At 36.1% G+C, this 72,089-nt stretch overlaps 1 protein-coding gene across 3 annotated transcripts; it reads left to right on the top strand.

Annotated features, from left to right (window-relative positions):
* Positions 1-5,697: 5,697 nt before the first annotated feature.
* On the top strand, positions 5,698-48,061 carry sema3e (sema domain, immunoglobulin domain (Ig), short basic domain, secreted, (semaphorin) 3E). Of its 3 annotated transcripts, none has more exons than XM_052582062.1 (17): positions 5,698-5,796; positions 26,051-26,211; positions 27,302-27,361; positions 27,491-27,610; positions 34,201-34,297; positions 35,121-35,237; positions 37,393-37,535; positions 38,076-38,190; positions 39,533-39,602; positions 39,714-39,858; positions 40,588-40,810; positions 41,858-41,949; positions 42,053-42,094; positions 42,452-42,618; positions 44,186-44,253; positions 44,876-45,003; positions 45,963-48,061. In XM_052582062.1, the coding sequence occupies exons 1-17, from the start codon at positions 5,790-5,792 to the stop codon at positions 46,416-46,418; spliced, it is 2,211 nt and encodes a 736-aa protein (XP_052438022.1). In that variant the 5' UTR covers positions 5,698-5,789; the 3' UTR covers positions 46,419-48,061. The 3 variants fall into 3 exon arrangements, with proteins under 3 accessions (XP_052438022.1, XP_052438021.1, XP_052438023.1); XM_052582061.1 differs by lacking the exon at positions 5,698-5,796 and adding an exon at positions 10,259-10,785; XM_052582063.1 differs by lacking the exon at positions 5,698-5,796 and adding an exon at positions 23,583-23,694.
* The last annotated feature ends 24,028 nt before the right edge of the window (positions 48,062-72,089 follow it).

Raw genomic sequence — 72,089 nt, forward strand, 5'->3', positions numbered from 1 at the left:
TTTTTTTTTTTTGAAGAACGTCTGGCGGTGAAATATATCTTGTCTTGTCACGACAGTCTCTGCTCAGTAACTTATTTTGTTTAGCATTGAATATAGCTTCTGAAGAAATGGTTCACCCAAAAAAAATGTCTTTATTTGCAGATTTTTTTCTGTTTAACACAAGAGAAAGAGCAGAGGAACAGCCTAAAGTCCTTTCCAAAGTTATAATGACTATAAGATTATACTGTAGGATGAAAGTAAAAACTTCTAAAAGGTTATTTTATGGTGTTTTGTAGTCTGTTTAGTCTTGGTGATGTAAAACAGTGTTGCTTAACCAAATAAATAAATAAATAAATAAATAAATCTGTGTGAGTAACATTTTATTTATGTATTAAAGACAGACAGTTTAAGTGTATAAATGTTGTATTTTATTTTATTGTACATTCCTATAACAAAAATCATATTTTAAAATATTGGGAATAGTAGAAGGAAAACATCAAAATTTCTTACAGTCTGAGAATTATGAGGAAACAATATTATTTTTTTATATAATATATTTAATATATTTTCCTGAAAAATTTTTTTCCTAAATGTAGGCTTACATTTCTTTATTCAAATTATCCTTTGTCATCTTCTTTATGATTTTGCATGAAATATGTTCCAGATTTCTTGACACATGCTTGAAGTTTCTTGGCTTGAGCCAATCTTTTATTTTGACGGGTTGCTGTGAAGACCTTGAAGTTTCTGTTTGTATATGATACGACAAGAGTTTTTTTTTTGTTTTTTTTTTTTTTTTTTTTTTAAGAAACATTAAAATGCTCATGAAGTGACTCTCAGAGCAGGTCTAGACATTGTTCATGTCTTCATGTACTCATATTGAGGCAGTGGAGAAAGAAAACACTGCAAGCATCACGCACAGTTCAATAAACGAAAACACAAGTCTGTGCCATTCATTCATGCACAGACACAGGACATGCAGAATTCATATTTAGATACTATTTTGAGCCTCAATATTCACAGACACTAGTCCATATCACATTTTAATTTAAGCCTATTGACTTTCCATTTATTCATACAAAATTTGGCACATTTCATGAAATTACACATTATACGGAGTAGTCCATTTTACGGCTGGATTTTGGATTTTACAGATCACTGAAATCATAGGGCCCTAAAAGTAAACAATGACAGAATTACCATTTTTGTGTGAACTATTCCTTTAAGATTGTGGGTAAGCCAATATTGTACATCAAAGTTGTAGAAGTCTTTAATTTGTGTATTTGATGAAGATCGGTAAATAATGCAAGTAAAACAAATATATACTCTTAGTGTATTTACTCTTACCACAAGGCAGCAAGAAATTGACTGACAGGGCATGAGACGCCAGAACAGTTAACTTTGTTAACTTTTCAATTGTGTTATCGGGCTCCAGCATTCACCTTTATACAACTTTAATCCAGTCTTATTAGTTTTTAGTTCAGAGAGGCAGAGATCCAACATCTAAGACCTCGCTGGCAAGATTTCAGTGCCTTTTAGATGGTTGTGTCCTCTGATGGTCATCTAATCTCTGTCATGGAGCTGTGGGCAGATATTAAAACAACAACAACATCTCTTTAATGAAAAAGTGCTGAGGGTTGTATTAAAAACAGTGATACCTGACTAACTGTTTGAATCATGCAGGCATCTGCGTTGGAAGCAACTAACAGGCTTTCTATTGAAAATGGACCTACAGCTGCTGACATTTGAGAAATCACCTCAGCTGAAATGGGTTTTATGGAGAATGTTCTTGCCGGTAATCCTCTGCTCCGCCACAGTCCTACAGAGCTATAGGCTTTGTTGTGGTGCTGGCTGGGAAGTTGCACTTCATTCTGTGTTAAGTGTAGCGGAGAGGCCTTTCTCTTGAGGCTCTTAAATCACTCTGCCTGCTCGACCATGGCATTGTGATGGATACACGCTCAAAACTTTAAAGGGAATAGCCTACTTGGTCATGGCTGGTCCATTTCTCTAGGGCTCTCCGTGTGTGAATTTCCATACTTCTCTCAAACAAGTGATTTTTCGCCACTCAAGACCATTGAAAAGGCTTGAATCAAAGTCTAGCATTGAGGGATTGTCTTTGATCAGTGTTTTCTTTATGCAGACAACGTAAGGAGTAACTGACGATTGATGCTTCATTTTAGGGGTGCATTACATTTTCTGTAATTCAACAGTCCATTGATCATTACATTTATGTGTTTACATCAGGCTATACACTTTTTTTTTACTATTATGTGTGTTCCCTGGAAATCGAACCCACAACCTGTCACGCTGTTAACGCAATGCTCTACCACTGAGCCACACAACATGTGTTTTATTTATCAATAATAATAATAATTTTATTATTATTATTTTGAATTGTGATTACTTTCAGGAGTCAACAAATTTCTATAGATTAATTTTTTTATTATTATTTATACATTAATTTGAATTATTCTACTGCTTTCATTAATGCTGATATTTTTATTAAAATTGTACTGTATATCAGAATTCTTCTCCATTTACAGTTAAATAATCATCTTAGAAAATAATTATTATAGTATAAATGTGAATGGTTGGGATAATGAAATGTTTGATTTTTTTTATGTAAAAATAATTTATAAAATAATTTAAATGCAACTATAGTACAACCACAAATTTGGATCTTTAAAGCTGTGCAATTCTGAGTAAATTAGACAATGCTATTGTGAGTTAATGTGTATAATTTCTGTATGCATGAAGTTTAGTGATAGCTTGTGAATGTGTGTAACTATGAGGACATGTGATGCACACCTGTGTAAACTAGATGCAGAGTAAAATTCTCTCTGAAGATGAACAGAGCTTTTGTTGCAGGCCACAGCCTCACACCCCCGTTGAGCTGGCAGTCTTTCGTCCACGAGCTTTCATCACGGGGTGCATGTTTCACCCTGACAGCGCGCTCCTCCCACCCCTGTGGTGTGGCTGTCTGCTGGCGGAGGATGTTTTCATAGCATTTACATGAGAGAAAATATTTTCACTGCTGTGTGAATCATGAAAGCATGCAGCGGCTCCAGACAAGGCCAAAGGGAAACTAATCTGCGATATTAACACCGAATTAAACTGTCTTTTTTCACACAGCAAGCTGTCTGGGCTGACAGGGGATGTGAATGGGGGGTTAAAAGGGGTCTGCAAAACAAAATGCCGGGGTTACTTGGAGGGGAAAGATCTTTGTGATCGACAGATGAAGAGAAGGTCAAGTTTATAAGCCTAGAGATACAGTTTGGATTAAAGAAAATAAACATCACAAAAGAGATGTCTTAAAATAGCTTAGCTGTTACCCTGAGATAAAGCAATGAGACTGAATAGAAAACAAAAGGAGACTTAATATTATTTATTTACTTTTATATTATTCATATTAAAATAAAAGCTTTTTTATTTTATAAAGTTTCGATTAAATTAAATTAATTTTCTTTCAGCATTTTTTCATTAATAATTGACAATATAATATTATATTTATTTTATTTCAGCTATATTTAAAGGTGCCGTACATAGTATTGACACCAAGTGGTTGAACTAGGTATTGCAGACCACATTCAAAAAATTGGAGAGCGTATTTTTTTTATTTTTATTTTTTTTACCCAGCCCCTCCTCCTCAGACTTGATGCACACGAAGGTTGCCAGATTGATGACGCCAACAAAAACGAGTGCATTTGATGATGAATGAAATGAAATACGCTGTGTTTTCCTCCAACTGGCAACCCGGGGTGCCGAAATATAATTGGGTAAACTGGCAGTGTGCGGGTTTCACAAACCAAAACAAAGACAGATATTCCGGTCCAGAATGCATATTTACAAAGGAGAATAAATTATTGTAGTATTGTTTTTTCAGATACGAAACAAATATGTTATCTTAGCAAATTTCTTAAATATCTATAGATACGAACATAATATGGTATTTTTATGCTTTAGTAGAGTCCAAAACTTATTTACAGCACCTTTAAATTACAGATTTTTTTTCGTTAACAGTAATTACAGTTGATGGAAATTCATTAATTCATTTTTGTAATGACATTATTATCTTTTGTCCAGGCAAGCACCATAAAATCGGAGAGATAAAGATCCTTGTAAAGTAACTGCATTTTAAAATCCTCTTTTGTTTATGTTCGTAACTTTATTTAGTCACCTTGAGCAATAAAACTTTTCATTTATGTCTTTGGTTTTATAAACAGATAGGATTTGTTTTATTGTTAGGAAAGCACATAAGATACTTTATCTGAAATCTGTTTTTATACCTCTTACAAATGGTCATCTGAAATGTTTCCTCAACATGAGAGCTGCAGCATTTAAAATCAGCATCAGATATCTGAACTTTTCAGCTAATCCAAAAAAAAAAAAAAAAAAAAAAAAAAAAAAAGACACGTTTCCCAAGAAAATGTATGACAGCAGAAATATTAAACAGTACTATCTTTTTCCATTTCAATTTGAAACAGTCAGTATAATAAGCGTGTCAAATATGCTGGCATGAGCAGAGTGATTTCTGATGACTTCCTTTGAACTGGCGCAGCTACAAAAGTCTTCACTCTATTTCTCTGTTTCTCTCTCTGTCTCTCATTCAGCTGGAGATTGTAGGGTGACTGTCAGTTTGTCGGATAGCTGTTATTATAAAAGAAAGAGTGAAAGGAGGGGATAATGAAAGGTTAGGGGAATGGGCAGCAGGCAGATGTTGACTGGCATGTATCAACTTATTCACAAGAACCCAGCCAAAGCAGTTCAAACAGCTTCAACTCTACACATATGACACATTCACTCAAGCTGGGGTTTCATGTGGGTTGTATTTAAAATGAACCAATTAGTCATTCATTGTTCCACAGATCTTGCCATTTTTATTCTGGTACAGTCACTCTATGGAAAAGTAAGATGAGATCGCCCTTGCACTATTGAAATTGAAAACCCTACAGTGAAAACCCTATTTAAACTACAGTGTAGTAAATAGAATTCTTCTAAATTGTAAATAAAACAGATTATTGGGTTACGTTTTACAAGAAAATTGTAAGTCTATTGTTGCTATTACTTTTTTATTTATTTTATTTTTTACTGAATTTGCTAGTATTTTTTTTCAGCTTGTGGTATATAGAAATGCATATTTCAGATCAAGATTTCAGTCTCTGTTTTTCATTGACCTTTTTTTTTTTTTAAGTTACAAAAACAGGTTGTTCAGAGATTGTTGAGGTTTGTCCAGCTAGCACATATGAGAGAGACTGCACTTAAAAACAAAATACTATTTTATATATGTAATAAATTAATAAATTCCACTTACTATTGTGTTATTTTGTTATTTTCAGATATTTTACAATCAGCTTAAGTGTCTATTTTTAAGCCAGCTAGCCTACTTTTATTTTTTATATTATTTTATTCCAGGTTTGCTATTATAAATATAAGAATATAAAGAAGACTGATTTGAGATGTTTTTGCTCTAAAATACAGCTTTATATGTGCTTTTCTGAGTTTCGTGGCCAAGTAGGCCTACTCCCTGCCTACTGATGGACATACTGATTTTTAATGAGTAACTATTTGGTATTGTTTGAATGGGAGGGTTTTTTGATCACTTTTGATGAAGGGAAAAAAAGGTCCAGTAGAGTATTTACCAAGCAATATGATGTCACCCGATTAAGCAAGCGTAACCAGCATGCCACATGTGAAGTACAGTACGTATAATGACATCATCTCAGAATTTAACAAGGATCAGCTGCTGTTGGTTTACGAATTAACATGTGCACTGCTGCTATCAAGAGGAACAGAGCGACCTCTATTCTTCTCAGATGACAGGTGAATGTCATTAATAATAATTTTTGATTGATCTAAGAGCTGGAAGTGTGCTCAAGTATTTAAGAGGGCTTTTACACGGGCTCGTTTTCTGCGGTCCGAACCCGAGCGCGATTGTTCCCGGCGCCGTCCGCAGTGTTGGTCTGCTTTCACACTGAATAGGTGTATCGATTTTATTTTATTATTTTTTTTTTTATTTTAATCTATTGCAAGAATAACAATTAGAATAGTTGTATCGAACCCAGGTGCTTTTGCAGTCGCCTTACGTCATCACACACGCACACGGAAAACGCATGGCGAACACAACGCGTCTGAGCGTATGTGTAATTTTTTTTATTTTTTTTATTTTGATGCTATTATGCATAGCATATTGAAAGGCAACTGCATTTGTTCATTACACGCTGCGGGTGGCGAAAGGAACAATCGAGTTCGGACCACAGCAAATGAGCCCAGTGTAAAAGCCCAGTGAACTTCAGGGATTGATAATCAAATCACCGACTGGAGGAGCTCAAAGCTCAAACTAAGATGGATGTGTAGTTGCGAGAATGACAAAGAAAAGGAGCTTGAAAGAGAAAAGTTAAGTGCAGTTTAATCGTGCTCGCAAAAATAACCATTGGTGAACACAGCTGCTGTAATGATTCCAGCACTGTGCAGTGTAACCGCAGTCGCAGATGAAAGTGATTGCTCACAATCCACCACAGCTACAGATCTAGGCTGTGAGTTAATCATTTGGTCATGATCGGAGCGTGAGCGCTCCTCCTTATTTGTCATTGGTGGTTTATATGAACGAGTGCACATCTGTGCTGACTTCTGTCCTACAGTTCTATCTCTTGGCATTCTAATGTGTGTAATATTGAAAAACAACAAGATGAAAACCTTAACGGAAAGTGGCATTCTGCAGTGTATTTGGGGTCACCCGCAGACAGAGATCCTTTTGTTACCATCATGCCTTTGAGCTGTTTATTGTTTCAGATAAACTCTTTATGCAAGTTTTATGCTTAATTTTCACATCATCCTATCATCAGCCTGTGAGTTTGTGGATATATGATATCGTCATGCTAATTTATTGTTTTTTTTATTTAGGGCCTACTTAGTTTCATTGCTGGAAAGGGAACAAACTCCAAGCTAAGGGCGGTCTGATGTTTTAATGACTAAATTTGTATTTAACATGTTAGTTAAATAGAAACATTGTAAGTTACTAATTATAATGCTTACGTTTCCTCAGTTATCCAAAAAGTAGAAACCGAAAACCAGCAAAGAACATTTAGGGTGCGTTCACACTTGCAGTTCCGTTCTCTTGGTTTGTTTGGAAAGCATTAAGAAATCAAAGAGAAAAAAAAAACTTTACATTTGGATGTCGCATTCACATTGGAATTTTTGACAGTGAACCTAAAGGTATAATTATTTGTTCACAACCTGATTGGTCAGGTTGAATGATGTATGTTTTGTGACAGAACTTACCAAACACCAACAATATCAGTTTGACTTGGAGCGGCACTGAGCAGACCGATCGGTGTATATGACATCAAATTGCCCAATACATCTAAAGACGTCTGCTGGAATGGGTGCGCTCGTTGTGTGTACAAATGATTAAATTTTTACTACCTGCTCATTCCATGTCGTCAAAGCATGTCGCATACATGCTGTGATTAAATCCTGTTTTTGTTTCGTTTAGAAGTATTTGGTCCATGTTGCGTTCATATTTAATTCGAACCTCACCAGAGTTTCTTTGGAAGTGGAGCGAGACCCATCTTTGTAGCGGTCTCAATCTGCTTGTTTGGTACGCACCATGGTTCAGATGGCAGCATTTACACTTACTCAGATGAACTGCACTAACAGAGCAGTCGCACCAGAGTTCCTTTTTAATTTAATATAACATGACAAATGTGAACACCCTCTTACATTATCAAAGAACATTGACTTCAGACTATATGAACTTTAAAAACACTCCCATTACAGTCAGCGATGCTATCTATAGCCTAGTGTATGATGAATAAATCTCCTATACTTACATCGCACATACAATATCACATGCACTTTGTTGTTTCTGATGAGAGAATTCGTGACTCGAGCACTAACTGACAAAGCTCAGCTATTTCAGCGATGACTCATCTGAACACCTCTGATTGGCCATTGCATTCATAAACTCAACATAAATGTGTGTGAATGGTTATAATGCCAAACACTGTAAATATGCTAATATATATATATATATATATATATATATATATATATATATATATATATATATATATAAGGAACAAATAAACCCTAATAATAATTAGATATTATTACTATTCTGATGATAATAATTAATAATAATCATCATCATCATCATCATGATCATCTTGCAGGAAGTGAAGTATCTGTTCGTATGAGTTGCTGAATGTGAGCGCATTACAAAAAAAAAAAAAAAAGTGCCCAGTTTTGCCAGTATAACTAAATATATTTTTTAAAATCATACCAGTGTCAGTAAATAGGCCTAAACATGTCATTACATAAGCAAAAAGATGTTTTGCAGACAAAAAGGTCTGTTGTCTATTAGCATTTAATGAAGCAAAGTGAACCCACTGTGAAATCTGCATGGGGAAATCTTCTGCCCTCCAGCTGAATGTCAGATGCACACAGATTCCTAGTGGAAAGACTGGAATTGTTCAGACAGCAACGGTACATAAAAATGCACATCAACATAAATACATAGGCTATGCACTACAGCTAAAATTTATCTAAGTACTTTATTGCTAATTGTTTGTGAGGATTGACAGTATGTTGAGTTGAATCAGCGCTTTATCATCTAACAAATCCACTTCTGATTTCTTGTCAGCCTTAATCTGACTAGTCCAGGATTGACACAAAACAGTATTTGTGTTCTTGGCATGCGTTTTTTTTTTTCCCCACCGAATTTGGAACAACAACACTTGGATCAACAATAATCGAACAACAACAACTGGATTATGTGCAATGGGTTGTTTTAATTATTACTTCATGAAGCCCCAATTCAAGAAAAAACATGTTTGTTTTTACTTTTTAACTGGAAAATTATAGATACGTTTGATCAAGAACAGCTGCTACAGAATAAATATGGATGCACTGATGCATTGTTATTGTTTAATTAGTTTCAAGGGAAAATAACTGGGAGCCCTGCTTTAAATTACCGTATTTTCCGGACTATAAGTCACACTTTTTTCATAGTTTGGCTGGTCCTGCGACTTATAGAACCGAGAGAAATGAACCAAGAGAAATGAACCAATAGAAAACATTACCGTCTACAGCCGCGAGAGGGCGCTCTATGCTGCCAGAGATGCTGCTCAGTGCTCCCAAGTCTACACTGAGCAGCATAGAGCGCCCTCTCGCGGCTGTAGACGGTAATGTTTTCTCTTGGTTCTTGGTTCTAAATGAATGCGATTTATAGTCCAGTGCGATTTATATATGTTTTTCCCTCGTCATGACCTATTTTTGGACTGATGCGACTTATACTCTGGTGCGACTTATAGTCCGAAAAATACGGTAATATGTTTTTGTGTGAGAGATAGAAGGTAAGCAATTTAATGAAGTAAATAATTTATTTATTTATTTATCTATTTATTGAGCAGAGAATGCTTATATATATAATCATATGATCAGCATTGTGACATAGTGTGGACTGTTTTCTCTTTTCTCCATTTTTGTGTGGAAATACAGGAGATGCTGTCATTTATTTCACTGTAATGAACTTATTTAAAGGGAACTTCACCAAAATTCAAATTCTGTCATCATTGGAATTCAGTGGGCTTCAAAATATCATCTTCTCCACAGAACAAAGCCATACAGCTTTGGAACGACATCAATTCTATTATCATTTACTCACCCTTATGTCGTTCCAAAGCTGGCTTTGTTTTGTGGAAAAGATGATATTCTGAAACCTTGTGGCTTCCAATAATGACATAATTTCCATTTTGGATGAATTGTGCCTTGAATTCATTCTCATTCATAATCCTGCTGTCAGTGCCCTGATTGATTTATTTTCACATCATCTATAGTTTAGAAACAAATAACGTTGCTTTCATACTCCACAAAATGTTTCTTTGATAATATGACTTTTCAAAAATGTATTTTTTCCACAAATCAATCATAATTACTTTCATCTGGACATGTGCATAAATATGTATATTATATATGGATATTCTGTGGAGAAGTGTTTATATGACGGATTTCTGATTAATTAAGCAGTTTGCCAGATGTCTGATTTCTGAAATTGTATGTATTGTCCAACTGCAGTTGAGGTTACTGCAATATGACCAAATTACAAAATTAATCATAATTTTCAGTTGCATGTTAACATGGTCCCTGATATGAGAACAACAGAAGTGCGTCATTAACAGAGGAGAACACTAAGAGGCGAGATAGGCAGAAGGAGAGAGTGAAAGAGAAGGGTGGGGGTGCATGGGAGTGTTTGGCTGTTGTCCATGTGTGCGGCAGGGAAGTTGAAGCAGTCAGGAGGGGAGAGAGGGCTGGCACGTGGAAGGGCAGTATTTCACAGAGCTGGAGAGAGAGAGAGGAGGCGGAAGATCTCCAAGATCAGTGCGCTTGTTGTCTGACACACGCTCGCACTCACATTTTTATGAGATTGAGGAATGCATTGCCTCTGGTGAGAGTGACAGGAACAGTCAGCCAGGGTTGAGTCACAGCATTGCGCACAGTTTAGACACTTTCTTCACACTGGAATCCACAGAAGCATCTCAGAACACACCCTAAGCGTCAATCAAGTGAGTTTCAGTTCACTGCTCTAATGACAGCAAACTAATTTTCTTCTGCAACCGGCAATTCAGTCATTCAGCGCGGATGGAGGCTGCTTGAGGTGGATCGTAAGGAGACAGTGTGAGACGTTTCAAGAGGATTGGGCGAGGATGGCATGTGGTGTGTGGACCTTCATGTTTTGCATGACGCTATGTATCTGCTCTGCAACTCAATCAGTAAAGACTGTGTATCCGAGATTACGTCTGTCTCACAAAGGTAAGGCAACAGGTGTGTGTGTGTGGGTGTGTGTGCAATGCTTGAGCATGAACTTCAGTCAAAATGAAGCTGAAGCTCTAATTATGGGCCATAATTTTAGACTTAGATGGACATCCTGATACAGCTCTTCGAAATGACTTTTTACTAGTTATAAGCATACTGACTACTTTGCCACTTTCCTCCACTCTTAAAATGGACAACTGTCTTAAACAATGAAATAACTACATTTATAATAATTTATTAAATTGTATTGTTATTTAATTTATATGTATTTATATTAACATTTGTTGTATAGCTATTGAAAAACACTCTTACGGCAAATTGCAGTTACATTTCTAGTTTCATTTGATTTCATTCATCACAGTGACCTCTTGTAAGATTCTGTAAAATCTTGCTTTGTGTGATTTATTACAGTCACATTTATACAATTGCAGACGATCTCATTTTATACGATTTCGTAAAGTAACATTTATAGGATTTCATATGATCTTTTTTCATTTATTTATATAGTTATTTGTCATACTTTTGACTGTACAAAATTTTTAATCCGCTATAGTCTGAATTGAGTTGATTATGGACACGCAAATGATTCAGAAGTCACTTGTGCTGCTATAAATACATCTGGATTCTCTTTTATTTGTGTTTATCCTCACCGTTACGGTGGTTGAGCTTCTACAATGTGGTATTCTGTCAGCGTAAGCGGTTCACTGAAGGAATGTCAACTGTTCATTTTGTTATGCCGGTCTCTCGTTGGCATGTTTACAGTGAAATTTAGGGACGGATGGGGGCATCCTTTGTAGATGAACACCCTAGCCCGAAGCAAATAGCCCATGACCCTCTCAGTCTTCCTTTTTGATCAGAATGCTGTGGAAACTGTGTCGTATAAAAATCCACACCCTAGCGTTGGTCATGGTCGAGAGTTCATGTGGAATTTCAATGCATGGTAAATTAAACCAATACCATCTATGAATCTTCTGTTAAACCTGCTGATGGAAATTTGAGAAAAACCCTGACAATATGTGCCCCGGACAAAGGTATTTGAGTGGCTTTTCACATTAGATTTGTCTCAATATTGATTTACAGTGTCACATTCAGTGGGCTGAGTACATAGCTGCTGGCAAACTCAAGCAAACTGTGATTGACGTGTGGCGAACAAACCGGTTGGCAGCAAGGAAATATCCCGAGGCAACGATAAAATGTGGAATTTCTTTCCCAATCCTCTCAGTACCATTCTTCTCTGTGTGCCTTGTTTTTTTTATATTTTCCTTTTTTTTTTTTATTTAAAAGGTTGATTTTTGAGGGGGAAAATGTTCTAAAACAGATTTGTTTTACACATAATTTTCCCTTTATTAGCCATTTATAGTTCATTTTGGTGTCCCCCCCCCATGCTTCTGTTTCTGTCATTCACTTGGTGTGCTTTGCATGTCTAGACTGATAAAGTGCTCTCTACTCAGCAGAAGAAACTTATTTGCATGTACCCTATCATTATGGAATGAAAAACATGTATGCTTAAAAATTTGATTAACACAAAGACCTCAGAGATAGTTGAGGCATTTTTTTAGGCCTTGGAGCAATCACAGGAGGTTGCCTTGTGGTTAAACCCATGGGATTTTCCTCCAAAATGTTAAAGATGTCTTAAATTAGAACTCAAATTAAAACCAGTAGTTGATCTAATTAAATATTGCCCTGATCTGCCAGCGGCTACATGTTATGTGCTAACCAGAGTGGGGATTTTCAGCCAACCAGACATGGTGCATGTCTAATGCCAAGTTTACCAGACCGTTAATTATAAAACTGAGTTTGCAAATATGCAAAGAGATTCCTTTTTAGAGTCTGGTTCAGTATTTTACTCCTCAGATATTTTTTTTAGCAAAACCTATAGTTAAAAAGTTTTTTTTTTAAAGGTGTATTGTTTGTGGACTTATGAATTCTCCTAGCCAACAGTTTCTTGTAGCAACCTGTGTTTTGTGTGCTTGAGTGGAACATATTTGGCAGGCTTATCAATATCTATAGAGCTCGAGTTTGTCTCCTTTGTGGATTTTATGAATGCACCTTTGTTTCCTGCTTGACTAGAACAAGTAGCTCTGGTTATTACATTTCAGTTTTTGCATTGAAAACATGCTAAAGTGGAATTTTCTTTAAGCTTCTAAATTTGTTTTAGGATGCAGGCTTGAGAAAAATGACAATGTTAAGATTGTTTGTTTTATTCCCGTCATTTTTCAGAGCTGCAACCTTTGGCAAAGTTCAAAAGGGAATTTGCAAATACAATTTAAGGGCAAGGTGTATCTCTGCTATTTTTTGGCTAAGCTTTGCTTAAAGAAATAAAAATGATCTACAGCAAATGCTAATTAGGTGTAAAGTAAGCTTATTTTTTGAAAAAGACATGTTTTGGCTTGGTTGTCTAACAGCTGAAGCAACAACACATTCAGCTGGTTTGTAGGTGTTTGGGTGGGATTGTGTAGGTGGATGCACATATTTGATATTTATTTTTAAATGGCTTTGAGGGTTTAATCAGGCTAAAAACAACAAAAGTGAGAGTTAAGAGATTGTCGTTGAAATTGGTGTAATTAGTAGGAGCTACAGCTCGGCAAAAGTGTAACGCTGCCATGATTCCAGGAATGAAAATTTCCAACTGCATCCCAATAGTGCATTCCGAACCTTGAATATACGCAGGTATTTATAAGAGTATCGAATAGTGAGGCCAAATTATGTAGCCGTGCGATTGTACGTTCTTACCTACTGCAGGGTCCGAGGGGGCAACACGTTGAGCACATGATCCCCAAAAGTTGTATATTTATTCAAAAGTGAATTCAGTTTCAATCTACTCTAAACATTATTTCAAAACACTTCCAACTGGTTCTGGAGTGTCCGACCCTGGTTTGAGGTGATGTCATGCTGTTAAGACAGAGTTTGAGTTTCGTGCATTAACTTGAATAAATAAACCATGCTGGCTTCGGTGCGTGTTACTGAACAGTTACCCATTGCAAAATTTCAACAAGGAACCCCACAAAAGCTCTCCAGAGCTTTTAACCCTCGTCCCAGGCTACTTATAAAAAGTGTCAGTTTCTTATCCCAAATCTGTAGCCGTTCAAACATACAAATCCTCACGGACCTCCAGTTGGTCGCAGCTATCATCATCATGTAAATGGATGTTCGTGAACGTTTTATGAGTTTTTTTTTTAAACAACCCAAACATAAGACATTTGCCCCTTACATCAATATAAATTTGAGAAAATAGACATATTTTGAGCTCTCTGATACCTCAGTACAGTCAAATAGGTGACATACTTTAGTTTCGCAATGTTTATGTGCTCTATAATAACAAGATATACTAGCTTTTCTATCGTCAGTCATCACTAAACGACTAATCACAGTTTGAGCGCTCTAAATCGGTTTTCATCACCTTTTACTGGAGAACATGATCTTTAAGTTTTTGAATTCAGCCTTGGGATTTGTTTTACAGAGCTTTTAGCTCTTAGCGAGGAAGATGAAGGTCTGTGTTTAATTTTTATATTCTGTTTTAAATTGACAGTATAACAGCCCATTAGACAGCTCATGTTGCATTTAGGCTCAGGTCATAATCACCAATGTGTTTCTCGAGTCTCTGCTGTAATTTTAAACCTACTTCAGTGTAGACAAGAAGGCTCTAAGATTCATGCTCAGATGATTTTAAATGAGTTTGCCAAGGGTTATTTTCTTTTTTTGGTGAATGGGGGAATTTTATTCCTAAACGGAAGACTGTTTTTGTAACATTTAGAGTAAATTGTCATTTTCAAATATAATATTTTACCATTCCAAATGATTTCATATGAAGGTTTTAATGTTTTTCATCTACCCATTTCTGTGAGCTGTCCTTGTGTTATAAATTGGCATAATCCAGTCATTACAGACAACTTTGCATCTGTCATTCACATGCGTTTGCCCTGATTGGATTACTAAAACTATTTGGAGGTGATCTGGAATGGACTCGCACCCCAAAAAAAAAACAAAAAAAAAAAAGAATCTGTCATTTAACCACTTTCATGACATTCCAACTAGGGCTGAACGATATTGGGAAAAAATGACATTGCGATATATATTGCGATATGAAATCTAATCTAATTTTTTTTTACAAACAAAAAATGGGGTGAGCACACTTACATTCTCATTTTAAATGATTTAAACATGGACACCATCGTGTCAATTGATTAATATGCGCGAGGGAGAGAGAGCAAGACAGCGCTCATGTTGTTTGAAGACGGCTCGCTCTCTCTCTCTCTCTCATGCGCTCTCTCTCTCTCTCTCTGCCCTGTTAAACTTGCATGTGTTTTTCAGTCCTGTCAATGATAAAGTTTCACTCTGTGATGGTTAAGCTGTGCAATTAATCTGCGAATCACAATCGTCAAGGGCCGGGGAGCAGCTGGACCATACGGTTAATGAATAGCGGATCAACTATGACAGCTTACATCGCACATCCTGCAATGTGACTATGGATTCGTGGATTTGTATATCGCGATATCGATGCTTAAACGACACATCGTGCAGCCCTAATTCCAACCCTGTATGATGGACTTTCTTCTAAAGAATATAAAATAATTCGAAGATATTCTGTGGTCCCAACAACATTAACCCTACTGACTTCTATTGTAGCCTATTGAAAAAAATAGAGACATTTTCCAAATAGCCTTAAATGATCAGGTGTAATATTCACCTATTTGTCACTCCAAAGGCAAGTTTTGCTTCGAGTCCACAGCACATGAAAGGAGAAGAGACTCCTGCTGTTTCATCACCCAGTCACTGTATCCAGATAGGGCTGCATGTGTTTAGCTGGCCCGCAGGTCATTGCATAATTAATGATGTTCTTGGGAGAGTTTGTTCCTGCTTTGGTCTGTTCTTGCTTCTTCCTACCTCTCGCTGTGTCTTTCTCAGTATTTCTCCTGACAGTTCCAAAAGGTCTATTTACCCAATAAACCCATAATTTCCTTTCAAATGGGGCATCTAAAGGGTAGTCATGGAGACGGGTTCTTCAGAGACAGCAGGACGGGAAGGAAGAAATCCTGGGTTTTAATAAACTTCACAGTCAGTACAATCAGCTCTGGACAACAGACCCGCAAATGGCCCCCGAGAACAAGAGTTCAACTTCCCTTGACTTACAGTGGCTTCAATGAATGCACATTGTTCCATGGTCAATGAAAGATCTACAAGGTCAGGTCATTTATAATGTATCCATCAATCAGCTTGTTTGCCCACATCAAACAACCCGAATGACCATTTTCAATAAAAAAAAATGGCCTGGATTTCATCAAACGTTCAAAGTTGGCACTCCGTGGGACATCCTCTTATCTTTAATATATTGCACTCCAGTGAAGGCAGTTGATGGTTTTCATTTGGATGTTCTCTGTCTCTCAGCTAATGCTCTTTGTATTCATTTCATCACTTTGTGTCTATCTGCCATTCACTTTAGAGGTAACACACAATGGCTTTGTGTTCGAACTACTGATTGAGAACCATGGGGACGATAAGAGATTTCAAGCTCCAGAACTTTGGTTGAAAATAGTTTGACCTTTTTTTGGTACCTAGTAATCCTCAACAGTCTTGTCTCTTGAGGCATTTGTGGCAGTTCTTATGAGAGGACGTTTAAGTAGAGCTAATAGCATTATATCTACTGTATATGTGAATTACGACGTGACATTACTCAGGAGATCTACTTAGTCAGGTTTAATCTACTCCGACTGACAGTCCAAAGATTATGATGTATAAATGTCAAGGTTTATTGTTAAATCAGTAAGTAGTCAATTTTGTTCCTTCTCTCTCATGTTGTCCAAGGCTCTGTCAAGATTTAATATGAGAAAAAATGTTTTATGGACCAAAATCTTTGGCATCTTTCAACCCACTGGCTTTAGGTGTTGAAAGGCTTCTTTTTCCTTGAAGTGAGCAAGCGATAGGCCCTAAAGTACCCTGCAAGAGTTTTGCAGCTCTTAAACATGAGAGGTTATTCCAGGTGGGAGAAAATTATAGGGAATAAAACCATGGAAAGCCCCTCAGTTTGTTTTCAAAGGATATCACTTAAAATGTGTTTTATTCTCTGTACATGCCAAGACATTGAACTGAGAGTGTATCTTAATGAAATATTCAGATGGTTGAAGAGGTTAAAAAGTGAAAAACTCATAAATATAATATGAAGAGATGGGTGTTTCCTGTAGAAACGCTGAGAGCGGTTTTGTTATAATCACATGCATTTTAAAATACTTTGTGAAGGCTGATTCACCTACAGTAGATCAGATTATTATTTTTTTTTATATATGTATTGAAAATTTCATGTCCCAGAGTTTCCTCGATCTAAAAATTAATGTAACCGTTGAATAAGCATTTTATTTATGTCATTTGTTTATTTTTTTATATATTTTTTGGCTTGCCAATTTTTGTCCCCACCACTTTATGAAATAATTATTATATGACAGATATTTTTTTTTTCTTTTTTTATCGCTGATTGCATACACTGCATCACATAAGCAACAAGCATAACGATTGTTTATATTTACTAAGATCATTTGAAAATACAATTTGACCTTGCTAAAGTATACTTTTATTATTATTATTATTATTATTATTATTATTATTATTATTATTATTATTATTATTATTATCATTATTTAAATACCTGGCACATCTATGCATTAAACTATAAGTGGACTAAAGTTAGAAATGTTTGTTTTGGAATTTGGCATCTTTATTAGCATTTAATCATTTTTCACTAACCCGTGGCACTATAGCTTGTAATATGATATATTTGGTCTTGTTAAGCACAATAATTCTTCTATTGTGCATGCATACTGCATACACCGCAAAAGTTCCTTAAACATGTAGTTCCCGTGCTAAAAATTTCTAGTTCCAAAAAGTTGAGTTCATGTTTTTCTAAATAGATTTTTTTTTTCTGGCAGTCTTGAATCCAGCATGAGGAAAAGTTCAAAGCAAACAAAATGCTATTGAAATCAATCAGTCACCACAGAATAATACATGACAAGTCAGATCTGGTAGTGTTTTCATGTGTCTCTCCGCAAGCCTCATGCGGTCCACAGCACATTCCATCAGGAGGACCTGATCTCTTTATGCTTAGCTCCGCCTACTGAATGATTGACATGCTTTTTATGTTTGTATTCTTGACTATTTGCTATGTATCAACACATCATGTGTCCAAGCAGGTAATTGAAGTGTATCTCGTAGCCACTGTTGAATCACCAGTAGCATGCTGTTTCAGTCAGCACTGATGTTTGAAATCAAAATACCTGTCTGTCTTTGTTAACTTGATTGACAGGTCAGAAGGACCCTGGCCCTTGAAAGGGGAGCAGATGGGGATTTTTAACCTCATTTTTTTCTTTCTGTGCATTGTCTCTCTTTTTTTCTCTCTTTTTTTCATACAGAGCTGTTGCATGATATCATACTCCATGACGCCAATTTTTTTTTTTTCTTTCTGTGATCCGATCATACCATCACTGAAAATTCATTCAGCAAACCTCCATTTTAGCTGCTCACTCATGTTTCGCCCAGGCATCGCTGAGATTGTTTATGGAAATCATCTTTATCTAAGTCCTCCCACCTCATATCTTCACCCTTAACTGAGCGTTGCATCTAAATGTGGAGTCAATGTGCCACTGTTGCTTTAAACGCTTTGGTAAAAGCTTTAATCTCGACCTACGTGCAATAAAACACAGACAAAACACCTTTTTGCGACGTGCTTTATCTCTAAAATGCTATTGTTTCATCATAGAGGTGAGATGAGATGAGAGTATGGAATTATAAGATTGTCACGGTAGGAAATCCAGTGTTTCCTCCGTGTCATGTTTTGTTATTGTTTTTGTACTTACGTTGTCTCCTTGTGCTCGTTTAGTTGATTGTCATCACCTGGGTGTTGATTGTCTCGCTCCAGCTGATCGTCATCATACCTCTGCTACTTATACTCACCTCGCTCTCTCTCTGTTGTCAGATCCTCTCTTATGTCTCCATGCACTAGCTGGATTACCGTCCTCCGTGTTTGTGTGCTGGTTTGGATTCGTGTTGTCGTCCGCGTGTCAGTGTTCCGGTCTGTTCCTGGTTCCAACCATTGACCACCTTCACCTGCACCGCTGACTTCACCATCCCGCTCTTCTCACGCCACCGTAGACCTTCCTTGCCATTGCCAACACTCTGGACACTCTTTATCAATAAACAACATCTGATTGCCTGCAATTGCTTCCTCCTCTTTTATCTGTCGTTACAAAGATATTTCCCATGACAAATTTAGCTGATAAAATGGCTAGATACAGTAAATGTTTATAAATAAATGCAAAGAATGTTTTATATGTGAAATGTGTCTACATGTGTTTTTGGCTAATATGTTTTGGCATTAGAATGATCTAATCTATTACTCATGTTATCTCATTCTGTATTATGCATTAAGTTATAGAAAGTCATGGCCTAATGGTTAGAGAGTCGGACTCCCAATCGAAAGGTTGTGGAGGAATTGTGGGTGGCGGTAGTGCATGTACAGTTCTCTCTCCACCTTCAGTACCACGACTTAATTGCCCTTGAACAAGGCATCGAACTCCCAACTGCTCCCCGGGCGCCGCAGCATAAATGGCTGCCCACTGCTCCGGGTGTGTGTTCACAGTGTGTGTGTGTGTGTTCACTGCTCTGTGTGTGTGCACTTCGGATGGGTTAAATGCAGAGCACAAATTCTGAGTATGGGTCACCATACTTTGCTGAATGTCACGTCACTTTCACTTTCACGAAATTCAGACTGTATTTTCATACATATTATTGTTTGATTGGTTTGCAACCAAATTTACTTGCATAAAATTATAAGCATATTTAATTATATTTATTTTTATTAATGTATTCTTCTTTTTATTGCATTTTTGGAATAACATGCCCTAGTGAATCATGCACTAGAAGATATATACCAGATACATGCAACCTTTGTTGTGTTTATTTTTAACCACTTTATTGGTTATAAATGTGCATATTTCTAGGGCCAAAGTAATTTTTTGGATTTGTATGAGCAAATAAATAAATAATAACATATATATTTAAGAATATCTATGTATAAATACATTTTAAATAAAAATTCATAATTTTCAGTTTTAAATATAAAAGCCCAATTTACATTACTCAAGAATATTGCATCACTAATTAAGAACTGTACTGGGTTCAGTTTTTAATTTTGGGTTGTCATTGAATGTGGTTAATCTGTCTAGTGGATCAATGTGATGATCAGACACCTGGTGTGCTATGGTGCTTTTATGGGCAAACTGAGTTTGAATCTGGCTTGTTTCACCTCTACATTTCTTCATGTTTTTAGTCTCCTGTAGTGTTTTGTTGAGCGAAGGGCAGGTTGATGTTAGCCAGCTTCATTTCCTCTGTACTGGTTCACTGAAGTATGACAGCTGCAGTTTAGCGTAGGTTGAAAGTACAAATAACATGTGTCAGTGTGAATCATATGCACATAATACACAATGTGGTAAGAACCCTTTAATGTTATTTGAGGCCCCAAATCACACCACCTTTACAAGGCCACACCGAAACTGGCACTAGATCAGGGACCTCTCCCTTCCAGCCCGCCCACAAGAAACAAATCCCTCTGGGCATCATATCTAAACCAGAAACCTTCACCATTCCAGATCAGCAGAGACAAGTGTTTACCAAGCTGTTAAGTTTTTTAGAGAACAAATATTTCAAGGGTGGTGGATTGGATTCTGTTCAGGCTGCGTGTTTAGATTTGTATGCCTCTGCTTGCAAATATATACATGTTAATGCTAAAGTTTAAACATAAATATGTATTACATTTTTTTTTCTACTTTAAAAAAAAAAAAAAAAATATATATATATATATTGTATTATCGAACTAGAGAGTTGAAACTGCAAATCAATATGTATTGATTTATAAAGGGAAGCATTTTGATTGGCCATTGACTTTTGGTTGCTTATTACTTATTATTATTTTATTAGTAAACAATAAATATTGAATGCACTTATTCCATTAAAGACAGGCCGTACTTGTGAAGGATATATAGCCTTACCCAGACATGCAGTCTGTCTGGAAGAAGGCAAAGATCATATTCCCAAATACAGGATAACCCTTACGATAATTACTAGGGTTAGCAGGTTAACACAGTCAGTATGCTGTGTAAAAGGACAGAGCCTCTCTTAAACAGAGTCCCTCAGTCTTCTGCTCAGAATCAGCTCTTTTATAGTAATTAGCTTTGGCTTTTGCCTCCTCGTTGACTGAATTAAATTGGACCCCTGTGCATACAGACATTTCACCTTATACTGCAGTGTGTAAAAATATGATTTATGTAAAATTCGTCCATCAGGGGGTCTACAAAATGACCAAGAGATGGGGAACTCCGAGTGACAGATGAAAAAAGGAAGCTCTTTTCCTTCCTAGGATGAAAGCACTTCCCTCCAGTCTCCGATTGCCGATAGCCCCTCAGCAAAGGGAGTGGACGTCCACATCCGCAATCAGCCTATCAGTTCTGCTTAAATCTGGAATCTTCCAGCCTCCAAAGACCTCTTTAGGGACATTCGCACTTCCTTAGACCTGCTCACCCGGGGTGAGGTTCAGATGACTTAGGCAGAGGAAACAGGTCTTTATTTTGGCTTACGGGGAAATACAGCCTGTTTAGCACATGGGGATTTGGATTAGAGAGAGTTTGAGTCATTTCCCTTTCAATAATCGCCTTTTCGATTAGCTGACAGGCCTGAGAATGGGATTGACAGTGTTTCCTGTGAATAAATACAGTCACTTCCTGTCTTAAAAGCAAAGGTGACCCACAAAAAGAGCAATTTCACTTATAGTCTAAATTAAGAAATTATTTGCCAATCAAATATGCTCGCAAATCATTGTTTATCCATTAGTTCTGTTCCTGATTTGACTATCCAATCAGCATCGCTAGAGTCCTATTTGTATTTTTCATACTAGTGGTGGATATTTCTCAGTTGCTAATTTTGCTAAAACCACATAGTTTTTTGGGTTTCTGTTTGTTTGTGTTGGGTGAGTATGAATCACTTTGAACTATACTTTTCTAAATGTTTATTAATTCAAGAACGAAACAAGTGAGTTTTATATGAGTCGTTGAATCATTTGCACAACCGTATTGTTTAAAATGAAAAATTATTTCAGTAACGATACAAGATAAAAGTTTGTTTTTTTGTTTTTTCGTTGGAACAGATTATTTCACTTGCTCACCAGCGGATGCTCTGCAGTGAATGGGTGCCATTAGAGTCCAAACAGCTGATAAAAACATCACAATAATCCACAAGTAATCCATATGTCAAGTCAACATCTTGTGAAGCAAAACCCTTTGTGTTTGTAAGAAACAAATCCATCATTATATATAAAACAAATACATGTTTATATGTATACATTTCTGTTAGGGTTACAATTGATTAGTATCACACTTGCACATGTTCAGTCAGTGAGTATTAAAAGGGTGCAGTAATTTATCTTATCAGTTGGATGGTTGTCTTTTTCGCCTGATTTCTTCCCCCACCCTTTGGCTGAACAGCCTAATGGTACGACCCTTGCCCTGTCAGGGGCACTGCGTTAATAACGGTGAGGGGTTAAAATGCTCGTTGCCTCAGGGAGTCTTGGCTTGCATTGGGACATGTGTAATTTGCTTTTTGTTCTAAGGTCTCTTTATAACCATCATGACCCTGTATGTCTTTTCATTGTGGTTTCTGCTGATAAATGGAGTATATTAAATAAATATTTATGGTGGACGAACCCTCCCTGTGAAACAACACATATAGAGGTCTATCATGATCTAAGTCTGGTTTTCTTTCTTTCCTTTATCCATCTCATTTATCTTCATGAACAGGAGGCCAAACCCACAGATTTAAAATGAGAAAGATTCTAATAATCAAAATGAATGAAAGTGGCTTAGTGGAATTGATTTCATATATTGAACATAAATAAAACTACATGACAGCGCCAATAAACATCAATAGAGCAAAGACCTTGGATTAATCAGAGTGAATGAAATGTGAAATTATTCATCCAATCTGTTTGTTATTTTGCTGTGTATACTGTATGGTCAGGGAACTGGAAATTATTCCTGAAGGTATTCAATTATTTGTTTCATTTTTCTCTTTAACACACTCTTGGTTCTTTCAGTTCGACACATGGCCACCACAAGTTGTGTTAGGTGTTTGACACTTTAAAAGTGATTGTAATTTGTTACATCTTAAAGAAACAGTTTCATGGGCTTTCAACATGACGACATCTAAACAAACGTATGATATACTTGTACTTGGTCCAACATCTGAGACCACTAGTAAAAATGCTTCTATTTAGCATTTTTTCTAAGCTGATTTAAAGGGTTAGTTCAGCCAAAAGTGAAAATTAAGCCATAAATTACTCACCCTGAAGTCATCTTAGGTGTATGTGACTTTCTTCTTTCAGATGAATTCAGTTGGAGTTTTTAAAAATTGCCTTGATCTTTCATCTGTAAATGAGAAGTTAATATAAGGCTCATTCGTAAAAAAAAAAAAAAAAGTGTCTCACACAGCTCCGGGGGGTCAACAAAGGCCTTCTGTAACGAATTGATGTGTTTTTGTAAGAAAAATATCCATATTCAAAACTTCATAATCACTTTAATATAGGTTGCACTCACACTTGTAAAACGGAAGAAGTTCCGGGCGATTGACCATTGAGGTCACCGTTGCGCATGTGCCGGTGAGTCTCGTGAAAACAATGTTTGTTAACAGGAACAAAAGATGCAAAGTTTCCTTATATGACGCAGAGCTGACGTCATAAATAATTCCCCCAGAACTACTTCATTTACAACTGTGAGCACAAGCAAACAGCTTGAAAGATCAAAGAACATTTTTAAAATAACATCAAATGATTTCGCCTGAAAGAAGAAAGTCATATACACCTAGGATGACTTCAGGGTGAGTAATTAATGGCTTAATTTTAATTTTTGGCTGAACTAACCCTTTAATAATAATAATAATATTCTTTCTTCTTCGTTGTCTTCTTATCTTTATTATTATTCTTTGTCTTCTTCCTTGTATTTTTTGTCGTAGTAGTCTTCGTCCACTTAATCATATTATTCATCTGCTTTGTCTTATTAATCTGTTTCCTGCATCATTGTCATTTTTATTTATTTTTCTGTAATATAATATTTAAAAAATATTGGCTCATTTCAGAATCTTTTCCTTTTTTTTTTTTTTTTTGATTTTTAGTTCTTGAATCGTAGATTATCAGTATTGTCTTGACTTTTATACCTCACTGTTCAACATTGGAGTAAGGTATTAAATTGACTTCCAAATGAACTTGAACATTGTGGGTGAGTGTTACTTGTTTTCGTGTTTTTGAGTCTCTTAAATCATTTCTATTAACCGCAAGACTCATAAACATAATTAAAGACACACTGAGTGTCTTTCAGAAGAACTGCACTCAGACACTAAAATGTGATCAAAGTCTGCCTCTTTAAATGTCTGTTTTTGACCTTGTCATTCTCTTTCCGCTTTCTTCATGTCTGTTTATCCCTCCTGCTATCATTTCAGTAATCCAGTTGTATCCCTTATCTGTCTGTCTACTTCACTTATCTTCTTTCCATACATGCTTTTGCCTTTTAACTTTCTAAGTGGCTCTTTTAAAGGATTAGTTCATGCAAAATTAAAAAGTCTTTCTTCTTTGGAAAACAAGGAGAAATTCTGGCCTCTCTTTTTCACACAGTTATGATGAATGGGGACTGAAGCTTCTAAAAGGACACAACAATTTGGTGCATACGACTTAAGAAACTCTCCTGAAGTGATGTGATAAATCTTTGTGATGAAAGAGTGATATATAAGTCATTATTCAATGATGATCTTCCCTTCCAGAGAGCTACAGCTTTCTAAGTTTCAGTCTGTTTCAGTGTAAGCTTTTTAAAACGATTTCTGTGTTGCTTTTTGTTCTTTTGGAGCTTGACAGTCTCAGTCATTGTGCACTTTCATTAAATAAATAAAAAAGTGGTTAGGAAATTCCATAAAAATACACATTAAATAAAATGGGAAGTCATACAGGTTTGAAATTACATTTAAAGTAAGTAATGAGAAGGATTTTCCATTTTTTGCTAAATTGTGCCTTTTAATAGCTCTGTCTTTTTTTCCATGTGTCACTGAACTCATCCAGCATCCAGTGATGTGTGTGTATCCACTTATCCATGGATCTGCCTGCATCCTTGTGTGTGTGTGTGTTTGTTGGGAGGCTGCCATTTTTCAGTTTTAAAGCAACCAGAGAGAATTTAAAATGAAAAACACATTTTGTCATTGGGTGTGTATGACTGGAGGTCCAACTCACACACGCTGAATAAATCATTACGAGGGCAACTCCACATGGAGCAACCCAACGCACACATGCAAACACGCTCAGGAAATCTGTCATAAGTCATCGACATCCCCCATACGTTGATTACGCTCATAATCCAATCTCTCTCATATCACGATTCAGTGAAGCAGTGCATCTTTGTCTGATTTAGTTCATATATGTGGTCTGTTTAATCCTGTTTTAGCTGCCTGACTTCACTCTGTGGTGGAAAGAAATGCAACAGATTAGAGATGGGAGTCATGGGCTTTATAACGGTTCAACATACATGAACACTACCGTACAAAAGGCTCAGAAAAAGTCTTACTTTTGTTTAAGTCATACTTTATTCAGCAAGGACAGGTTAAAGTGATCAAAAGTGACATTCATGATATTACAAAAGATTTCTGTTTACTAATACATGCTAAAATAACCATTTTCATCATTGATAATGTTTCTTCAGATCAGCATATTAAAATGATATCTTGTATCAGCTGAAAATTCAGCTGTGCTGTTACAGGAATAAATATATAAACTATATTCAAATATAACTTTTATTTTAACATAAATAAAAATTCATTCAAAAATTGGCCATTGCTAATTCGCTTATGAATTTAATTCTCAATAGCAAATTAATCATATTAACAATTTCTTCTCTTTTTTTTTTCTCAAACAGAGTGATCATATGACTTCAGAAGACTTGGATTGTAGTGTACATGATGCTTTGCTTTTATGGTGGATTAGTGTTTCTTTAGAGAAAACAATGACATAATTTTCATTTTTGAGTGAACCTTTGAACTTCTTGATCCTCTTGATTAACCAGCTTTCATCAACAAATCCCCAACCCTACGAATTTAAATTTGATTGGTGCCTCAAATCATGTTTATTAAGCAGATTTTGACTAATACTTTTCTAAACAATCACATGATTAAATTACTTTGTAACTTGTGTCTGTAGAGTTATGGGAGCTGAACAGGACGAGAGTATTCCAGGCTGGAGAGGGGCGTCTTCAGCACTACAGTATGTCACTGGATGAGACTCATGAAAGGCTAATCATCGGAGGAAAGGACATACTGTACTCACTCCATCTAGAGCGCATCACTGCCCCTCACAAAGAGGTACATGCATTTACAAAGCTATTCTCAGGATTTGGGCACCATGTCTATCCAGAATTGTCATCTGTGTTTGTGTGGTACAGTTTATCGTCTCATTTGGCTCATGACAGTATGTTGCGCAAAGCAATTTACGTCTGTTGCGAAGTAAATCTCAGGACGACTACGCACATACTTATCCAATAAATAAAAACAGCACTCACACAAAGAGAACCAGAGATTATATTGCAACCATCTGTTCAACTACAATTTACAAATATGCACAAAGTCTTGTGCTCATTTTTAGGTTGTTACATAATTATATAAGTATTCTGTATTAAGGATGCAATTATTACTATGTTACACTCAGGGTCGTCGCAAGGGGGATGCGAGGCCTTGTGCGAAGTTGACGTGCGAGGCCCTCTACAATTTTATGTGTGTGGTGGGGGGGTTTGCAATAGTAAACATGCACCTGATCGATTGTGATTCCTTGCTCACTGACATGCTTGCACACGAATCACGGTCATGCACACACTCATAAGGATCGACTGTATAATAATAATAATAATAATAATAAAATTAAGCAAATAAGACTGTTAAAATAAGTTCTAGGTTTGTAGTTATGAAGAAGTAATCATAATATTTTATTTGAAAATGTGCACATTCACTATTTTTAATAGTCGAAAACGCCTCTTGTCACTGTAATTTATCATTTACGTGGAACATGATCGCATATTTTGGTTTGCATCACCACTAGATAGTCTTATACTGTCGGTCACTGAACATATTTTTGTAAAACCGTTTTCTAATACAGTACTACTTACATCTTTCCATGAATTCTCATTGCGTTGCGAAAGTAACAGTAAGACCCGCCTTCTTTGATTTGATTTATCATCTCAATTTTTGTTTTTACATTGACAAGTGCTGTTGGACCACTGAGGAAGACCAGCCTTTAGCACTGCACGGGCCTCAAATTTAGGACCTATTTAGAACCCTTATTAGAATTACCGTCCCAAGTCCGTCTCTTTTCCCCGTTCTTTCCAAAACAGCTTATACTGCCGTTTCATCTATTAAAATATCTGTGCCAGAACATCATGTGCTTGTTTCTCTGTTTTAGATTCACTGGCCGAGCTCTGAGGAGCAGGTGGGGGATTGTTTAATGCAGGGCAGAGAGAAGGTAAATCTGTTATAAATCCTGTACAGTATGACACAGTGATATCCTGTTACATGGCTACAGTGTTTATATTGAAAAGTGTTAAAAGCATTCTTTTTTATCTTTGTTTTTCTCTCTGTCCCTCTCTCACAGCCGGAGTGTGCAAACTACATTAAGCTGGTGCAGCATTATAACAGCACCCATCTGTTAGCATGTGGGACTGGAGCATTCAGCCCAGTGTGTGCCTATATCAGAGTGGGCCGTGGAACCGAGGTAAATCTTCTGTTGTGGCAAAGAAAATAATCTTGAATCATTTTTTTTTTCTTGATTTAGATATTTATTTATTTTTAATATATTATAAATATTATACTTAATGCATAACATCATAAGAGGGCAGTACGTTACGCACTAATTTAGTTTTCTAAATAAAACAATTCATAATCATGTCTTTGAATCTTATCAAATTGTGATATATGGAAAAAAAGGGCATATTGTGTAATTCCCTTTTTTATCTTAATATTTAAGTTATTCATAATTGTTCTAATTATCAATATTTAAGAGAGTTCAGTGAACAGAAATTATTTGCAATGTATATTATTAATATTATTAAAATTATAAATTTGTACATTGTAAATGTCTCTTGTAACTTTTGATCAATGCAGAGTAAAAAAAAAAAAAAAAAAGGAGAAAGCAATTTTTTATTATTAAATTTGTATTAATAAATGTTTTAAGTAAAACTTAACCAAGACATTTGAATGGTAGTGTACCATGTTTTACACAAAAAAAAGAATTAACCAGCACAACTGTTTTTTAGACTGAAAGTAATAAGACCTGTTTCTTGGGCAGCAAATCAGCATGATTAAAGGGTCATGTGACTCTAAAAACAGTGGTAATGATGCTGAAAATTCAGCTTTCCTTCACTGCAATAAATTATATTTTAGAATGTGTTGAAATAAAAAAAACACATTTTTTAAATTGTAAGAAAAAAAAAGTTAATTCATCTTATTTCAAGGATGATCAGATTTTCATTGGAATCCATGAAAAAAATAATGCCTATTTTATCATTGAAACCCTCTTGCTTTTCAAAGTTAAAAGCTTTAAGGTGAACAAACATGATGGAATTGCCATGTTTTAAAACCGTAATGCTAGTCACAGTTGTTAAAAACAAAGTTTCAGAGATGCCTCAGCGACCGCAACGTCTTTGAAGTTTTTTATTGTATAGGAAGCAGACTGAGGTCACATGTAGCTCCGGTGTCGCTTTTTGTCCTCTTTCTGTCTTCTATTCCAGAAAAACATGTCTTGAGGAGGTCCTGTTTGTCTTCTGAGGAATGTGTCGTAGTGACTCACGGATGAATTGTGTCCAGTTTTGTGCTGTTGTTTGTCTTCAGAGACCATACTGGCACTCTCACTGTATTCCACACATGCTGGAGTCGTGCAGAGAGACTTGCGATAATCGAAACCAGTCCGAGTGGTAACGAGTTAAAGCGCTTAACATCTCAAGACACTAAAATATTGCTCGTGTTTTGAGTTCTGAAATCTTTGATTTGTAAGAAGATCCAGATGCGGTGTGTCACCGTGAGGTTTAGGAGCGCATTTCTTTTGGTTGGAGGGCTGTCTGATAACATGGTGGCTGGTCTTCAGCTTGCTGAAACTTTGCCTTTTGCAGTTGGAAGGAAATAAAATTTGAAAGCATATGGAACTGTATTATTGTTATAAGGTATGTTAAAAATCTGGTGGTTTAGAGAGGCAGAGACTGAATAATGTGACCTACATCTGCACTGCTGTGTGGAAAGTTGAAGGTTTTCATGCTTAGCCATGCTAATTTTAACCATTCACATGAAGACATTTTGCTTATGTAGGTGATGCAGGCCCAGACGGCAACGTATCTTGATCACTTGCCGCCTCCTTTCTCACCCAAACATTTTCTTGTCACCTCTCTGTAATGAGGTAAAACCCCAACAATAATAATGAAAAAGTGATTAAAAAAAATTCTCCTTACAGCACTTTCTTTCTGAAGCAACTTTAACACTCTTCAACCGCCTGTGGTGAAAGCACAGTCTCCAGAGAGACAGACAGAGTTTGTTTTACTGTGTGCGACGGGAAGTTTTTATCATTCTCACTCTGTTAAAATCTCCAACCAAACATCCAGACAAGCGAAAACAAACATCTCCATCCTCCCAGGAGAGCCCCAGTCAAATTACAGAGCGGCTAATCATAGAGAAGCTAGCTTTATTTGAAGGAACGGGCAAGAAGAAAAGAGCAAAGGCAAGACGTTTATTTAAAGGAAACCGAGAATCTGGATCGTGGCAGGCGGCCTACAGGCTTTCTTTCACATTTTTTTTCAGTCTTTTGGAGGTTTCAAGATGGAGAATTCCTTTTCCACCTCGTTCCCGCTTTTTATCCCAACTAGGTTCAGAAATCGGCACTCATGGCTGGGAATAGGAAGCACTTCTGGCTCCCTGACCCTCCGGCAGAGGTGAAGGAGAGAGCCACGGGTGTTATGGGAGCCATAGGCAGGAGATCAGAGAGGGTTTAATTAGAGGAGACAGGCTTCAGCGGGGTGCCTGATAACTCCAGTGCTGAGCTGCAAGCCGCCAGCACACGCCTCAGTCTGGAACAGCTACACCCTAAACACTCAGAGACTTTAATGAGATGCATACAAGACACATATGCATCCGTGCACATAAGATATGGGCTTCGTATTCAGTTATACACAGATGGATACACATACCTGCACAATTATACACACACTCGGCTCTGGAGTGCTGGGATGACATGTTGCAGATGTCGCTATGATGACAGGAAAGACTGATAAAGCTACAGAGACACAGAGCAGAACCGGAGAGAAAGCAAGTGAGAGGCATGTACACGTACCCATAAGTGAACGGCCTAGCATGCATTCCTTCTCTAATATCGGGAATATAAGCACTGTTCAGGCCCTTTGCGCCTGTATGCACATCACCTGACACATCACAGCACACCGTTCCCTCTCACTGTCTCCTCTTTCATCAAAACCCTGCTTTTTCTCATGGGCTTTACACATACTTCTATACTAATATACCCATATCATATCTCACACACATCTTAGCAGAATAAACACATGAAATGCTGTTCTGAAACATAGTGAGCATCCTAATATATAATATACAGTACTTTAATATAAAATCATATTTATTTTTTATTTTTAAACTAACTTCAATTGCATTCAAAGGATGGTTTTATCAGTACTTGCTTTCCCCGGGAATCGAACCCATGCCCATTGTGCTGCTAGTGTCATGCTCTACTTTTTGAGCTACAAGAAAGTAAGAAAATAAATGAAATGCAATTAGCTGGACTTCTTTCAACTTTAGAATTCTTTTTTGATCCAATAAAATATTTATTTGTAATTTTCATAATTCTGTTATGTTCTAAATATTGTACTCCCGAATGTGTTGACAAGCATTTATGTCGTGTCATTTATTTAAAGGTGCCATTGAATGCATTGATACAATGTTTTAAATTGTTCTCTGATGGCCCCAGAGTCTGTATGCAAAGTGTTAACTCAAAATACCCTACAGATAATTTTGTAAAGCTTTGTGAAATTGCCACTTTTAGCGTACGATCCAAAAACCCTCTGTTGATGTGTAGGTCCCCTTTAAATGAGAATGAGCTGGTGCTCCTGCCTCCCTTCCAGTGTTGCCAAGTCCGAGTTGGGCTACTTTAACACTGTTGCCCTGGGTTGCTTTTCATGTCTGCAGGAGGGTTTTGTTGTGAAAACCTGGAAACGCTGCTCCTTTCTCAGAGGAGAAGAGTGTGGAGCTTCAAGAGCTCATGCTCACAGACATAACAGCATGTGACCATGTTACTGACCTCACACATTGATTCCAAATGCAATTTTTTACTACCACATTCCTATTCACAATCATTCTGGTAGCAGGTGAAGGCAGCATTAGTGAAAACAGGCAGAGACAACGGTAGCTTTAGCAACATTAGCCTTACAGAGAGTCAAGAAGCTCTTTTGGAAAACAAAATTTGATGCGCGATGCTTACTTTGTCTGGAGTCTGGATGTTTGTGCACAAAGCGCTAGTATTGATCTCTCTTTCAGAAGCAATCTATGCACAACTCCAGCGCTGAACTGAACCTCGTTTGTGAGGCAGTCGAGTCTGGTGTAAAATGTTAGCACAAAGTATTGGATTTTTCCAGGTTTTTTTGTTCATTTTTCCTTTGAAAATGAAAGTTAGCAACCGTGTCCATTGGTGCGTCACAATACACAACACTTTTAATGGCTCTTTGGCGCTGACACTGTATTTCCAGCAACTACAGTAATGATGATTAGTAATGATATAGCAAGAGAAAGTAATGATGGATAAATGGGCTGTTTATGATTTTTTGGAATTATAAAACAATGAGTGAGTGGATTTTTACCATTATAAGCTCTTTGTTTTCACACACTGCAGACACATAACTGTGTTCAAACACCTTATAAAAGTGATTTTTGCATTCTATGGCACCTTTAAATATATATTTTAGCCATACATCTGTATTGATGATGTTGCATTTTCTTGCATTTAAAATATATCAGCTATAAATGTAATATCAAATAACACTGTAATCAAGTGATTCACATATTCTAGAATCAGAATAAGTGTACTTATTTAAAGCACTGCAATAGATTATTAAAACTATGATTTAAAATAAACTTTTAAGATTTGAAATTCTCTGCAAGTGCACATTTAGTACAATTAAGCAAACTTCTGTTTCACAGGGAATGCAATGCAAGACGAGGCAGAAGAAATGCTATTAATATATATAAATGTCTTTCCATTTTAAAAAGTATAAAAAAAGTTATAATTAAGTCTAATTAAAAATTGCTTGGTATCTATTTGTTTATGCCATGTATTTTTGCTAGTTAAATGTGTATAATTGCCTATAATAGTTTTATAATTGCTTACTATCTTTGGTTTTAATGTATAAGTACATTGGTTAAATGTTTCTGTTGGAAATATTACCACAAACTTTTTCTTCTGCCTGAAAAGTCTGAACAGTATGTATTTTGTTGTTGTTTTTTGGTAAATAAACATATGGCAAAATAAAATGTTAAATTGTATTATTAATATTTCATACATTACACATTAATAAATAATATTAGAAATTATTAATGTGCCCTTTTCCACCTCTCAGTCTGCAGTTCACTTGGTTTTGAACAAGCCCTTTGCATACAATTCAATTCAACTGTATTTATATAGCGCTTTTCACAACACTGTTGCTCTTGCAAAGCAGCTTAACAGAAAAAGGGGTACGTTATTAGTGGTGACTATCATGCAGTTAGTTACAAATTACATGTAATCAAACAGACGGTGAGCACTATTAACTGCAATGATTATATGTTGTGATTAAACGTTGTGATTAAGCTAAATTTGCTAGTTTTATGTGTTGTTCCAGGGTTAGCATCATATGAGGTCCATCCACACTCATTTTTGGTATTCTGTGGCTGTCAGTTTCATCTGACCTCTCACCTAACATTTCATCCCCCCCTGACAATACGCAGCCCGATCACCAAACCTCATGAAAATCTGAACCATGTGTCCTTGCACAAGGTGTGCATGTGAGTTTGTGTGCTGATTATCATGTGAATCTCGATCTGTTTCATCTCATCTATGCCACAAATGTTACTTCAGGCACATCATCTGTTCGAGCAGATATGCACATTCACAACCATGTGTGCTGGCCACAAGCGCTGATGCTATCTGTCTGGTGATCACAAGACTGTGTTAAGTAAGATTTGTACGTTGGCAAAGAACCTTACGGCCCCTCGGCATAAACCAGCACATCAACCACAGCCAACCTTTATGATTTATATCCAGAATTCGCCCATGTAGCAGCACGCTTCATAAAATGAAACTAAAGTTATTGGTTTGGCTAAGGATTTATTTCCATTCCTGCTTCGTATGAAGTGATGGGGGAAAAAAAAATGTCTACCTCCGGAATGAGTAGAAGAACAATCCTTAGACAGAAAATGATGGATGGACTGGTGTTACATGTCTGGTGTTTGTTTCTCCGGGATCAGACAGTGTGAGAACACATGAATCAAGCTTGTGAAAGCCTGTTCTGCGACACATGTTGCACGGCTTATACTGTCACCTTCTGGTAAAAGTGAGTTTTGCAATAACGTTAGAGAGAAAGTGATTCTTCAAAGGGCTTTTCATGTGGGGAAGGGCTTGGATGTGAGTGCTCCAATCTCATTTCACCCTCCACTGCTTCACCTGGATGTTATATTTCCCCTGAGACTGCAGGAAATGCAGTGAAGGCCTGTGTCTTATTTGATGAAAAGCTACTGTTATATACACTGATACTGATATGTTAATACAGTACATTATACTCTATGATGCTGGTTGCCCGCAGGCTGATTGATTATTTTCACTTTTTTTTTTCTTGCTGCAATTCTAAGAAGTGCAGACTTTGCAGTGTCAGATTTCTGTTTTGTCTACCCTGCTGAAAACACCAGCTTACAGCAGCATGACTCTCCGTGCTTTTCACCAGCAATACTAATAATGAAGTTGCTCGACCAGCAGGATCTTTCTGCTGAAGCAGATTGACTAGCTCTCACTAGTTAAGCTTTTTAGGAAGGGGACGCCAGCATATCAGCAAGCCATGCCAGGGATCTCATGCTCAAGCATATAAAACACATCCTATGCTGGTGACAACATGTGGCATTTTGAATGGGAATACTGTCATGAGAAAAATAAGTTACACATTAATGCTTGATTTGATTTGATTGATTGATATTTAGATAGATTCATTATTATAATCATTAATTCATTCCGTCATGAAAATATTTATTTATTATTGTATTTAGCTTGTTAAATGTGTGTTTGTGTTCCAGCTGGAAGGAGAGTTCAGGTTGGAGTCTGATCACATAGAGAGTGGCAGAGGAAGATGTCCTTTCCATCCCAACAGCCCTTCAGCATCCACTATGTACCGTAAGCATTCAGAATAACTTCTCCTTCAGTCCTCCATCCTTTAATAGCATTTTCCTCTTTTTGTTGGCATCCAAATATCTTTCATCCTATTCAGACTTTATTTTTCTGTAGCTCCCCTCACCCCTACTCCTTTTATTCTTGATGTTCAGAATGTGTGTGTTCTTGAGTTTTGAAAGGAAGCGAGTGCATTTTGAGCCAGGGGCCACCGAGCATGAAAGCTCTTCAGCCCCAGCCCTTCAGAGGCAGGGATTTGATAGAAGGGAAATTGAGAGATGAATCTGATGACTTCCTCTCTGACAGCAGCTGCTGACTGTTTTCAGCTGGGTTATTAATTTAGTCTCTCCCAGCCAGCACAGCATCACGATCGTTCATAATAAGGAATGTTTAGATGCCAAATTTTATATTGCCCTTCATATCATTACATCCTTCGTGACTTACTGAAGGATTTATTACTCACTGGTTAAAGAGAAACAGTGTCTGCGGTGCCACCTAGTGGTATGTGAATGTATGACAAACACATTACCAGAGCTGTTGTGCATTACATTAGACAATGTTCAGGGATGCAACGTTTGTCATTAAATAGTGATGTATATTATTCTTAAATGTCATGTAAAATATGAAATCATAACATTACTGAACCGATTTAAGGCTTAACAGTTTTAAGTGTGATTTTTATTTAAGTTAATGTATTGAAACTGAATAAATAACTTCTTAAATTATTTAAACACTTTACAGTATTAAATCAAATAAGCATTTCTCAATTTTATTCAATATAAACGATTTATCTCTCTCTCTCTCTCTCTGAATCATGTTTGATTGACAGGTGGGGAGCTGTTTGTTGGCTTGTACACTGATTATTGGGAGAATGATGCCGCTCTATATCGTCTTGGCAACCGCAGTTTCATTAGGACTGAAGTGGGTGACAGAGAGCAGCTGAATGGTGAGAGAAAACTTTGTGTTGCAGATAATGCTTCCTGGTGTCCATGTGAAGTTGTTGTTGTTTAAACCAGCAACGCTTATTTGGTCAGCCGGCTTCACAAAAAAACCATGCTGGTGTGCAAGCTTTGAAACTGAGCTTGTCTTCCTACATTGTTATTTACATGTTTTTGTGTGTGGGGGGGGGGCATTCATGCTCATCAAAGCTGTATCTATTTGATAAAAAAATACAGAAGAAGAATTGTGAAATATTGTTGCAAATTAAAATAAGTGTCAGTAAATTATTTCTTTATAAATAAAAATAAATAAATAAATAAGTAAAAACTATCACTGGTTACAAAAAAATATTAAGCAGCACTGATAATAAATCAGAATTAGAATGATTTCTGAAGGATCACATGACACTGAAGAACTGAGGAATGGCTGATGAAAATTTAGCACTGTGTCACAGAAATAAATTATAGTTTAAAGTATATTCAAATATGAAACCAGTATTAGAAATACTATTTTTTTTTTTTTTTTTGCATTCTTGATCAAATAAATAATACAGCCTTGATGAGCATCTCCATTAAAAACATGTAAAATCTCATTTATCCCAAACTTTTTAATAGCAGCGTATATAGCTACTGGATATATCATACACGTAAATGTGCATACATAGAATCAAATAGAGCATTAAAGTAGAATTCAAGATTGATGTACAGTTCATCCTGTGTGTGGTTTAGAGAGGCCCGCGACATCCTGCTGTGAGCCGGTTTTATGCTTCCCTTTGCTGTATATCTCCTCCTGCAGCCGTGCGAGAGATCTGGCCCTCAGCCCAGCCAGCGAGAGTGTCGCTTTTACCATGCGTATCACTGTAGCAAGGCTTGTGGCCTCATCATAGGTGCAATTATCACATCAGCCCCACGCCAAGGGTAACTGAAAATATATTCACAGTGGCGTACTACAATACTACTGCTGCTATTTTTGCAGTATGCACAGAATCCAACTGTATATGTGGATAGAATGCATTTTCAACGATTGTCAGAATGTGCATTTAAGAACAGATAGTTTTGACTTCAATTCTGATTGGATTATGCATGAATTAAGCTTTTGTATTCATTCTGAAGAGAGCCTGACTGTGTCAGACAGATGTTAAAAATATGGTATTCTCTCACACTTCTCGCATGTGATTCCGACCCATGCTGTGATGCATTAATCATACAGAGAGACTGAGAGCGAGGTGTTTGACACGTACCATCCATCTCTCAAATGTCCATTCAGACATAATAAACCACAGTCAAATACCATCACATCTTTACTGTAGGTCATCTGCTGTATAACGTTCGAGTGCGTAATGCAGAGCGTAGAGCACGACTGCATGGAGACTTTTACATTTTTGCTGTGCACTCAATAGTCTGGGATTGAGTTCTGTTCATGTTTAGCTGGTGTTCTCGCTGCTGACTCATAAAGCACTGACAATCTAATCCCACTCAAATTCACTGCACAAAGCTGTAGCGATAGTTGATTTATTCATATTTGATTATATAAGGCAAATGCATTTTGCACATTAAAATGACAGATTTATATGTACATGTTGTTTTGCAAGTTAAAGCTAAATTTGCAGCATTCATTACTCCAGTCTTCTGTGTCACATATTCCTTCAGAATCGTGATCATTCTAGTATTTCTGTGGAAACCGATTCTTTGGTTTAATAAGCAACCTTTTTTGAGATATAAATACTTTGTAACATTATAAATGTCTTTAATGTCACTTTTCATCAGTTGAGTGCATCCTTGCTGAATAAATGTGTTTTGAATGGTATACAAATATTAAGAATAAGAATCATTGTTAATAATTGAGCATCAGTAATTATTAATTAATTGATAGTTTTCACATAAATATTACGCAGTATTACTGTGCAGCCAATTACCATATAAGAATGATTTCTGAAGGATTGTGAGACTGGAGCGATTATGCTAAAAATCTGGGTTTGCCATCAGAGAGAGAAAAATTTTTTTTGATTTTTTTTTTTTGATTCAATAAATGCAACCTTGTTGATCAGAAGAAGGTTCTTTCAAAAACAATGTAAATAAATAAAAATTTTTTACCAGTATATAAAAGTGTGTGTTTTTGTATAGTTCTAACCATATTTTGTTATATATATTTTTTTTTTCTAGAGCCCAAGTTTGTGGGTTCAGCAGTGATCCCTGACAATGACGATCCTGCTGATGATAAGGTCTACTACTTCTTCACAGAACGAGTGACCAACGTGGAAGGAGCAAACAAAGCCGTTTACACCAGAGTGGCCAGAGTCTGTGCGGTGTGTTACCCAAAAATTAGTCATTTATCATTCAAAGGCATGATCTATAATGCTTAAAGAAAGCATTCACTTAGCTTTCTTTTTCATCTCAATAGCATATGCTGGACCTACTCTACTCATAGAAAAGGTTTATAGGAAACCGTTTTTTTTTTTTTTTTTTTTTTTTTTTCAAAATACCAGTGATGTCAACACTGATTGTGAGGCTTCATTATGACTATCCAGTGATGTCAAAAACTACACACATAAACTACAGTATAAGCAACTTCTGGCAAAAAATTATAATGTAATGAAATGCTTGTAAACATTGTCAAAATACACACATTTTTGAATGGTTTTCAATGAAGAACAGTGTTTTTGTTCCAATAATGGTGCAAATTGTGGTCCATAACAACATCAAGCAGCAGGGGATTCATTTCTGAAGCTAACCAGCCAAGTACTGGCCAATTACTTTTAGTCTTTGTCTAAATCTTGTGCTGTAAGACAGCACCACCCACAGGTCAGGTGAAATGAAGTGTCTTTTTATCTCTTCCCTGCTGTCAGAATGACCAGGGTGGTCAGAGGATGCTGGTAAACAGATGGAGCTCTTTCCTGAAGACTCGTTTGATCTGCTCAGTGGCCGGACCCAACGGCATTGACACACACTTCGATGAGCTTGGTAGGGGACATTCTACTTTCTGACTTCCTCTCCAGTGGTCTTTTTTTCTTGTCTGTCTGAAACCATGAAAGTATTTCACTTTGTTGTTATTTTTTTTTTAAATAATTGCAGTTTCTAACGATAATGTGGAGAACTACCAGTACTAGGTCTAAAATTGTGTTTTAGATGTGTACTGTAAGCATTTTGAACACCTCAGCCTCGTCTTATTCTGTAGTGCAAGGGATTGTGTGTAATATCAGACCATAAAGCTTGCACATGTACATACATGAAATGTGCTGGCACTTACACATAAAATAGCATTCCAAAAGCGACATACCTGTACATTGAAAGTGAAAAGTGAAAGTCGTGACATTTGCCACGTATGGTAACCCATACTCGGAATTGGTGATCTGCATTAAACCCACCCAAGTGCACACACACAGCAGTGAGTAGGGAACACACACACCATGAACACAGAGCAGAGGGAAGCTATTTGCTCCAGCGACTGGGGAGCAATTAGGGATTCAGTGCCTTGCTCAAGGGCACTTCATCCATGGGTATTGAGGTTGGAAGAGAGCACTGTTCATTCACCACCCCCACCTACGACCTACGGGTTACAAGTCCAACTCTCTAACCATTAGGCCACAGCTGCCCCTGTGCAGAAAACTGTTCTAGGCATTGCTAGTGCCTTGCTCTGCTGTTTGAGCTTCTGTAAAATGAACCGTGAACAGTATGTCATTTGGTTAGCTCTGACATATTTGTGATGCAATACCCTAATATTGCTTAATACTGTATATAGAGAAGATAGTATGCAACTTTTGATATAGCTCTTGTGTTGGAACTTGGTAATATAAAGCACAGCAAAGTATGTTGACCCATACTCAGAATTGGTGCTCTGCATTTAACCCATCCAAAGTGCACACACACAGCAGTGAACACACACCTGGAGCAGTGGGCAGCCATTTATGCTTGTGGACAGTCACCGCAGGACAGTCACTGTCCTGAGCAGTATCTGGAATCCATCAACGTAGGGCCAATTGACTGAAATGGCCACAATAGCATAAAACTGGCAGTTTTAGCCTCTGATGAGCCGTTTCTTCCAGCTCAGTGATTTTATTCATCATATGCCTCAGAGCAAAACTGCTGATGAATCAGTTTCTGCTCTTCACATTTTGCCTTTAGCTGAATAGATTTCATCAGGTATCCATCCATCCAACCATCTGTCCATCCGGATGAATTCACAATAGATCTCACAGCATAAGTCAGCTGTGTGAATTGAAAATCTAAACCTGTTTAACTATCACAATCTTGAAGGAACTGTCTGATGGGCTCTTTGACTTTCTCTCTCTTTTGACTATTTTAGAGGATGTGTTCGTGCTACGGAAGAAAGATGTGAAAAATCCAGAGATATTTGGTCTGTTTAGCACCACCAGGTGGGTGAGGTCACATGTTTCACTTAACAGCGCAATGTACACTTTTATATTCTCCGTTTATTTTGGCGAACAGCAGCCTGGATGCTCATCTTCATCTGTTTTTTCACTCAGTGCTGTCTTTAAAGGATATGCGGTATGCATGTATAACATGGAAGACATCCGTGCGGCGTTTAATGGGCCCTTTGCATACCGAGAACAAACTGACCACCACTGGAAGGTGTACGAAGGCAAGGTCCCCTACCCACGACCTGGATCAGTGAGTAATATTTGCTCCATCAGTCGCTTTGTGTCATCTTTTTGTTATATCAGATATTCCAGTGTACAAAATGTCACAGCGTGTTACGTTTAGACCTCTGGCACACGGCGTCATTTGGAGACCCTCTTGAGTGAATGTTGAATTTCGTATCTTATTTCTTCAGACAAAATCTCTCATGGCAGATGAGTCTATTTTCAGCATGACTGTGCACATTCTCCTCGAGCATGTCATGGCAATTCTTAAACGTTAATGCCTGAAACCGAGCACTTACGGAGGTACTGTGAAATCGAGGCGTTTAAATTGCGGTGGTCTGAATTATAATTAAATCTGACATGTGCTGATTAATGTCCTTCTCTGGCTGTTTATCTCCAGCCGATAAAAGAGTAAGATTGCTTTCCAATAGTTAGTAATGACATGTAATTCACAGTCATTTTCTCTGTTGTGTCTTGCATCACATTGCAGAATCAGGGTACATCCATTGTTCACATTTCAGAATTTCACTCAATTCTTTACTTTCCGTGTGCAGTATGTCTCTAACAGCTGACCTTTTAAAAGGCAATTTGGTAGCTTTAGTCGTACACCGCAGGATTTCTGATTAGTCTCTGGTTCTAAAAGGTTATAGCAGCGAGAAGCGGGTGAGCTATTCTACAAACTGAAAGACCTGAAAGGCTTTCGTGACTTGGAGAACTCTGTTGTTGAACTCATATTTTCTGATTTGGTCTCTCACAGTGTGCCAGTAAGATAAACGGGGGCCAGTATTCCAGTTCAAAGGAGTATCCGGATGAGGTCCTGCGTTTTGTGCGTTCCCATCCCCTTATGTTCCAGGCAGTGCAGCCCGTTCACAGGCGGCCCATTCTGCTGGACACTGAAGGAGGACGCAAACTCACACAGCTGGCAGTGGACCGGGTGGAAGCTGAGGACGGACACTACAATGTTCTCTTCATTGGGACTGGTATTCAATTTTAATACCTGGATTTTCTTTTACACCTGATTTGCACAGTAATTGTTGCATGTGTCATACTAAATATTTGCAGTAGCTTATTTTTTATGTCTTGTTTTTTTAAAGGAACATAACAATAAACTATTATTATGTGTACAAAATCCCTCAAATCAACATTGGAATTTTGTAGCTTTAAGGCCAACTACAAGCTAGTGCATTTCTAAAAAATTGACAGTTATTTTAGAAGATGCACACTACCGTTCGGGGTCTGTAAGGTTATTTATTTTATTTTTATTTTTTTGAAAGAAATGAATACTTTTGTTCAGCAAGGATGCATTCAATTTATCAAAAGTGACAGTAAAGGAATTTTAATTTGACGCAAGATTTGTCTTTTCAGTAAACGCAGTTCTGTTGAACATTGTTCATCAAAGAATCCTGGAAAATGTGTAATATTTGGCCGAGATGCAGCAAATTGTGCAAAAAAAATAAAAAAAATAAAAATAAAAATTCACCTTTAAAGTTGACCAACTGAAGTTCTTAGCAATGCATATCACTAATCAAAATCAAGGTTTAATATATTTACGGTAGGACATTTACAAAATATCTTCATGGAACATGATCTTTTCTTAAAAACCTAATGATCTACGGCATAAAAGAAAAAATCAATAATTTGATCTATACAATGTATTGTTGGCTATTGCTACAAATACCCCTTAATACTACTTAAGACTGGTTCTGTGGCTCAGGTCATGTATTAGAATGATTTCTGAAGGATCATGTGAAAATTCAGCCATTACAAGAATTACATTTTAAAATAAATTGAATAATCAGAGAACAGTCATTTTAAATGGTACCAATGTTTCACAATATTACACTCTTTACTCTATTTTTGATCGAATAATTGCAGTCTTGGTGAGCATAAGACTCACCAAGAAAAACCTTAACACATTTCTGAAAATAAATAAACAAACAGAATAAAATAGGATGGTACGAATAATAATAATACATAACATTTATTTTAAAAGTAACTAATTCTGGTCCTCTCTCTCTTTAACCCAGATAATTCTGTAATATTAAAAATGATCACGATCTACAACAAAGAAGCCGACACAGTTGAAGAAGTTCTTCTGGAGGAATTGCAAGTTTTCAAGGTCATCAGAAGTCCTTTGGATGACTTTTTATCTTTATATTGAAGCCATTTCATTTCGGTTAGACACAGTCTTCACTCTAAACACTCTTTTCTTCTTATTCTAGGTCCCTGTTCCTATTACAGAGATCCTCATCTCTACTAAACGAGTAAGTCTTTCTCAGTTTGTCCTTACAGACACTGTAGTTTTTCACCTGAAGATGGTGCTATTGAGTAAACTTGTCATGCATGAGTGATCATCTTGATACCTATGGCAAATTCAGTGATTTATAAAAAGTCAGATGCTTCATAGTTAATTACTAATTCTTGCCATGATAAGTAAATATTATGAATCAAATATGAGCATATTTATTCTGTCTTATTACTGTAATATATTGTATTATTTACAGTGCACACAAATAATTGTAGAATGATTTTATCTGCATCATTACGCTAACGTGATTTGGACATAATGGCATTCACCACACGTAACAAAGCTGTTGATGGCAGTGTTTGTATCTCCATAGCAACAGCTGTATGTGGGCTCTGAGCTGGGCGTAACACAGATCCGTGTGCACCAGTGTGGACTGTACGGTTCAGCCTGCGCTGACTGCTGCCTGGCCAGAGACCCCTACTGTGCGTGGGATGGGTTCACATGTTCCCGGTACTACCCAGCTGGCCTGTATACAAAAAGGTACCAGCAATTTCATGAATGTATAGAAAATGTATAGCTTATATTTAGTCAAGTCATATTTATTTGTGTAGCACTTTTCACTCTGCATAATGTTCCAAAGCAAATTTATAGGCAATAAGGCCTTAAAGGGATAGTTCACCTATATATATATATATATATATATATATATATATATATATATATATATATATATATATATATATATATATATATATATAAAATTGTCAATTGTCATTACTCTCTCTATATAAAATGTAGATAAATTCAAAACATTTTTTTTTTATTATTTAGATTAAGTTATGCTTAGAATTGGCTGATTACATAGATACATTACATATTAATTGCACAACTAGAACTAGTCCAAATAGCTCGTTTTGAACAATATATCTTTTATTTGATATCTAACTATTTTCTAACTTTTTTGTAATTATTTTGTTTGTTTTGTTGAAATAAATGCAAACTTGCTGGTATGAGATTTTGTCATGTAATGCAATAATACTCATATGTACTTGTTTATTAATTTATTTAAGGTTTAAATACGTTTTAGTGCTATTGCATTTAAATATATTAGTATCATGATGTTGTTATTGAAAATAATAATAATAATAATAATAATAGGTCAATTTATTGGCAACTATTTATAAATATTTATAATAATAATTATAGATTTTTTTAATAGTTTTATTTCTTACAGCAAATCAATTTTTTTTTTTATTTGTTTAGGTTAATGTATATTTAAATGTTCTCCAAGGGTGGCAACATTTTCTTTGAAACCTCTTTTAGTAGTCATTACATCTTATGTCTTAAACACTAAAATAATATTCTTATTTGGCAGGTCTGTACATAAAACTGCTCTGTAAATATAAGTATTGGACTGGTAGTGCATGTACTGACAGAACTGATACTGCATATTGCTTTTATAATAAGAAAGGTTTAGGCGTCTTGGCATTTGGAAAAGGTTATGTTTTTTTTTTTATGTCTTGCGTTGCAAAATTAGGTTATTAATGCATTTCTTGATTAAGCAATTTTTTTTAGCATATGGTTTCTAGCTTGTCAGAGTGTGTATGTGGACCGTAATCTTGTTTGCTTTCCAACCCAGTTTTTCCATCAGTGCGCTTAGTGAACTTGGAGAGTGTGTGCTTTTGAGAGAGCTCTTTTGATGTTTCACTTAGCTGCAGGGGAGCGCATGTGTGCCGGGTGTATCGGAGCGAAGGGCGAGTGGGTGTGTTCCCCTAATCCTGACTCAAAGGCCTGTCAGCCGTCTCAGTGTGGTCATCATCAGCTTGTTAGCGATTGATGCTAACACCGCTCGCTCGAATTAATATCCATCACATGCTCACTTTGTATGCAAAGCCAGACAAGTCGCGCACAATCGGCACCAAATGCCTGTCAGAGTCATTACTCAAAGAATTCGTACTAAAACCAGAGCGAGTCTGATTGAATTTCTGTCACGTCCCTGTGCTGCTACACACCTTGGGTGGCAAGATGATATTATGACAATTGCAGGCAGAAATGCGGACTGCTTCTGGGTTATATCAATGTCTCATTTTTCTCTTTTACTCTTTAGGCGCTTCAGACGGCAAGACGTCCGCCATGGCAATGCGGTTCAGCAGTGCAACGGGCTTCAGCTAAGCGGTATGTTCTGGCCAGAGCTTGATCAGTGGAGGATATTACAGTCTTAGAAGCTTCATAGGGAAAAATGAGGCGGATGAGATCTGTGAAAGTTGAAGAGGTCAGAGTACAGTTAATGAGAGTTTCTGGCCTTTATGCGCTGATGGTGCTTTTATTTTAGCAGACAGACAGTTACAGTGACTGCCCAACTCCTTTATTCCAGAAATATTTTCCCTATTTTTTTCCTCTATTTCATCTCAAATCAAATCTACTTCAAATATAAGCTCTGATATCATTAAAACGTTCAATTTGAAGTAAAAATATATTAATAATATGAAAATAAAAGCTGTACCCCTGAGCTCCTTTGCAATATATAAAATAAATGTCTATCCCTTGAATACTGACAGCACCTGTTCACAAGTTGCATTCAGATTGTGTGCCTAGATAACTGCAGGAGCACAACATATGGATTTCTTGAATGTTAGACTGTTTACTGAGAACATAAAAATTAAATCACAATGTCAAAAGTTGACACAAGTTTGAATTCTGTTGCAAGATGTTGATTGTGTTCGGTGTCGAAAATACCACCTTAAAAAAGAATATATTAGACTAGGCTTTACAGAATGTGGGTATGTTTGTGTTACAGAAGAACAAATCATCTCAGAAAAGATGGTATATGGTGTGGAGAACAATAGTACCCTGCTGGAGTGCAGACCACGATCACTGCAGGCGTCTGTGACATGGTACATTCAACATGGCATGGATATGGAGGAGGTACAAACACGTGCTTTTATCACTCCAAATAAAATGTGTTATTATATTGTATCATATTATACTGGATTATATTAAAATCACATAATACTTTCCTAATTCCTAACCCAGAGATTTTTTTTATTATTACAATATATACATTCATACATACATATATATATATATATATATATATATATATATATATATATATATATATATATATATATATATATATATATATATATATATATATATATATATATGTATGTGTGTGTGCAGAGTTTACTAGGATAATATATGGTCGTACGTTCAGGCTTAGAAAGGATTTCATCACAAGCTATGGTCTGACCCCCTGTTGAGAGGGGGCTGTTAAATATAGATGAAAGCTTCATTTTACTATTCTGACCACAGGGAGGCTGGGTAATATAGTCCCTACTGATTCAGTTCATCTTAAATAGAAAAGAATAATGTCACTCTGAACATCTCTGTGCTCCAAGACATCTCTCAGCAGAACCATGGTAAATTAGACTTAAAATATTGGCACATGTGTCAGTCATATTAGTTATGCCAAGCATCACTATTACAATTGCTTAAAATTGAGTTTAGGGATTAGAACAGATTCCCCAAAAGCATTTTATTTTCATAGATATGCTATTTAGTTACGATAAGTAATCCATTACATTACATTTACGGTAATTTTTGTCACCTGGGCTGGGCTTCCTTATTTGTTTTTGGTAACAAAAAACCCCAAGGTTATATTTTTGACAACTGTAAAGTGAATTTAATAAGCCTCAAGCTGGGAGTAAGTGCAGAGGCACTTCTTTCTCTCAACACAGGGACAGGAGAGATTTTAGTGAATAACTTTACTAGTTGCTTGGAAAAAAAGTAATCTGATTACGTAACCAGCCTGGAAACCAAAGCCTATCAAGCAAAGTTCACAAATTTGATAGTGTCCTTTGCATGCTGTTTCTCTCCTTCAGGTGAAAGGCGATGATCGTGTGATTCAAACCCCCCATGGCCTGTTGCTTCTTAAAATAGTGAAGGGAGACGCAGGGGTCTACGTGTGCCAATCCACAGAGCACGGATTTGTCCAGACAGTGGTGCGTGTCTCTCTGGAGGTGTTGGATGAGGGGAAAGTGGAGGGCTTGTTGCATAAAGGCGAGGAAGATGAAGGCGATTCTCCACACAGACCTCCGCCCTGCCACTTCCCCAGCCTGCCCTCCGCTCCATCCTCCTCAAAACTCTGGTACAAGGATTTCATGCAGCTGATTGGCTACAGCAACTTCCAGCGGGTGGAGCAGTACTGTGAGAAGGTGTGGTGTGTGTCTGATAGGAAGAGGAAGAAACTCAAGGGAATGGCACCCAAATGGCGGTACACACCCGGGGCAGAGCAGCGGGCGAGAGCACGGGCACCTCGACACACACAGGGACAGTAAAGACTGTTAGAACATTCAAACTCATGCTCAGTGCAGGTGATTACATATAGACAGTTTTATTATTATTATTAATAAAAAAGGAATTAATGATAGTCACTATAGCATTTCTTTTAGGGTCTTTAGAGTTGCATCATTTGACCTGAAAACTATTAATCTGTAGTCAATATGCCAGATATTTAAAGGTACACCAAGTCATTTTTAATAGACTTTATGGATGTGTGAAAGCAAAATAAAACCATTTATATTATGCAATAATACAAATAAACTACATAGCATTGCTTTTTTTTTCTTCTGATTTACACTACCATTCAAAAATTTGGGGTCACTGAAATTATTATTCTTTTTTTGTAAAGAAATAAATATTTTTATTAAGCAAGGACACATTTAATTTATATATATATATATATATATATATAAATAAAAATCAGTTTCCACATACATATTGAACAGCTCAAGTTTTTTTTGTTTTTGTTTATTTGTTTGCTTGTTTGTTTGTTTACCTTGATAAAAAGAAAATATTTTCTTGAGCACCAATTCAGTTTATTAGAATGATTTCTGAAGGATCATGTGACACTGAAGATTGGAGTAATGATGCTGCAAATCCAGCTTTGCCAAATATAGTTTAAAATATATTAAAATAGAAAACACTTATTTCACAGTATTACAGCTTTACTGTTGACACTATTATTTTTCTGGTCTAGTAAATCCAGCCTTGATGAGCATTACATCTTCCTAATTCCAAAATTTTGAATGGCAGTGTATTTCAGTGCTTAAATTCAGTGAGTCACATCCTGAAATAGAACTTTGGGTTGATTATTGCATTATTATTGCATAAGTCTTGCATAAGTGGCATATATAGCACATTTTAGAAAATATAACGGGTCATTCAGCTTTTCCAATCTTATGGGAAATTACAAAAAAATATACATACAGCATGCATACTAAAAATGCATGGAATTATTTAGTGTACATTTAAAATAAAAAAGGAAGAAAATGTGTAATGGTTTGAAAATTTGTGCAGGGCTCTTGTGTAACATTTGTGTTGTTCTACGGAAACATGCAATGCTACCTGACTCACTGGGCCATTAAAAGACCCTCTCAGGATGTGAAAGGAAATGTTGTCCCTTTAACTGCTCTGAACAATGACACATGGCGGAGGCCAGCTGTCCTCTTGTCAACGATGTGAGATTTCCTATGAAGATTTCCCAGAATGACTTTTCCACTGCTGACGATTCAACTGAAGAAAACATTTCTGTGAATGGTTACTTAGGTTCAAAAACCCTCCTGACAGAACTTACGCACATGCCGAGTATATTTATCTGCATTTTCATTATTTTATAAATTATTCTAATTGGTGTACGATTTGTTCTTGTTTTTGTAGTGGTTTTGGATTTTGACTGGACATGTAACAATGCATTTCAGTTGTGTATTAAGGTTGATTGTAATGCGTTTCTAGCATTTCAAAAAACATCATCTTCTTTTGTTAGTGTTTAAGACATGCAACAATGTTTTTTTTGCTGTGAACTGCAAAGTTAGAATCAAATTATGATATTTCAGTAAGATCAACAACCCCTGTATTATGGTGTTCAAAAGTGTGTTAAATCTTTGAATTGCTTTGTTGTATAATAAATGCCATAAATCCACATGGGGTCGAGGTTTAGCTGGTTAGCGTGGCCCTGTTAAGCCCTGCTGTAACTACACCATTGACCAGCTGCTGTTGAGATGAACGGGAATGCTAACAGATGACTTTCTCTCCTCAACTTCTTCCCAGGTATCACTGACCTCCTTATAATATACAAGATTGAGTAAAAGAAGAAATCCAAAGCTGTCTTTATTTGATCAAATACACAATAAAGCAGTAACATTGTAAAATGTTTTCTGTTTGAATGTTTTAGAAAGTAATTTATTCTTATGATAGCAAAGCTGAATTTTCAGCAACCGCTATTCATGCCTTCAGTGTCACATGATCTGTCAGAAATCATTTTGATATGCAGATTAGCTGATCAAGAAACATATCTTATTATTGAAATCAGTTATGATGCTTAATATTTTTTTGTGGAAACTGGATTCAGAATCTTTGATTAATAGAACATTCAAAATAACGACATTTATTGGAGATACAAATCTTCTGTACCATTATTAATGCCTTTATTTTCATCATTCCTGAATAAAATGATTTGTTACTTTCCAAAACAAACAAACAAAAAAAAAAATTATTGACCCCAAACTTCTGAATTGTGTATTATATTGTTTTTATGTCTTGCTGAAACCTAGCTTTGGAGTTCAGGGTGAGCAGGACGGGAAGAAGCATCTTGTTTTTGACATGATGGATGGAAGCAGTTTGTATTCATGGAGGTCTGTAATATGGTGTATTAATATTCAGAGTCTGATCCTCCAGTCCTTGCTGTCTGTGACTTTCCACCACAGCCGTTCTCCTGCTCTTTCTTCTTCTCTCTGCTTATTGCAGATGGATTCTTAATTAACAACATGTACGCCGGTCTGCGATGGAAATAATGTATTTCATTTATGAGCGAGACAGTCGCCCGAGTGAATCGCTGATAACGGCTCACCATAAACATGCGGCGCAGACCCTGTGCTGATGATTCATTAGAATGGAGATTGCTTCTACAGTCTTTTATTTTTCTCACATTTAAAACATTTCAACATAGCACTGAGTTCAAGAACCTTTTGCTCGTGTTCAAATCCTGCACTTAATTTTTTATTGCACTGAAGCGACTGTGACTGGTGTGTATCAGTACAGTATGTGCTAAACTATTTTATTATGTTTTCTGGCAGTTCTTCTATATCTAGCCAAGATCCAAAATATTTGCTAGAAATGAATGGAGAAAATGTACCATCCAAATTTCTCTCAGTCTCATCATTTTTCTCACCCGCTTAAATAGGACTTTAATGCTAGGCTTTCTTATCCAGGAGCTTGTGTTAGGGTTGGAGGTTACAAGCAGTGTTGTTTTGGGATTATTTTTAATATTGTTATATTTATTAACTTGAAGTTTTTATTATTTGTTTCTTATCGGTATCGTTAAAATTTTTAGTAATTTTTGTACTTTAAAATATACTGTATAAAATAAATGGTTGCCAAGGCAACATTTCTGATTTTCAGTTTGTTTTTCATCTAATATAAAAAATGTTTTCATTTATTTTAGTTCCCAATAGCAACATTTTTTTTTTTTTATGTTTTAAAGGGACACAAAGGCACTATAATTGTAGACATTTGCTAGAAGCTTAGTAGCAGCTATTCGTAGCTTTTTGAGTAAGAATACATTTAAATCATTATTCACTAAGAAACATAATTCCCACCCACTGAGCTATAATAGTTGATAGTTGATCTATTAATATTTGAGTGTTGAGTTTAATCTATTTAATAGTTATTTTACCTATAGTAGTTTACAAAACCAGTATTTCAGGATGACATACATTTTTTATATGTGTGTGTGTGAGTGTGTGTTATAAGATTGTTCTGGATTTTAAAAAAGTAAGCTTTTTATTCCATTAACACTTTTGAAGACATTTTTAGAAATATAGTTTAAAAATACAGTTTTAGAGTTTTTAATAAAAATAAATAAATTGATTGTTAAAAAACAATTCTTGCCATTAAAAGTAGACACAGAAGCTGGCATAAACATTTTCAAAACCAGTCTAAATGATTTGTTCATGGAAAGCATATTATGTAGAAGAAAAAAAAAAAAAACAGTGGTCAAACTATTGTTTTTATTGTTGAAATTAGTTAGTTAGTTTGACAAAGTCAAAGGTCAGTTAGTCTTAGAGTCGGCAATGCAAATTGGAAATATAAAAGAGGCGCCAAAGCTGAAAGTTATCTCTGAATCATTTCCTGAAGATACATAGAAGTTTTTATTTTCTTGCTGAGCACTGCTGAAAGTTATCTCTGAATCATTTCCTGAAGATACATAGAAGTTTTTATTTTCTTGCTGAGCACTTCTTTTCATTCTGTCAGTGTAGATTTAGGCTAATTTTAGCCTCTTGAAAGGAAAACGAGTCACACTCACATAAGCAGGAATGTTTGCTCGGTTTCATTCAGAGCGAGTTTTATTGAACGCACTCCTCTCACAGCCGGCTTCCTGTCTTTAGCTTTACTCACCTCGCCCACAGACTTCCTTTTATAAAGGATTCCTGAAAAAGTGTGTGATCGTGGTATGCTTGTGGATGAAAGGCTTCCGTTGACAGTGCAACAGCTTTTTATGGAGGTGTCTTATCTCGTCTTAACACAGATATCGTCCTAATATTCAGCATCGTCACCAAACGCCTTTCATTCCAGCTTGTGACCTTTTACTCGTCACCTGTGATTGTAAAGAGTGATGAATCCTTTTAAAGGCAATGTGAATTGCTGTTTTTCAACCTATTTTGCTTCTGCAATTTGACATACTGTATTTTTTAGAATGTTCATGATAGTGAAACTTGACTTTTGTCCATCGGGAATTGATTGGATTATAAATGTAGGCCTGGCATACAACAGAGTGTGAGTTTTTTAAAGCAATGGCTAAATAGCCATTTAACCCAGATCAATCTACAGCAACATGCTTTAAAATAGTAAATAAGGTCAGTTTTCATTTTGTGTTGAAGTTATAGAGTTATAGAAAGGAATAATTCACCCTAAACAATTCAAACTCTGTTATCATTTACTTGCAGTCAAGCTGTAATAAACATGATTTTGCTTATTCAATTGAACCCAAGAGGAGAGATTCAGCAGATTGTTCACTTAGTGGTTTACTTTGAATTTGTTATTGAACAAATTAAAAAGACATCATAAAAGTAGTTTCTATTCCATTGTATTATATAGCTTAAAATTTCCATTTGATTTAGTTATATTAAGAATTCAGCTAAAAATTCTAAGTTAATTTTCATTTAAGTTTTTTATGGATCTAAAATGCAACCTTATATCAATTTTGAAGTTTATATTTCACATTTTTTTCTCAGAATTATGATAAAAAAGTTGCAATTAAAATTACTTTTTAATTCCATGGCATAAACAGGCTTCTTGGCCTTTTGAAGACATATGAACCATAATATATGTTAACTCATGCAAATGGTTGTTACAAGTATTTTAAATGTCAGTAAATAATGACTGAATTTTCGGATGAACTAATTCTTAAAATATAAGAAAGGAATTCCTTATAGTAAATATTATTAATCTACGCATCAATCATTAAGGTAGCAGACTGCAGTTTAACTAAATCCAATTACTATAGCTGATGAGTTTGTCTACCATTTTAATAATCCATCAAACACAATGTAAGTACCAATAATATTTGTAATCTTCGCTGACATTCAGTTTTAGCTTTCCTGGCGTGCTCAGACATGTTAAATCCTTTGAAAGGCATTCATGTGATGCTGCGCTGCAGATATCATCACAGAGCAGGCTTAGCCCCACTGTTCCTTATCAAAGTTCATCAGCTCTCAAATAAACACTTGTCTCTGCCTTCGGAATGACGCCAGAGGAGGCAGTGAAGTAAAAAAAAAAAAAAAAAAACAGCATGATTTTCCCAGTGTCCATTAAGAAGCAGTTTTCCAAATACTGTTATTCAGTTCAGGATAAATCCCAAAAATGTTTTTTTTATTGCCATACATGGTCCCATGAACAACATCCATAGAACCTTTTCATTGCACAAATGTTCTTTATAATGGAAAAAGTTTCTTCAGAATGTTAAAATGTTATTCACGCTAAGAAAAAAAAAAAAAAGTTATTTTGAGAATGGTTACTAATGCGAAAATCCCCATTTGGAACCTTTATTTTTAGAATGTGCTTGCTGTTGTCATCACTAAGAACAGAGGTCACATAGGATAGCCACCAGTACATCACGCAAAGACACGCAAACACACTCCACGCTCACACACTCAAGGCTTCGCTTTAGTCACACTGCCTAGAGCCCAGTTATGGAGGAGGACAGCGAGGGAGTGGAAGTAATACCCACAATTCATCAGCCTGTGTGACACTTCACCCACTACAACTCAGCATGAGCACGCAGACACTGACTCAGAGAGATAGAGAGAAGAGCTACTGGCAGTGAATGAGACAGAAGAGATAGAAAAGAAAAGTAGAGGACCAGCAGAGAAGAAAAGAGAGGAATATCAATTCACATGAGTATTTATTAGGGAAACAAATCATATACAGTACCACCAAACCTCAGAGCAGCAAAAAAAGCATGCTAATGTAACTGCACAACATTAGAAGTGCTCCATGCAGCAAAATATATGTTGTAATTCACAGTTACTTTACTCAGTTACATATACGTTGTGGATTTGTTGGAACTTTATTTTTCAATTTACAATACAAAATGTATTATTAAACTTCAAATCTGTGTGTTTTTGTTTCAGACATTTGTCAGACCTTCAATGCACTTGGAATTTACCAAAAAATCATTTGTAATTTAGGTCATTTTTAAAATAATAATAACAATACAATAATACATGCAAATATACATACATTTGTACATACATACATACATACATACATACATTTACTATATACTACTATATACTACTATATCTTAATATATACATATACTATATACTAGATATACTATAATTTACTTTTATTTAAATTTAATTTAAATTTACTATATATTATGTATAAAACTGTCTTTTATATTTTCTATGACTAGATGTAACTGATTGCAGCAGTCCTGTTGAAGTCTGCAGTATGATTTAAAGGGGTCATATAATGCCATTTTCCACAAGTTGATATGATTCTTTAGGGTCTTAATGAAATGTCTGTCACATAGTTTGTTTAAAATTTCTCAATGGTAGTGTAAAAAACACATTTTTTTTTACCCAGTAAAAAAAGGCTCTTTTCAAAATAGCTGGTTTGTGGAAATCTCCTTTAATGTTAATGAGCTCTGCTGACTCCGCCCTTCTGATCTGCTCTCTGAGAGACTTGTTTACTTTAGCCGCATTCATCGTAAAACTTGCTAATTAGCACATTATTAGGAAAGTCAATTTGCAATGATTCATTTAAATACATTATACTCACTTCTGGAGGCTGGATCATGAATGATTCGCGCGAACATAAACGCATTTAAGTAGATCAAGGGCGCATTCCTTTCAGATCCAAACATAAGTTAATCCTCTGCGATTTCAATCTATCAGATGTTGGGAGTAAATGACTACTGCTATGTTCATTATTACATCCAACAACAAAAAACCTCAATCATCTTGGAGTCTTGCTTGTCTGCATCTCGGACTGATGACGGCTCACTCAGGGCGGGTCTGAGGTAAGACACAAGTCTAGTCTGTGCTGAAACGCTGCTGTCAATCAAACAATCGTGGGCGAGGCCTCTGATCGTGTGACATCACACGGTCAGACAGCTTGATTTGAGAAAGGGGAAAAACTTTTATTTTTTTGCTGTTGTTATGATTTGTCATCTTGTCTAAAGGTGTGATATTTGTCTTGTGAAATATTGCAGTTGTATGTTGATTTGCTGGAATTAATGTTTGTAAGTCATTTATCTAAATAAAAAAAAAAAAAAAAAAAAAAAAAAAAAAAAAGAAAGGGGAAAAACATTAAATGAGATTACAAAAAAAAAAACATTTAATGGATTTTTATCATTATAGGGTGGTTGTGTACACACACTGCCAACACACATTTCAGTTCAAACTACTTGTAAAAGTGCATGTAGCATTACATGACCCCTTTAAGATTACAGAAAGCATGTAGCAACATTGTTGACTGTGCTTTAGAATAGAGGAATTGCCTTAAATTTCATTTTAAAACACTTCAGTCAGTGAGGGAGCAAAGGTATAATGTATTCTGTAGTTTTAACATGGATGGTGTTTGCAATTTTAGGTAAGCCAACAAGCTATGTGGCCATGAAATACCTCAAGCCTGACCGAGGAGCTGGGACTCATTTTCTTTAAGTTGTGAAGCATGAAACGGCAGGATTGTAATATGAGTTGGTCATGCAATGATTCTTCTATATCCAGGGGGACCTGTGTGACCTTCGGGTGAAGTGAAGAGAGTTTAATCTGAGGAGGTTGTGACCAGGGGTGACATGGTTTTTTTTCATTCAAGTCAAGATGTTTTGAGAAAAAGACTAACATCATAGAGATCACAGAGTAAGATTTGTCACAGATGATTTGTCAGTAAAAAAAAAAAAAAAAAAAATGAAGCCATGCAGGTGTGAGAACTGAGTAATTGGTGGAAATGGAGTAAGAGTAATGCAATGTGAATAGTGGGTCATGCAGTGCAGTGTTTGCCAGTCTGAGGTTTTCCTGCAGAATTAGGCTACTTTTATACGATTCTGTGGCCTAATTTTTCTTCTCAAAGCTTGAGCATTTGACATTTGACAATGGTGATCTTGTTTTTTTAGCTCAGCTTTTAATTGATGTCTTCTACTTTCATCATTTCTGAGCCTGCCACCTTATTTAGCATGCCTACAAATGAAAGGAAATCTGAAAATGCATAATCTAGGATTTTTTTGTATTTGGTTCGGAAGTGGTATGTTCTGAGTTTTGGTTTTAGACTAGTTTTGATTTGATTTTAAGATCTTTCCCCTGGAGATCTGGCAACCCAGATGCCATTAGATTGGTGAGAGACATTAAGTGATGAGTCCAGAGCATTTCAGGCCTTTAATTTGAAAGGGTGGAAGAAGATTTGTAGGTTATTTCTGACATTTGGAGGGCTCAAAAATTAAATTATGAAATAGTGGTCTAAAATATAGATCTTAAAATGTGATGGGACAAAACCAGTGGTCTTCAACAGAATGACAAGCTCTTTTGCCCTTGTAGTATTAAGAGGTGTCCTCTAGAATATCACATTGTATCCCTAATTTTTCTACATGACCCCTGTTCTGTTACGCTCTGTACAATAGGAGAAGCTTAACCAAACTACTGTTAGGCTGGAATGTGTTTAATCTGAGAGTAATAACACGTCATGTGGATATTCATGTCTTCAGTTCCACTCTGTAATCTCACATACTCATGTACCAACATTATATAATCATGACCTTTGCTCTGTAAAAACATAACATCTGTTACTGGGACAGCAAACACATGTTGACAGCTCAAAATATACAGGGAGACACACAATGTGGGAAATATTTATTTTTAATCAATAACATTGACTTTTAGATTTGCATGGCTTGTACACTTCAACACACCATGTTGAATAATGTTGACAAGTGTAGGTATGCAGAAAGGTTTTGATACAAAAATAGGTGAAAAATAGGTGTATATCTAGATTTTAAATTGTTTTTCTCATTACTGTACACATAGCACCCCATATTGAAAGAAAAACATAGAATTTTTGACATTTTGTATCTAAAATATAAACACATTTTGTATATTATATTATTTTATTATCATTGTTTCAGAAGGCCTCAAAGAGTGACTTCAGTTAGTTCTTAAATTTTGAAAAACATATGTGATGATTAAATGTCTGCATTGAAATAATTGCACACAGGTTTTATGCATGAACATGCTTGTGATCATAGTAAATGTTTGAGACTCACTGTTTTTACGTCATCTCTTACAAACCCACCAGTTGGTCAGCTCAGACGCTAAAGCTTTAATCCATGAGTGCCGGATATCAAGTGAAATGATGAAAAGCGTTTGGCCAAGATGTGTGCGGCCTGAGGAAATTGAGTTTGCACAGGGACAGAGTGTCTCGTTACTTCTGCTTCAGTCATCTAACATGAGAGGCTGTATTGTGTAAGAAAACATGGTTCATTGCAGTCTTACATCAAATCTTCTGACAGTCGAATCGTACTGTAGAGTTCGCAATATTCTCATTGTATTCACTTCCTTTCAAACAGGCGAGCCCTTATAATTTCAGCTAACCCAACCAACATCATTCATACAGACTTAGTCCCACAAAAACTCGCTGAAGTGATGAACATAATGTGTATATTTATTGCTGTATTATGTGATAGCATCAGTGTGGTGAATGACAGACCACGGGCCAGTTAGCGTGTGTTTGAGCAGTAGCAGCAGCAACAGCTGTGTGGCAATGACAGCCTATAAATATTTGAGAAGAGACTCGATCTTCCTGTGTGGCACTGGAGTACAGTAACCTCACTAACTTTACTCCCCCATGGGCATGCAGAGCTAGTGAAGGTGATATTGAAGTATAACTTCTCCCCTGGTCATGAAAGTTACAACTGAAAAGTGATGCTATTTTTCTTCCGTGTTCCCCTCCACAACAACCTGGACATGACACTCAAGGTCATTGAGTTAAGTTGGTTTGAAATGTTAAGAGAAGGACAAGGACTTTAACTGGCAACACTGGAAAAGTATGCTTCACATACATTTTTGTAAAACTTCAAAAATAGACCTTTACACATATAATTCATAGTAGTTTCCAGCTGAAATGAACACTAGAGGCATCAAAACACTAACTATTTTATACATATTCACTCAAATTATGATTATGGGGCGATAATTATTTTCACATGGTTCCTTACACAATACTATACACTGACCACAAAACACTTTAAACTTCAAAGCCAATTCAGCGTTTTGCAAATGTCTAAACACTATAAGTAATAGACTTTAAACGTTTTTAAAGATTTAGTGTAGTTGGTACATAATTTTCAAACGCGATAGGACATTAACAATTTAGTGCCATTTTACGGATGAACTGCAGAGTAATAACAGCCAGGGTAAATAATTTCAAGTCGGTCGATTTTCACTGAAACTGTCTCATGGTATGTCGATTTTGTCAATGAAAATATTTTGGGGGGCTAAAACCACTTGAAACTGACCATGGTTTTACTACAAACAAAACCAAAAAAAAAACAAGTTCCAACAACAATTTTTAATAATATTATAAAGAATTCTCAAATTATAGAGGATTACTTCTGCCATGTTTGCATCACAGCTCAAATGTGTGAGGGCTTACTGTGTTCACCACTATAGGCCACTTTATGGTTAATTAAAGGGAAAAGCAAGTATTTACTCTGGTAAAACAAAGACATTTCTATTCATTTTGGAAATGCTACTCATTTAAAAAAAAAAAAAGCCATATATGTGTCTAACAGTTTTGAGGTTAAATAACTCTAACTCTTAAATGAATCCAGCACTTGTAAAGGCAATACTGTGCATTCACCCGTTTGTTCTTAGTGATGCTGCAGTTGTCAGTCCTGTCACATAAAAGCGTTCAGCAGTGCAGATTTTAACCTGGCACTCCATATGCCAGGAATAGTGTCATTACGCACCTGGCTTTGTTATTCCAAAGCATAGAAAGGGAACGATCATGAACTTCTAAGCACCGTCTCAATACTGCACCACCAGAAAATGCTTAGAGATTTTATTTGAACATCAAATGTGAGGTTTGAAGTCTCTTAAAATGTGCTAAATTGTGCTTTCAGTGTTTTAATTAGGCTGCATCTGGAAACACTTCAATGTGCAATGTTTCTTTAGTTGAATAAATGATCCTTCATTCCAGATACAGTATATCATTTCATTACAGTAAACCTGCAAAATGAAAATTATATCAAACACATTCTCCAACAAAGCCTATTCAGTGTTTTTGCAAATGTCTAAAACACTATAAGTAATAGATATTATTTCAGAGTGTCTATAATTAGCAATATAGGAGTATCACTATTAGGTAGGTTTGGATGAAGTTTATCATTAATATTTAAAGTTTATAAGTATTTGAACATTTCAGTCTGGCTTTAACAGTTCTTATGGCACATTTCAGCTCAGTTTTGTGATCATGCCACACTGCTATTGCATCAGCTGCATTGGACTCGATGACAAGGAGGCATTATGACTTATTTTACATGCAAAGATAGTGTTCACAATAGTCTTAAAGGCACAGTAGTAAATAAAATAAAATAACAATTACAAGATCTAATTCTAATGATCAGCAAGAAGGTAAATTGTTATGGAAATGGTTATGGAAATGTATTTTGTTGCTAAAAAACTATGTCTGTAACTCACTTGACTATAATTGTAATTGCTCATATCATTGTAAAAACTGCAATCCCAATCACTTTTAATTTGTAACCATAAAATGGATCATTCAAATGTCAAGCGCACAATGCAACAGATGGTCTCTGAATGTTTGCTTTCAGCTTGAAGACATTCTGGGCTCTGTATTCACCTCATTCCCAAAAGCAAACATTCACAAAATGATATGTCTGAGGTCTGGAGAGAGTGTGACTCATTAAAACAACATTGAGAGTCGAGGGCAAGACTTTTGAGGTAAGTTTTATGCCCATCTTGTTTTACACTTCGTCAATTATACAGTGTTTAGTGTCTAGACCTCGCTATTGCGTTACTCCATCAAGGATGGCATATGGCAGGAGGATGCGGCTTGGGTAAGAACCTCACCTCAAATCTCATCAACAAACCATGTCACTAAAGCCTTTACAGTTTAAACATCCTCTTGCTCTCTCAGTGATTCCTCCTATTCATTTATTCAAAGAGTCGATGGTGCATGTAGGAATAGCAATAATAAAAACAGTCCATTCTAATAATCTACTGCATGTACCTTTAAAGGGGTCATCGAATGCAAAACTCATTTAACTTAATATATATATATATATATATATATATATATATATATATATATATATATATATATATATATATATATATATATATATATATATATATATATATATATATATATATATATATATATATATATATATTATATATATATATATATATATATATATATATATATATATATATATATATATATATATATATATATATATATATATATATATATATATATATGGTATGGCACCCATATCTGCTACTCAAGTAAAAAGACAGATTTTTATGCATAGGTTACAGATTACACTATTAGGCTACTTTGTCCATTGCACATAATATATAAACTAACATAATCAAAAAAAGGTGCAAAATTCATTTACTTGCACATATCTGAGAATCAAGATATTTCATGATATAGTTTGGGAATATCTTGAATTACATATTTTTAATAAACATAAGCCTATATCAGTTATACAGTGGTATCATGGCTGCTGCGTCACAGGTGCATGATGCCCTGACACTACAATACAACTTTATTTGTCAAATAAATGAAACATGGATAAACATTCATTTTAGTTGAAATTGTTATAGATAACATCTGTCTGTCTGTCTGTCTGATGAAGTTGCCGTTTATAGCGATTTCTGTAACATAAGCTGAACCGGTAATGGTAAAAACCCATCCACAGCATCCTGCAAACCATCATATACCGGGTAGGATCTTTTAAGTACATAATCTCCTGCTGATTCTTGTCTGTGCTTGCTCCATATCTATTATCCGCAGCTGCCTATTTCTCTCTCTTTCCTCCTCTCTCACTACATATCACTACTGATTTCCTGCCTGCTTCTGATTGGTCCGTACAAGCAGGAGGAGATTAGGGCAGTCCCTAGTCAGCTGGAAGGGTGTCCAAAGAGTGCGAGGAGGAGAGAGAGTGATGCTGTCTCTTTAAGAATATTTTTAGGCTGATAGTTGATGATGGTCAGTGGTGGGGAAAATCAGAGTTAGTGGCGGCAGTGCTGTGGCAGCCTGTGAACATGGATGACAAGGAGAGACACTGATGTATTATGGATTTAACAGATTTTTAAGGGAATTCACACAGCTTAACGCCATTAAACACACTGGACTTGGGTTATATGCATGCGTTCAACCATAATTTGTTGCAGCTAAAATTAGGTAAGTGGTTGCAGTTGTGTATTATTATTATAATTTTTTTATACATATTTTTTTTTTGAATAAACAGTATTTGGATAGGTTATTGGCTCCAAGATTTTATATTCAACAATGTAACCGTACACTATCATGCATGCAAGCTTTACATCATGCTCGGCTTGCCGATATGAAATGAATTTATGATGGATGGATGGAGGTTTGCTGTAATCTAGCTGCCAAGATATTTGTTTTTTTCTGGCTGGACAATCCGGTCCATCGTTTTCCTCTCCAGGGCAGATATTTAAATTTAATGAAACTGGCAAACAGTGTGTGATCAAGTTACAGTATTGATTACAGCCTGACCCTCTGCTGTACTCCACGAGCTGAGAAGTTTGTGTGCATGTTTGCCTTTGTGTGTGTGTGTGCATAAGTAGATTACAACATCCAGTTAATAACATCAGCATGTGTGCTTCAAATATACTCTTATTATGTGAATGAATACTGCTGAGTAAAAGCAAGAATATTCAAGGCCTAGCGTGATGAGTGCACGTGTGAATGTATTTGTCAATGTCGCTTCTGTTTATCTGGGCTTGTCCATCTGTTCGTGTCCTCGTGTTTTGGTAAGTGTATATTTTTAGCAGCGTTTATGCATGCTTGCATCGATTTCTATGTCTACGTTTGTTTATGCATGAAAGGCTGAAACACTGAAAGGGACAGAAAAAGATCGAATTTGTTTCAGGACAGATGTCAAAAGGTTTAGGCATGCTTGATGGAATAACATGTCAGGGCCAGTGGAGCAGCAGAGCTTACCGAAAGCGAAGACATGCTCCTACATCCCCAGACATCACTCAAACACAAACACACACGCATAGAAATGCTAATAAAACAAACAAACAAACAAAAAACAGCTGATCTATTCATGTGCATATGGCAAGCTACAGTAAACCAATAAAATGACTACTAAAGGGGTTTCAAACTTTCTATGGCAAGAACTTTCTAATGATCATCTAAAACATGAGAAAAATATTCTCAATTTTCTCAATTAAATGACTGGCTTTTAAGTTTTCATTAAATTGTATATAGATAGATAGATAGATAGATAGATAGATAGATAGATAGATAGATAGATAGATAGATAGATAGATAGATAGATAGATAGATAGATAGATAGATAGATAGATAGATAGACAGACAGATAGATAAAATAGAAAATAAAATAGAAAATAAAATAGAAAACAGTTATTTAAAATGTTAATACTATTTCACAATCACTGTTTTTACTGTATTTTTTTAATCAAATAAATGCAACTTAACTGAACAAACACGACTTTGAAAAACATTAAATAATCTTACAGACCCCAAACATCTGAAAAGTAATAAAATGAATTTACAATATTATGAAGATGTATAGTTATGGTAAATTTTTTTGGAGTTCAGTATAAATATAAGACCTGTGTATGGTCTTTATCCAGTACCCTGATTTTGCCATTATGTCTTTAGAGTTTCAGGTGAGATCTCAACTACACACACACACACACACACCCACATATAAATATACAGCGAGAAGACTGTGAGATCTCAATATAAACACAACTATTTCTCATTAAATTCTTATTTTCTTTACTCTCAATGTGTCAATCTCATTTGCGTACATTTTTGTTTCTCCATGAGAGATATCTGAGACCAATCTTAGCCTAAAACATAAATTAGACACCCATTCAGTCTTCTTGAGCTTTGAAAGAGCAATATCTGTTCCTCTGGGTGAGAATGGTGCTGTAACCATGTCTAGAGAAATATTCAATCCAACCTGGCCATGTGTACAGACACACTCCCACCCACCTACACACAGACAAATGGCGGGAGAGGAAAAATGATTCCAGCTTCCTAGTGTTTACACTTCCCCACGCATGATGCAACACATAATCAGCAGCATACACGCGTACACGCAGCCCTCCCCCAACACATGACGCGCAGGCCGAGTGGGAGAATGAAGTGTGGGGGATTGAAGTCATGCATGACTCGCTCACGTCCTCACCGTACACACGCTCACTCACAGGCTCTGGGGAAACGTGACTCTCTCTGGCTGTCTTGATCTGTGTGTTTTAATGGCATAATTATTTTTGGTAATGGAATAGAGATATGGAATGAATGTTTACATTACTGCATTAGAGCCATTTTATTTTGGCAATGTTTCCAGACGAATTCTGGCCTTCACTTCATACCTCATTCAAAGCAATTTTATAAAATCTTCCAGAATGTTGGTAAAATTTATAAAAATACATTATTTCAACACAAACCACTAACCTCGTGCTAATGTAGTGATTCATATTATATTAAAGAAATAATTCAGACAAAAAAAAAGAAAGAAAGAAAACTTATTTATCATTTATTCATCACTATTTTGTTACAATGATTTTTATTTCTTCAATGAAACATCTATCAATCAATCAATCTATCATTTGTTTGTTAATTTAATAATTCATTCTATTGCTCTATTTTTTCTTCTACCATTCTATCGTTCGTTCTGCCATTCTATTGTTTTAACTATCGTTCGTCCATCTAAGTATATAAATCTGTCTTAAATCTGTCGTCTTGTCATATTTTTGGCTCTATCTATTTACCATTATATCTGTCATTCTGTTGTTACATCTATAATTTAATTTGGTAACACTTAATTTTAAGGTGCCCTTGTTACACACTACATGTACTTACTATTATAATAACAATCAATTATGAATAATTACATGCAAGTAACCCTAACCCTAACCCTAAATAGTAAGTACATGAGTAACATGTTATTAAAATATAATGTATAATTAAATAGTAAAAAGGACACCTTACAAAAAATTTAACATTATATTTTTATGTATATCACTGTATCATTATGTCAATTGTTCTATCCATAATTCAATTTGTTTTGTCTGTCATTATATTGTTTTATTGTTCTATTTATTGTTTAATCATATTGTGCCACTGTTCTTGTCCTAGCCATCTGCTGTACCTTCATACTTCAAAAACTCTTTAAAAAGCCTTATTTGAAGTTTAACAATTACTTTTATATAATATGTAAACAAATGTTATTCTACTTCCATGTTTACACTTGAATTGCAAATCCGCATCCTGTTTTCTACTGCAATTCAAGTTCAACTCAAATTCATTATTTGGATCGTAATTTAAAATGCTTTCTCAGTTCAGTTCTGAATTCTGGTTTATGGGGGAACGGACCTTTAATTTTCTATCTTCAAACTTTGGCAAGCAGGTGAGATCCTTTAATGATATGGTTTCAAGACATGCTGACTTTGCTGGAAGAGACATTCTTTCCAATATCATCTGACTCTGCACATTATAGTGAGGTGATATATGATTATTCCATAAGCCATTGCTAGAGTATAGCTCAGAATGATTGAGGGCTTCTTTTAAAGTGATGAGAATTAATTTGCATTGGAAGGACTAAATGGCAGTTATGGTTTTGGACTTAATCCCCAGAGTGATGCTGAAGAGATGCAATCTGTGGTGTAGCTTCTTGGCAGATTGTTTAGACTGCTCTTGTTCAGCGCATTGCAGGGTGACAGGCTTGGTCTACTGTCTTGAATCAAATGTTTCTTGAAGAAAACTCATCTGGGCTGTGAGCCAGGCGCTCTTGATTTATGTGACCTCGAACCAAACATGGCTTTCAGTCTGGCTTTTGAGTGAGCAACTGGGCTCCACTAGCAACTAAAGAAGAAAAATGGGGAAAAATAGAGAGGGAATATGAAGTCGATGAAATCATTTGATTTGAACAGGTGCAAGTTTGGCTCAGTTCAAAGCCTGAATGAAAATAAAAGATGAACGCTTACTGTATAAGGAATGGCTGGCCGTTGACACTGTGGATGTGATAAGTGGCCACTCATGCTCTGCAAACATTAAATTCGGTGAATGCAGATAAAGGGTGTTTTTAAATGTAATGCTTCAAAAAAAAAAAAAAAAAAAAATCTGTGGATTTCATGGGGGGGGGGGGGGGGGTCACTGTTCAGTAAAGAAGAAATTAACACTTTATTAGATTTTCATTATTATTATTATTATTATTATTATTATTACACACACACACACAAAAAAAAAAAAAAAAAAAAAAAAAACATCTTATGCATCCCCTCCAGTTAGGAGCCACTCCTTTAGAGACAGTAGGAAAGAGGAGATCTTATATTGGCCAGCTATTGAAATATTTGAAGTCTGATGACTGTTGAGAGCTCCATTCTGGAAGAAGGATGGGGTAGCAAGACTCAGTTAATGGTGCTGGCATGGCGGCACTGATGGTCTTTTATGGATCGACCATTAGCAGTAGAGTGGAGCACATTAGATTCTCCCAGGACCATATCTGATCCTGCCCGGCAAAAAAAACAAAAAAACAAAACAAAACAAAAAAACACTATAATGCAGACAGAGAAAGGCATGCTTCTCTCACTACCTTTGAAATGAAATTATGTAAGTGAGTGAGTGAGAATGCACAGACAAAAGACAAGCAAGAATAGAGTATAAGTAGAAGAGACAAGTAAGAACATGAATTGTCATACCTCGTCAATGATTACTGTGAATTTGAGGGTGAACTGATTTAGGCCATTGCCACAGGCTCACTCTTTTATTTTGACTACAGCTGACCTTCTAAATTAATAAACATAAACCAGATTGCATGTCATAGCAGCTTACATCCAGTGGACACAGTTCTTAGAAGCTGCTATAATAATCATAATTATGTGTGTGTATGTGTTGTTGTTGTTGTTATTGTTGCCTCAGGGTTGAATGTATGTTAGCATGTATGTATTTTAATTCAAGTTCAAAAGATGAAAATGACATGGTTATCTTTTCTGGCACAACAATTTACATATTTTTACATTTTAGATATAGGTTACATATTTTGCTTTGTATAGTTTCCTTTAGAAAAAGCATTTATCTAAAATATTACAGAGATTTTGTCATCTTGGAATTATAAGGTTCTATCTGACATTTTTTTATTAGATTTTTTGTCAAAATGGAGTTATTCACATATTCTTATTCTGTGACAACTTATGTACATTATGTGATGTTTCTTCTGTAAGCTGTGTACATTATTGGTCTTTCTTTTTTTCCTTTTTTTTTTTTTTTTTTTTTACAAAAACGGTTCTATCTTCAGAAGTCTAAGGAACTTTGAATCTCAATATCTCTATACTGTTCAGAATGTAGATAGAACCTTATAATTCCAAGGTGGCAATTTGTTAGGGATTGAACTCCCATTTTATAACCTTTTAAATCATATAAATTATATATTTGTTCTGAAGAATTGCTTTTTATTTGTTAGTAGTATCATTGTGTATTGACAGAGGGGTGGATAATATTGAAGTTGTCATGTTTTTTTTATTTAATTTTTGCTTGTTAGTTGTTTTATCCGTTGTTACTGTATCCACCTTTTCTTTATACAGTATGTTTTTAAATTGTGATTAAAGTCAGATAAAAGGTTAACTAGGTTACAACAATATTAATCATTATCATCTTATTAATATTAAAATAATGTTTAAACATTTTAACAACGTTTTATAAAAACAGTATTGTGATAATACTAATACTTTGGAGGTTTTATTTATTTATTTATACTAATACACTTTCAACATTCTTATGTGCTTATATATATATATATATATATATATATATATATATATATATATATATATATATATATATATATATATATATATATATATATATATAATTTATTTATTCATTTATTATAATGCCCAAACGATATCAAACCCCTAACACATGCCCAAACAAACGGAAGCCGATTATTAGCGGACAGTTTGTCAGAGACGAATGATTATGTCACTTTAAATTCAATTTTCGCGAGGTAGTGATGATCACCCGTCATGTGCGGCGCATGCGCAGAGGAGGCGATTGTGAAAGCGGGTATGCCCTCAGATCCTCGTAACCTCCATCATAGACGCCGAGCAGCCGATCACCAAACAGCACTAGAGAGACAGAAATGGGAGAATAAATAGGGATGCTCTCACGCTGTAAGGTAAGATGCTGCTTGTACCACTTTAGCTGGCCGTTGTGATGAAAATAAGCATGTTTTCCATCTGATCACAGTGGTAGTTTTGAGGAAGGATGATTATGGTGTGTGGAAATAGAGGAATACTTCAAGTCTGGAAATGCTTTGGAATCGATGCGGTTTTTAGTGATTAGGCTGGGAAATTATCCGACAGGATTTGATCAAGGGCAAATACATCATGATCTGGACAGTGAGGGAACCTCCATTTCTCACCTTTTGCTCTTTTATTTCCCGTTTGAATGCTTGTTATGTGCCGAGAGCAGTGTGATTACTGCAGATCGTGACTGTCTGAGATTGATCATCTACCATCTACAACCTCATATCAAATAACCAACCTATAATATTACAGTGTTTTTTTGGTCAGTTGGAGCAAAAACATATCCTCAATTCGTGTAACTAAAACTGCCAATCGTTTAAATAACGAAACATTAAGTTTTACACATGTTTTACATATGCAGCGGAGGTTTTACAACCCGGATATGCCGATGTAGGATTTCTGTACAAGGACTAGATGTTGCTTTGAAGGAGCAGAAGCAGAAAAAAAAAAAAAAAATCTGTCAATATATTTTTGTAGGCTGTTAGAAGAGCACAGTGTGACAATTTAACGTTGATATCAGGTTAATGATCGCCAATGTGGTTTTAATTTTGATGGCCGGTATACTGAAAAAAAGTATATATATATATATATATATATATATATATATATATATATATATATATATATATATATATATATATATATTTGCGAATAAATAGAAAACGCACTGACCCTTTAAAGTTCCTCATCATTAATGTGTCCGCGTAGACTTACTGCTGTGAACGGTGCGGCGTGTTGTATTTCACGCTGAAAGGCAGAGAGACGTGATGCATGAGCTGAACTTAGAGCGCTGTCCAGGGTGCTGAAGGGAAACGTCCAAACGCTCAGTCAATTACAGGTCGAATGCAGTCATGCTTTACACGAGATTTTAAGTTCCATCGCTGGTACTTATTCATGTTGAAATTTTAAGTGTATTGCACATGTTGATAAACAATATGCGTAATACAATTTTCTTTGCTAAAACTGTCTTTAGTTGTGTCACTGTAACTGCGGAATCTTAACTCACAATTTGGATTATAGTTATCAAATACCATTTTTTTTCAACGTATTATTTTCATAGTATGGGCTATAACAAATATGTTGTCTATAATTTATGCATTATAATCTAATGTCATTCAGAACACCAGGTAAGATAAGATCATGCAAAGTACACAATTAAAAAGTGCTGATTAAATAGTTTTATATTATGTAAAGGAGGAATGCATGATGATCAGGGCAGTAAGGGAGCCTCTATCACTCAATGTAAGCTAATTTATTTACTATATGACTGGATGTTATATTTCAGTGTGAGTACTGCAGATTGTGACGATGTGAGATTGATCATCTACCATCTACAATCTCTACATGTCAGTTAACAATTATGACATATGAAGTTGATAACTGTTTGTTTAAAATGTTTTGCTTATTTTATTTGTCTAAGGCAGAACTGACGTATATTTAAAATGTAACATGGGATTAAATCCTTTTGTTTATGGAGTCTGAGACTACTAATATTTTAATATTGTTATGTATATGGTATTACTTTAATGCATGCACACACACACACACACATACACACATACACATACACTGTATATACAATAAGTGCAAAAAGTCTATGCAAAAGTCTTATGCCACAAGTATTTTCACCAAACAATGGTTTTAAGTCAGTATTAAGTATTTGCTGTAGTGTGTTAGTAGTAAATATTAGTTTAAATTTCCAAACATTATTTTTGTCATTAATTGTAATATTCCAGTGAGATTTTTGTTTGCACAAGGAGTCTGCTCCACACAGAGATCTGATCTCACCATCATCCAGTCTGTCTGGAATAACATGAAGAAACAGAACAAACTGAGACAGACTAAATCCAGAAGAACTGTTGCAATGACTCCAAGACACTTCAAGAATCCTACCTTCAAAGCTACCTGAAAAACAAGGCACAAGTGCACCTAGGACAAAAGTTTTTTTTTTTTTTGGCGCATATTGTGGTCACACCAAATTTTGATTTACGGCATTTTTTCCTCACTTTACAGCATTTTTACACAAGTGCCTAAAACTTTGCACAGTACTATTTGCACAGCTTTGCAGGTTTCTTGAAGCGTTTTGGAGACATTGCCAAAGTTCTTCTGGATTTAGTCTGTCTCAGTTTGATCTGTTTCCTCATGTTATTCAAGACAGACTGGAGGATGGAGAGATCAGATCTCTGTGTGTAGCACTGGCTGCTGTCAGACTCCTTGTGCAAACCAAAATCTCACTGGATTATTACATTTAAGGGCAAAAATAATGTTTGGAAATCTAAACTGATAATTGATATTTACTACTGACGCATATATACTACTGACATTATATATATATATATATATATATATATGTGTGTGTGTGTGTGTGTGTGTGTGTGTGTGTGTGGAAAAAAGCACAAGTGATGCATGAATTCTCTCTTTTTATTGTACATTTTCTTTTTCCTAAGGAACACTGGAGGTAAATGTGAGGGATAACTGCAACTGGTGAGAGACTCCCTTCTCTGGGCTCCCCCATCCCAGCCCTCTCCTACACCAGTCTTCAAAGCCCCATTCCCAACAGCCAACATGTTCTCCTCTAACTTTCTGAGTGGGGGGAATCCTCTAAGTGCAATGTCCTCTGCTGTAAACAAGTTCAGTCTTTTCGGGGATGAAGAGGAAAAGCAACAACAGCAGCCTCCAGGACCCTCAAAGCAGAAGGATCTTCAACAGCAGGGGAATGGCCAACCAGCCTCACAGGGGCCTCAGAGGCAAAGTGGACAGCAGACACAGGGTGTGGGAAGGGGAGGCCAAGGAGCCGGACGGGGTGGATCTCAACCACAAGGAGCTGGACGGGGAAGTCCTGTACAGCAAGGAGCTGGGAGAGGAGGTCCAGGCAGGGGAGGATTGCAACAAGGAGCAGGTGGGAGTGGATCTCCTAAGCAGGGTGTTGGAAAGGGTGGACCTCAACAACAAGGCCCAAGTGGGCCTGGGTCTCATCCAGGAGGTGCGGTTGGCTCAAAGCCTCCTTCATCAGAGCCTCAAGTGAAACGTGGACCTGGAACTGGGGTGAAATCCCTCTGTCCAGTCTGTAAAAATACAGAACTCAATCTTAAGTCTAAGGATTCTCCTAACCATAACACCTGCACACAATGTAAATCAGTGGTCTGCAACATGTGTGGGTTCAGTCCTCCAGATGCAACCGTGAGTAAAAATTCATTTATCATTTTTTGTTATTTTTAATCTGTATTAGAGTGATACATAAAGCAGTGGTATACAATATGAATGTGAACATTATGTGTTTCAAACACGAGTCCACTGTCTCTGAAGCATGTTTTATTGGACTGTGATGGTTTTAATTCATTGACTAATTCTTAATGTTTTTTCCCACCAAAGCTTATATTTTTCACAAATATTTATCACCGTTCACTAAAGAAGTAAATAGAGTTTTTCATCAATGCAACCTAATTCCTCAAAATAAGTTGTTCACTGAATACATTGTATTTTTGTGCAGAACAATGCAAAACTACTGATTACTACTGACTTTTTAAGTTAAAAACTAGCAATTGTATAACAAATGTGTGTCCTCCTTGTACGCAGGCTAAGGAATGGCTTTGCCTTAATTGCCAGATGCAGAGGGCTCTGGGTGGGGCAAAGAACAGCGGACCTCCTACGCTAAAAACCCAGCCACAGCCTAAGGACTCTGTACCATCACAGAACACTGCAAAGAAAAGCATGCCTCATACTAAGCAGATGCCCTCATCTGCCAGCCAGCCATCCAAACCAATAGAGGGTCAGAAACCGGCAAGCCAGTCCAGCACAAGTGCAGCTCATCCATCGCAGCAAACATCACAACAAAAACCTCCACCACAACAGACAACAAATGGTGCTCCTCCTGCCAAAACTGAGACACCATCAAAGACTGAGCCTCCTAAAAAAGAAGACGAGTCTAGTTTCTTTGGTTTCGGTTTTGGTGGCGCTCGATCCCGCTCTCCATCTCCACAGCCTGGTGCCTCTTTTGTCTCTGGAAAGGTTCTAGGCTTTGGGTCTTCGTTCCTTAGCTCAGCATCCAATTTGATTTCAGCTGTCCAGGATGAGCCCTCCACAACCCCACCAACCTCACGAAAAGGTTCCACAGTTTCCCAAACCTCTGCCAAGATTTCCACACCCCCTTCCTTAAGAAAAGGTTCAGAGGCCACAAAGGGCTCCACCAGTGTTCCTAAATCACAGACACAGGAGGGAAAAATGCCACACGAACAAAATAAACCCCAAGACACTCAAAAAACAATGACAACAAATGAAACCTCATCTGCTCAAGGCCCAAAACTTCCTCCTAAAGCCTGTCCACTCTGCAAGGCAAGCCTGAGAACAGATCCTACCAACTACAGCACCTGCACTGAATGCAAGGCCACCGTTTGTAATCAGTGCGGATTTAATCCTGTGCCTCATCAAACAGAGGTAAGAAACAGATGAATGCATTTTCTTGCAGTACGTTCACATTATGGTTTGTGCAATGAACTGTGGGTAGAAAATGTCAAGAGCAATTTCAGAGGACATGTTCTCAGTGATTCCAGTGATTCTGTTGTAAAAGATGGATGTATTTTCTTGTCTCTTTGGTTTGTGTGGAGGCAGTCTTGTGGAAGGCAGACCGAAAATGGCTGTGAGAGAGACTAAATGTGCCTTGATTCACAATTACCTTGGACTACTCCCTGCCTAAACTTACAAAAATAAAGTGCTTGACTCTCAAGACAAAAAAGAAAACATAAATTTGCAGTTGCATACTGTTTCTTCCTTTTTTAGTCATACATTAGAGTGATTCACAGATCCATTAGGGCTTTGGGTAATAAATAGATGTTATGAATGAATAGACATTCTGTGCTTAGTGACTTGTGTTATGAAGATTAATGATATATCTGGGTCAAACATTGCAGTTAGTGGCTTGTCTATTTTACCTGCCAGCTTTCTATGCAGTGTGTTGGCTTTAGCCACTTTTCAGACCCAGAAAAGCCATCAAGATAGTCTTGGGGAGAAAGAGGTTAATTCATGATGATCTTGTGGGCTTTAGTATTTTATGTTTTGATCCAAGGGAATTTATAATTTTCCTTTCACAGCTGAAGATGTTAGATTTACTGTTTCATAGTAAACATTTAGTTTGTCATTGTTTTCATGCCTTTATACTTAAGTCCTAGGGAATTCATGTCTTTTATTTTGAATACTTTTTTCCACTGTTGTTGAATTCCGTTTTTATTACCTAATTTTGTTTGTAAGTTAGTTTTTAAGTATAGATGGTCCTTTTTCATTTTCATGTGTCATTATGAAATTTTTCAAGTTTTTATTTGAAATACCCCACATAAAACGATGTAGTAACGGACATACATTGAAAAATCAATCATAAAACTAGAAAATACTCTATGTAGTTAAAATAATATGCTACAATGCCATTACAAGTTTAGCCAATATTTATTTTGAGGGCAAGATTTGGAGAGAGATTTGGTGTGGCTGAAGTCAGATTTATTATTATTTTTTGTATCACTTTCATTATGTTTAATATTAAGTTTAGTTGGTTGCTTTCTGGTAGTGATCAGTATTTTTTCTTGAGGCCATAAACATACACTTTTTGCAAATGTCATACTAATGTCAAATTCTAGCGTGAATGATGTTTCTGTTTGCAACTATATTTTTTTTTTTCAAAACACAGACTAACTTTTGTTTCTTGGCAATCAGGTTTTAGGGGCTTTAGGGATATTTAGGGACTATTGTAGAAAAGGCAAGTAATGTGTCATGTGCTTAGTTTTAGCAGTGAAGTTGCTGTAATAATGTATGTCCACCAGAGAGCCCTTACCACCTCTATAGCCTTCATATGGAAGTCCTGAACATACCAGTTTGGCCTGTAAATGGCTATTTCATCTT

The sequence above is a fragment of the Carassius gibelio genome, chromosome B18 (assembly GCF_023724105.1).
Source record: "Carassius gibelio isolate Cgi1373 ecotype wild population from Czech Republic chromosome B18, carGib1.2-hapl.c, whole genome shotgun sequence".
In the NCBI taxonomy this organism is placed as follows: Eukaryota; Metazoa; Chordata; class Actinopteri; order Cypriniformes; family Cyprinidae; genus Carassius; species Carassius gibelio.

Coding starts and splice junctions, on each gene's coding strand:
- sema3e (XM_052582061.1), top strand. CDS start 10,680: ATGGCATGTGGTGTGTGGACCTTCATGTTTTGCATGACGCTATGTATC. Junction 34,298..35,120: donor TTCAGCATCCACTATGTACC/GTAAGCATTCAG, acceptor TTTGATTGACAG/GTGGGGAGCTGTTTGTTGGC. Junction 37,536..38,075: donor GAGTGGCCAGAGTCTGTGCG/GTGTGTTACCCA, acceptor CCCTGCTGTCAG/AATGACCAGGGTGGTCAGAG.